Source organism: Salminus brasiliensis, chromosome 9 (genome assembly GCF_030463535.1).
Source record: "Salminus brasiliensis chromosome 9, fSalBra1.hap2, whole genome shotgun sequence".
NCBI classification, from domain to species: domain Eukaryota; kingdom Metazoa; phylum Chordata; class Actinopteri; order Characiformes; family Bryconidae; genus Salminus; species Salminus brasiliensis.
In genome coordinates, this window is record NC_132886.1 from 18,015,229 (window position 1) to 18,074,863 (window position 59,635).

The window sequence follows — 59,635 nt, forward strand, 5'->3', positions numbered from 1 at the left end:
TGCACACACACACACACACACACACAGACACACAGACACAAGTGACATGTTTTTAGACCTTGTCAGGACATGAGGTCATACAAATCCCATCTACCTATCTATCTGTCTGTCTGTCTGTCTGCCTGCCTGCCTGCCTATCTATCTATCTATCTATCTGTCTGTCTGTCTGTCTGTCTGTCTGTCTGCCTGCCTGCCTGCCTGCCTATCTATCTATCTATCTATCTATCTGTCTGTATATTTGTCTGTCTGCCTTTATGTATGTCTATTTATCTGTCAGTCTATCTGTCTGTATATCTATCTGTCTGTCTGTTCATTTGTCTGTCTCTCTGTCTGCCTGTTAATCTATGTGTCTGTCTATCTATTCATCCTATTGTCTTTGTGTCTGTCCATTTATTTGTCTGTCTCTCTGTCAGTTCATTGCTTATCAGTATTGTCTGTCTGTCTGCATAACTGTCTCTCTGTCAATCTATCTGTCTGTTCAGCTGTCCTTAAAATCTTTTCACATTTTTTTAGTGAGGACATTTTTGTCCTGACAATGTATGAAAACAAACACACACACACACACACACACACACACACAATCAACTGCCTTTGCATTTGAGCTTGGCGTTGTGAACTTCCACTCCCCCCTGACGACACTCACACACAAAAGCCTTTTCGCGTGGCAAGGCGTGTGTGTGGGCGGGGAGGGGGAGCTGAGGGTAAAGAGGGTTTTTGTATGTGTGTGTGCAGAAAGGACATCATCTGTTATCCTCCTTCCTTTTTAATCAGTATTGATTGATGCTGGTGTTTGGGTGTCTATCTGCAGCACGCTGCTGGTTAAAAAGACCCCTCTGTCTTCAGCTCAAAGTGAATGACACACTCCGATCGACCAGAGGGTACCGACAGGGCAAGCTGTGTTCATGGGGTGGTTTGTTCTTATAGCAGCACTCACACACACACACACTCTTTTGTTTTCATACATTATCAGAACATATGTCCCGTATGTTTTTTACATGATGTCACTGTCATGCAAAAATCTCGTATCTGTTTTAGCTTTCAATGAAAGTGAAAGTGAAGGTTTTTTTTTTCCAGGTCATTGTGAAGCATTTCTATTGGTCCATTTATGGTTACATTTTGACACAATGTGAAGAAAAACTGCCAGATTCATATTGTGTCAAAAATTAAAAAAAGGAAAATGTGAGGTTTCTCCCAAGCTTTAGTTTTTTTTAGAAGACTTAAGGAGGTTCTCCTGCAGTATCCCTCTATACTTTACACCATTCATCCATCCTTCAGTTTAACAGAATGGCCAGTCTCCACTAAGCAAAAGCATTCCCAGAAACATGAGGCTGCCACTCCCATGCTTTGCGGTTTGGAAAGGTGGCTTCCCAGCCAACATGCTCATGTGGGGCTCACATGAGTGGGTTTGTACATGTGTTGTTACTGGGACCCTTTTGGGCTTCCAAATGGCCACATACAGCCCACCCTAATCTCACAAGGGTCTCATCTAGGCCCCATGTGCAATGTACATCCCAGATGAGACCCATGTTTAACCCCTTGTGGTCCCATCACTGACCCTGGTGGAACCCTGATGGGCATACATATGTGGGGCCAACATGAAACCCAATGGAAAAAAAACATTCTGGTTCCCATTTGGGCTCCCCATACAGTCCCTGCATCACCATGTTATCAGGGACATGGTTTGTACAGCATTTTGGATTTTGCCTTAAAAGATTCATCTGTGTAAACTTGGAGCAACCACAGCAAAATCCAAAATGCTATGTGTGGTGTGAACCTAACACCACCTGTTCAAACAGTGAAGCATGGGGGTGGCAGCTTCATGTTGTGGGATTTTTGTCCTCAGCAGATTGGCCATCTTCTTAAAACTGAAGGCAGGACGGAAAGTGATATTTATGGTTTTTGGCTTGTACCACACCACTAGGTCCAAACCGCGGTGTAAACCAGTGCACACCATGACTGTTGTGTACCATAACACCCTTAGTGTACCATATGACACCCTTGTAATGAATGCATTTGGATACTTTGAGTTGCACTCATCGCTGACACACCCACACAGCTTGTCTAGTCCCTGTAGAGAAGTGAGCTACAAAGAGCTACAAGGCCCCCCAGCACTGAAACAGGGAGTAGTGGAACTGTGTTCTCTGGAAAGATGGAGCTTTGGGATGAGTTGGGGATTAAGTGGGGTGGTGATCATCCAACATCATCCAGCATCCTGACCTCATTCCTGCTCTTATCACTAAATGCAATTATATCCTTATAGCAATACTACAAAATCTAGTTGAAAGCCTATTTTTCTGGACAGTAGAGTTACTCCCAACTTGATTTCAGAAGAAACAGTGAATGGGCAAGTGTCCCAAAACTTATAGAATGTATATCCCTATGTGTAATAATGTATGTTTTTTTTTTTTGTTGTTCTCAGGATGTACAGCAACAGCACAGGCTTGTTTGTCTCTGGATCAGTTGATTTCTTTATCCTGAAGCAAGTGATATTTAGTGAAGTAGGTCTATAGGGATCAGCTGGCCAGGCCTTCATCATAAGCTTGTTTATTGAGTGTTTGTTTGTTTATCTGATGGAGAATGCTGATGAGTTGAGGGTTTAGCGCAGGCTAAACCTCTTAGTCTCCTCACTGCCCATGCCTGGCAGGCAAAACAAACAAAATAGCCAAACAGTGGTCCTGTCTGGCCCTCCTGCTGGGGTTTAGGGTTCTGATCTATCTTGCTCATAGTCGTAGAGCTTACGTGACAAATGTGAGGAAAATGAAAGTGCGTGAGTTCGGCTTGGTGGTATTTGTGGTGGAATGATCGCTGAGGGAGGCCTGTTCAGCATAATGACTGAACTTATTACCAACCTCAACCACTTTCAGTAAGGCATGGTGTTTATGTATGCCTGTGTGTGTGTGAGGTAGAGTGAGAGTGTGCGTGTGTGAGTGAGAGAGAGAGAGAGAGAGAGAGAGCGAGAGAGAGGACTTTGGATGTTTCTGAGAAGAGTGATTCTGAGTTTTTGAGGTGTGACCTGTGTGAGGGTTGTGTTTGCGTGTCAGCGAACAGATAGTGAGGTGAAAGGTGAAAGGTTGAGAGGTTAGAGCCAACTGGTGTTGCAAATCACAGCCGGTACGTCAGCTGTGTGTGTGTGTGTCTGTGTGTAGGTGAGAGACAGAGAGAGAGAGAGAGAGAGAGAGAGAAAGACAGAGAGAGAGAGAGAGACAGACACAGTAAGAGAAAAAGACAGAAACACAGAGAAAGAGACAGGCAGAGAAAAGACAGACAGAAAAGAGACTAACACAATGAGACACAGAAAATGAGAGACAGAGACAGACAGAGAAAAAGAGCCAAGAGACAGAGAGGGAGAGAGACAGACAGAGGACAGAAAGACGGAGAAGAGACAGACATGGTGAGACAGACTTTGAGAGACAGAGAGAAAGAGACAGAGAGAAAGAGACAGAGACAGAGAGGGAGAGAGACAGACAGAGAAGAAACTGGCCCAGGACAGACAGACAGAGAGGGAGAGACAGACAGAAGAGACAGACACAGTGAGACACAGAAAAGGAGAGATAGAAAGACAGACAGAAGAGACAGATCGAGGACAGACAGACAGAAGATACAGACACAGTGAGACACAGAAAAGGAGAGATAGAAAGACAGACAGACAGAAGGTACAGACACAGTGAGACACAGAAAAGGAGAGACAGACAGACAGACAGACAGAAGGTACAGACACAGTGAGACAGAAAAGGAGAGACAGACAGACAGACAGAAGGTACAGACACAGTGAGACACAGAAAAGGAGAGACAGACAGACAGACAGACAGACAGAAGGTACAGACACAGTGAGACACAGAAAAGGAGAGACAGACAGACAGACAGACAGAAGGTACAGACACAGTGAGACACAGAAAAGGAGAGACAGACAGACAGACAGAAGGTACAGACACAGTGAGACACAGAAAAGGAGAGACAGACAGACAGACAGAAGGTACAGACACAGTGAGACACAGAAAAGGAGAGACAGACAGACAGACAGAAGGTACAGACACAGTGAGACACAGAAAAGGAGAGACAGACAGACAGACAGAAGGTACAGACACAGTGAGACACAGAAAAGGAGAGACTGACAGACAGACAGAAGGTACAGACAGTGAGACACAGAAAAGGAGAGACAGACAGACAGACAGAAGGTACAGACACAGTGAGACACAGAAAAGGAGAGACAGACAGACAGACAGAAGGTACAGACACAGTGAGACAGAAAAGGAGAGACAGACAGACAGACAGACAGAAGGTACAGACAGTGAGACACAGAAAAGGAGAGACAGACAGACAGACAGACAGAAGGTACAGACACAGTGAGACAGAAAAGGAGAGACAGACAGACAGACAGAAGGTACAGACACAGTGAGACACAGAAAAGGAGAGACAGACAGACAGACAGACAGACAGAAGGTACAGACACAGTGAGACACAGAAAAGGAGAGACAGACAGACAGACAGACAGAAGGTACAGACACAGTGAGACACAGAAAAGGAGAGACAGACAGACAGACAGAAGGTACAGACACAGTGAGACACAGAAAAGGAGAGACAGACAGACAGACAGAAGGTACAGACACAGTGAGACACAGAAAAGGAGAGACAGACAGACAGACAGACAGACAGAAGGTACAGACACAGTGAGACACAGAAAAGGAGAGACAGACAGACAGACAGAAGGTACAGACACAGTGAGACACAGAAAAGGAGAGACTGACAGACAGACAGAAGGTACAGACAGTGAGACACAGAAAAGGAGAGACAGACAGAAGGTACAGACAGTGAGACACAGAAAAGGAGAGACAGACAGAAGGTACAGACAGTGAGACACAGAAAAGGAGAGACAGACAGAAGGTACAGACACAGTGAGACACAGAAAAGGAGAGACAGACAGAAGGTACAGACACAGTGAGACACAGAAAAGGAGAGATAGAAAGACAGACAGAGATAGAAAGACAGACAGAAGAGACAGATCGAGGACAGACAGACAGACAGAAGATACAGACACAGTGAGACAGAAAAGGAGAGACAGACAGACAGACAGAGAGAGTATGAGAGTGAGCAGGATCGCAGAGTTCCTGTGTATGGTGTGTGTGGCTGGTGTGGCAGTGTGTAAACACAGTGTGTGTATTGTGGCGTGCAGGTGGGATTTTATACAATAACAATAGACCACCCCCCTCCTCCTCCTCCTCCTCCTCCTCAGCACAGCAGCGGAACTCTGTGGAAAAGCCCCTTCGCTTTCTCTGCCTTTTGTAAGAGAGCACCACACCCGCGCGAGAGCGCCACTTTCACCGGTCAGTCCATTTTTCCAGCTGAAAAGAAGGATTTCCTCTCTTTAAACTCTCTCGTCTTCTCGCGCTGCTTTCTGGCTCACGTGCGCCACGCGGCCGTCCGGTCGTGTGTCCGTGTTGTTATAATGGTCTTCTTCTCCTGCGCGCGCTGACCTCATGCATCAAAACCAGTGACAGATGGCATCCAGCCTCAGAGCACTCTCAGCGCTAGTGGCGTCAGAGACAGAGCAAGAGGAGGAGAGCCTCCCTGCGCTGTTCATCATCCTCCACTTTGCCTTTCTGCCTTTTAGCTCCCTCACCTCCCTGCCTGCTCAAGAGAGAGAGAGAGAGAGAGAGAGAGAGAGAGAGAGAGAGAGAGAGATGGACACAGAGAAAGTGAGAGAAAAAGAAAAGGAGTGACAGATATAGAGAAAGAGAGAGAACAGAAAATAAGGGAAAATACAGAGAATGATTAAGCTACTTTGGTGGAGAGAAAAGAGAGAGATGGAGGATGGAGAAAGAAAAAAAATAAAAAGGTCGAGAGAGATATGGAGGAGATGACAAAAGAAAGATAGAGAGACAGAAAGGGGAGAAAGAGAGAAAGAAAGGAGAGAAAGAAAGAAAGGAGAGAGAGAAAGAAATAAAGAAAGAAAGGAGAGAAAGAAATAAAGAAAGAAAGGAGAGAAAGAAAGAAAGAAAGGAGAGAAAGAAAGAAAGGAGAGAAAGAAAGAAAGAAAGGAGAGAAAGAAAGGAGAGAAAGAAATAAAGAAAGAAAGAAAGAAAGAAAGGAGAGAAAGAAAGGAGAGAAAGAAAGAGAGAAAGGAGAGAAAGAAAGGAGAGAAAGAAAGAGAGAAAGGAGAGAAAGAAAGAAAGAAAGAAAGAAAGGAGAGAAAGAAAGAAAGAAAGGAGAGAAAGAAAGGAGAGAAAGAAAGAAAGAAAGAAAGGAGAGAAAGAAAGAAAGGAGAGAAAGAAAGAAAGAAAGAAAGGAGAGAAAGAGAGAAAGAGGGAGGCAAAGGGACAGAGAGACAAAAGTAGGACCGACAGAAATAGAAAGAAAGGGGCAGAGAGCAAGAGAGCTGGACAACGAAAGAAAGGCATAAAGAAGAGAGATAGACAAAGAAAAAGAGAGAGCGGGAAAGAGGCAAATAGAGGGGGACAAAGATGGAGATGGAGGATGTAGAAAAGAGAGAGAGACAGAGAGGGGAGGACTGGAGCTGGTTCCTCGGTCAGTAAAGCATAACATGGAAAGAGTGAGGTTGACCCAGCCGGCCTGCCAGAGCTCTGATAGAGTCTGTGTGTTTTCCATTGTTTTCATTTGGGTTTTTTCTTCCTCTCTGCTTCCACTTAATAGAGTTTAACACTGCAGCTCTGCTCTGGCTCCTGTTTGGTCTAACGGAGGAGCGTTTCTATGGGGAAGGGTTTCGTGTAACCGGGTTTAATGGTTCAAAACACCCTCAGCTGCGACACGTGTGTACAAACACCCCTACAAACACACTGCGTCAGCAATGCTCACACTTACTTTTTAGGATGTGCACGGGGACTCATCCGACCAGGCAAGCTTCTGTCCTTGCTCATGAGGTCCAGAAATGAAGCCAAAATAGAAAATCAGAGGCGGACCAGAGTGGCACCACTGACAATGAAGTGAGAAACAGGAATTATAGTGATGTGCTGATCGTAGCCGATCCAGGCATGCTTTAATGGATCGGGTATTGGCCATTTTAATCCCAATCCCGATATGATTCGAGTGTTCAGAGTGCCGCCTGGTGGCCTTAAGGCGCTATTAATAGATATTATTAGAGTTGAGAGTCTGCAGTGTGGAGTTGTTTTACAGTGGAACATGAAAACAGACTATACTATTTGAAACTTCACTAAAGTATCATGGAAACGCTCTGTTTTACCAGCGGGAGAACCACACACCCTTCTGAGTTTTTGACCAGCACTGAAGAGAGCTTTCAGAACTAGGAGGAGGCTAGAGCTAATACACACACGTTATAGAACCATGAATTATAGCACATTCGCCCACTATAAAATAGCTATTACACAACAGTAGTCGACAAACAACACTTGACTTGGCTGCAGTGTTTTAAAGGAAGAGGAAGCTGAATGGTCAGGGAGGTGATTCAGACTGGATTATAATATATATTATTAAACACACTATAAAACATTTTAGGAAAAGTCTCTACTGAACTGAATCAACCTGTTGTAGAAACTGTTACTAAAAATGGGATTTTACTTCACAGTATTGACTATGATCATTGATTGATTATGATCATCTACAGTGGCATCTGTCAAGGGGTAGGTATATTTGGCAGCAAGTGAGCAGTCAGTCCTTGAAGGTGATGTGTTACCTTCAACATTCTTATAACAAAAGTCATTGAGAGGACACAGATAGTCTGTTTAAACAAAATTGCTAAACTGTTCATTGACAGAAGATGCCAATATGAGATGATTACCGAAAACATCAAACTATTTGAACCTGTTTTTTTACACATATATATTTGTTCAATAGTAATCTGCATTAGTTTTGTGCCATCATATTTCATAATTCATCATTCAACCTGACACAGTAGCACCTGAATACATTTTCAGGCATTTGGCAAAAAATGGAAAGGAATAAGGAATACTTGTACCTTATGTTACTGTTACTGTTTCCATTTTAAGCTTATTAAAGTACAATATGATATTTATAATAATGCACTAGCTATGAGCCAATACCGCATGTTAGTCCTGAGCTAAGATAAGTGTGCTTTTCCTCCCTGCTCTTGATTTCGAGGTAAAGAGGAAGTGCTTCTTTCACTTTTCTTTTTCCCTCATTTTTATTACACTTCCTGCAGTTTCATCAGGATTAAAGGAGCATTAGTCCAGATTCAAGAAACATGACCTCTAGCAGCGAAGTAGGTGAACACAACAACACTGGGACGATACTTTTCCCTTTGAGATCCACCTTCCGTTTCCACCCATGAACACAAAGCACACCTCTAAAATCTCTTTTTCAGAGACTTATCATCTAACCATGCTACCCAAGAACTTTACAATAGTGGTGGTATTGGTCAGAGCATGCATCAACTCTTATGTCTAGGGGTGTGTGGTTATGTTAGCATTTTACCCTGATATGTGGTCCTGCCCATTATGACATTTTATCTTCTTGATAGTAAAATTTTAAAGCTGTAAACACTATCAACACAACCAAGCTTCTCATAACTGCAGTATTCGTATACGTGTATTCACTGTTCAATAGTTATTTGTAATAAGTTCCCATGAGTTTACCTGTGTTCGCTGGTTGGCATGACTAGCTGCAGCTGAGCAGTATCATGTCATTTTCACAGTTCAGAGCATTATACAGAGCTACAACATGTATATGTCTGTAACGACGCTACCTCTGCGTCCAACTTCATCCCCAACTTTGCGAGTAGTAATTCTCTCCATTTTGGAAAAGCACTTCCAATGTTAATTCTTGTGTAGCACATTTCTTGTTGTGACATTTCTATGGGCAATACAGAGTGCCTTTTTGTTGCCCACAGTGGTGCAGGGTACTGATCGGCTTCCTCCATGTGTGTTTAGCCAAACAGACAGAAATTGTGGTGGAGTAACAATAGCAACGCGAGACATTGGAAAAGTGAAAAAGCTGAAGAGTGTCTCATACAGACTGACAAGCTGTTTTCAGCAGGTTTAAATTATGATGATGATGATTGTTATTATTATTATTATTATTATTATATGTCCAGCATATTATATGTTATCCTACATATAACATTCAATGTGCAACGAGGACAAGAAGCTCATATTAAATGACACTATAATAGCAATATGCTGCACTGCTACACTTCTAGTCATCGTGGATTAAAGTAAACATTCATATGAAAAGTGATTGTAAATGTTAGAATGTTATGTAGAGAGGCTGAGGTCACTAAAGGTCAACAGACAGCTAGGAAAAGACAGAAGGACTTCAATGACAGATTGTGGGAGAGAAACAGAGAGTGCAATTGTGGGAGCACAGTCCAGAACAGGAGATTTCTGACCCTCCTCAAGGTCACCACTGTTTCCTCAACTGCACAGTTTAGAAGGGTCAAATGTTCCATTCTTCTGCTCTCCCTCCCACTTCTCTTTTCCTTCTGTCTAGTATGCACTCCAACCACAGACCCGCACACACACATTACACACAGATATGATTACCAAATTGATAATAACGGATAGAATTTGATATGGTCATAAATTAAACTACTGTTTTAGATTAGGAGTGCTTTACTTATAGGATTGTAACAGCTGTTATTATAAATAGCATAAAACTGCCTAAGTTAGACTTCCAACCATCTCAACTCAGAACACAAACAGCTGCTGTCTTGGTTTTCATGTCTTTATTTAATAGTCAGGCTCCATAATATGCATTCTGACCAAGACAGTTCCTTTACTGTGTTACCAAGACATTACCTTAGCACCTTAGAAGCAAGCCCCACAAGCTAGACACTCCAAACCTTTGCATCAGGACCCTTCCCTGTTCTTGTTATTTTAAAAGTGTAAAAGATAATCTTGCTTAAAAAATGTGTCGTTTGGAAATCAGGTCATGTTTTGTTCACTTCTTGCACAACTGCTGGTAAAGCAGCATTATGGGAGAATTGGAATTCCTGGCTCCTCCTGTCCACCCTACAGTCTTGTGCTTTGAGCCACCCCTCAAAAAAAGGAGAGCCTATATGCATTCCTGGACAAGCTGAGAGATACAGAACCATCACTGAGAGTGAAAAAGCATGCGGATTGAGGCTGCAGAGTAATATTACAGGATTTTACAGGTGTTGTGAAGTTTTCGCAAGTGTTTTTCTGCCTGATAGCAACACTAAAGCCACTATTTTCTGTATTACAGGTCCGCTGTATTATAAGTGTGTTGTGTTTAATGAAAAAAAAAAATGCTACATGATATTGCTTTTAATACACAAGTCCAGGACAGATTCTGGGCTTGTTTTGGGGAGGGACTCATTTTCACTGGTCTGCTTTCACACTGAAGAATTGCATTTGAACCCTGGATTGATCGCGCAATTTCTAACATAACTTTTCTACACGCATATTTGCAAAATGATAGCACATAGGTTCTTCCAAGTATTGCCTTTCCTTATTTTCTTCTGACACAAACACTCAGGCATTGAAGAAAAGTGCATTGTGGAGTCATGGCTTTTCACAACAAACAAAGTATCAAAGTATCGCGGATAGCATGTGGTGGAGCAAGTGGTCCTGGGTCAGGAAAAAATGTCCTTAAGGACATTATGAACAGAGGAAATGGCTGCCTGGAAAAGCCTCTCTGTTTTCTTATAGTTATCTGCTTTGTGAGCATCAGCGATAGTTTCCAAGTGCTAGGCAGCTGCCTAGAGAAGCCCATAGCTGCTGTTTGTTGGGGAAAGAGAATAAGGGAGAGAGAGGTATAAAAGGGAGAGGGAGCAAAGGAAGAGACAGGAGAGAGAAGGAAGAGAAAGTGAGAAAGATAGAGAAGAGAATGTGAGAGAGAGAGAAAGAGTGAGGGAGAAGAGAGGAGAGAGAGAAAGAGAAGTGAAACCCACCAGGAGAGCAGTGAGAGAGGCTGCAAAAACACTAAAAGCTGGATGCTTGTAACTGATGTCAGGTAGAGTAGAGCAGAGTACAGTGGAGTGAAGTAGAGCATTTCCTGTACCGTGTTTCCTGACATGTCTTTCTGTTTGGCGTGGTGTTGCTCATTTCCTCACCCTGCCACCAACCACTGCTGTTCTTCAGCAGATCATCGCTGTGGATTAGAGCAGATAAAGAGATTGGAGAGCAGGGCCACAAACGCTCCTCTGCACTATTCCCCCAACTCAGCTCACATTACAATAGCCCAGCTTTCAGCCAACTGCCTCCCCTTCCACCCCACTCCACAAGTTTACATGGGCAGAGTGATCCCCCCCCTCACGAAGCACAGAGATTACCCAAGTGCACTTAATCTCTGTTGTTTTAACAGCACTCCGAATCGGGACCTGATTCGTCCAAATATTGTCGAAAGAAAGGATAACAAATAAAGTGGGATTGCTATATAAATTCTCTTTGTGCCCACATTTTTTAACAATGTCTCATAAAACAGTGACTGCAACAGGCTGTAAAAAAGAAAAGAGAGAGAGAGAGAGGGAGAGAGAGTGTCTTTTTCTGGACCCTTCTTCTGGTTAGGCCTCAGATGGAGGTGGAAACATTGCATTCTACACAGGGTTTCAGTCAGCTGTGCCATAAGGAAAGTGTTCACCCACAAAGACACTGAGCTTAACTACACTCTCAAAAATGAGTTCATTCATTTTTATTACATTAAATTTTATTTAACTAATTTTGTGTCAAATATACATTCAAACCACATTAATAATCATACCACTTGAACCCAAGGCCTATATTTAAGTTACTCAGTAATTACTAAGTCTACAATTTAACGTGTTGTTTGAGGATGAGGAAGTAAAGTATGGGTCCCCATGCAGAACTTTAGGCTTTACGCTGTTAACTAATATACATTTAAGCCACATCTTACTGTGTTAAATACACTTAAATAGCAGCTTCAAACACATTTGAACACACATTTTGACGGTACATTGACTTATGGTGAAGCTCAATGAGACATCTCACGAGAACGGCATCTCTTAAATCCTTCTTTCACTTCAGATCTCTCAGCTTGTCCAAAAATGCATGTGTAGAGCTATATCCATTGGGGGGAGCTCAAAGCAGCACAGTTCTCACATATTGCTGCTTTTGCACCCACACAGCTTGTCTAGTCCCTGTAGAAAGGTATTATACCAACAGAAGAGGACTTTCTGGAGTACATAAGCTGAGCTGTGGAGCAGTGTGTGTTCTCTGGAATGATGGTGCTTCATATAATACTATTGGGGATGAGGTGGGGTGGCGATGAGCCAACATCCTGACCTCACTAACACTCTTGTTGGTGAATGAAATCAAATCCTCACAGCAATGCTGTGCACAATCTAGTGGAAAGCCTTTTTGGGACAGTAGAGACAGTTACTCCAACAAAAGCAGGATCAACGTTTTTGTTTTTTTAATAGCTCATAATAACCAGGAGAAACAATGAATGAGCAGGTGTCCCAATACTTCTGTCCAGATATTTAGATGTATAGTACGATCAGATCTTGTTATTATACTTACTATTATTTTCTCCCCAACTTCAAAACTAGCATGTGCTTCTAACTAAACAAAGCACTGCTAATATAATGTGAATAGAGGAGAACACTAACTCTCCAATTCTGTTAGGTCGCCCATGCTGGCTAGTATATCTCATCTATTAAAGAGTGAGGCCAGATATCCTGTCTTGGAGTCCCGGTTACGGATGGCTATAGCATTCCTGGGGATCGAACTTGCATTAGAACAGATCCTTGCAATAAAAATGAACATGCTACTTATGGAGCCATATCATGGAAATATTAGGTTCCAACATACAGCTCATTTGATCTTTTTTATCTATCTTTGTTATGTAATGAATATCAATGCATTTACATCTATCCACCTATTTAGCTTGCAATCATTTAGCTCTGCCTAGTTATGTGCAGTGCTTCAGCTTGGACTCCTTTTTGAATGAGGCACAGTGACATCTATTCAGCGTAGTACAGCGCAGCCAATCAGAACATGGATGTACGTAGATCAGCCTTAAAGTCACAGTATCAAAACGTGGTTGTTTAATTTAAGACATAGCAAGAGAGATTGGAAAACGCTTCTGTTAGAATGACTTATCGCTGTTTTAGGTACACAGTATGAACCCACACAAATATCATAAACTCTTCCTCGGGGGGAAAATGAATTGCAAGAAAATCGAAGGATATGGGCCCATTCGGGAAGATTACACGCTGGTTGTTGTAAAAGTAACACAAAATGTGCACACGTAGCAGCACATTGATGACCTTCCACACATGCTGTATCTGAACCACTTTTTTTTTCATCTCAATCTTCCTCTATTCGTTCCTTCATGCTGCAGTAAGCCAACACCAGTGCTGTGATCGCACGCCGCACTGTTCCAAACCAGAGATGACATCACTCCCCTCCCCTCTCCACCACCACCACCTCTCTCCATTTTCTCAAACAAAGCCCGGTCCAAACCCAGGCCTGTAATTACAGGCCTAATCTGTGCGCTGCCAGGGGCAGAATAGAGCTCTGGTCTGGGCCTTCGCCAGCCTCGCAAACATGTGCTCCGAGTTTAGGCCACAGACACGGAGTTCAGTGGAGAATGGTCAGTCTATAGATGCCTCTCTGAAGGAAGACTAGGTTTAACCCCTTAAACTCTGGGTGTAGATGATGTAAATGATTTGCTAACATGTCATTTATTTCATTTTGAGGATGAGGATATGAAGGCTATTTATTTTGTATGCCACGCTGTTAGGGGATGTCAGGGTCAGGGATTTTTGTTGCGCAATCAAACTAACATTAACATTGTGGTTTATTTACAGTTGTTTTTTTAAGCTGTCTAATTTCGATTGGCTACAACCTCACAGTCCTGCTTGGTAGCGCAGCGTTTTAAAGAAGCCATAGAATGCCTTTGCTTATTTTATGTAGGATTGTAGCCAGTCAGCTGGCCAGCACCCACTAGTCTAGCACCCAACCAGCCCTGTCCCCTTCTCCAGTTAGCCTAGCCAAGGGCGTAGGAGTGAGATTGACATTGGGGATTTGCTACTATGAATCAAAGCCCACCCCATCCCCTGAAATATTAGCTAGTTTCACGGGCAGTAGCTGATTCCACTGTAGCGGTAGGCAGTAAAATACTGTATGTATTGTGACATAAAACAACATTTGTTACAATAAACAAATAATTAGAGCTAGGCAATATGACAATATTTTATCATATCATAATACATTTTGTTATGGTGGTACACAGTATGCTTTTTATCCGTGCTTAAAGGGCACTTATTAACTGCACATTTCATAACAAACAGTGTAATTAGTCAATTTTAATTGTATCAAAGTCAGCAGTGAAAACAAATCACTGTACTCAATATGGGAGAGTATTTGAACAGTAGTTTTTAAGAATCTGTCGATACCAATGTATTTTTCTGCGATCACGTGCCTGGAGATTAATATTGCGTATTAATAAATGTCTTCAAATATTGTGATCGATTTTTACCATATTACCCAGTCCTACAAATAAAGAACTCTTTTTTAACAACCTCAATAACATTTCTGTGTCCTGGGATGGTTTTATTTATTTATTTATTGTCCATGGAATACAGAGCACATCAACCATATACTTAGAAAAGCACATTTTGATATAATTGTGATTTAATTTGATATATTAACAATAAATATGGTCATATTGTCCAGCTCTATATTTTGTGTAAGTTGTCCAATCTAGCACCAGCTGCATAATAATGATTGTGAGTGGAGCACAGATATACTATATGGAAAAAAACTATTGGGACACCCATTCATTGTTTCTTCTGAAATCAAGAGTATTAAAAATACTTTACCCTGCCTTCGTTGGAGTGACTGTCTCTATCGTCCAAGGATGCCTTTCTACTAAACTTTGGAGCATTGCTGCGAGGATTTGATTGCATCCAGTGACAAGAGAATTATTAAGGTAAGGATGTTGGATGATCATCACCCAATCTCATCCCCAACTCCCTAACTTATCCCAAAAGCATTGGATGGCGCTCCATCATTCCAGAGAACACGGTTTTACTGCTTTACAGCTTAGTGCTGCTGAATGCAACTCTAGCCCACACCTGGCATTAGGCATGGTGCCAATAGGTTTATATAAGATGCTCCAGAGAGTCCTATTCAAATGGCAGTACTTCTCTACAGGAACTAGACAAGCTGTATGTGCCTCTGCACATCTGTGTGAGCATCAACATTATGTAACTTGCACACTAAGACCTGTTATTACTGTTTGCTTAAAAACAGTCTTCTGTCCTGCATTCTTGCTTCATTAGACATGGTATCCAGTAGAGCTGTGGCATTTGACATGGCAGGTAAAGGCACTCAGACCCGAAGTCTCCATGCAAGCTCAACTTTACCAACACTTCGATTTTAACTGGACCATCTGAAATGTGTGTATACTCTGTAATTCACTGTGGAATTTGTGATGGTTTTTCTCTTCTCAATCATTTGACAATAATTCCAAGGCAAACACTGTATTCATCAACCAAGAACGCTGCATAGTTGGAGTATGGTTTCATGGTCCCAGCAGTTTTGACAACATAAGGATTGTTCTGCCTTTACAAGTACAACTCAGGACATCTCAAGTCCTGGACTCCGTTGCTACCGTTGTCAGATTTTCCAGGATCTACACAGTTTAATGGAGACTCAACCACATAATATAGTGTCTGATTCATATATTGTAGGTCATTTCATGTTTTCTTCTTCTTCTTCTTCTTCTTGTTAAGGCCCAGTGTAATCAGGCCCTGTGTGTAAATCGAAAAGACAGCTGTTTGAACACTTTGAGAAAGTCATTGTTGTTGTAAGGAAATGTGCTTTAGCTAATGCTGCATTTTGAACTGTTTAGGCCGCTATGCTGTTTCTTGATGAATTTGACATCCAAATTTGCAGGATTTTAGCACCCCCTGCTGGACTGGCATGTTCACATGAGTGTGGATGAAATTTGAAGAAATGCTGGTGGAGCTAGACAGAAAAACATTTTCAAAATTTTCAAAAATATCTGGATACTTGTGGGTGGGACCTAAGCCACATGACTTAAAGTCGTAAGCTGGGTTTTGTTGAATAAGCACACTGAAACATGTGTGTTCTCATGTACATGGTTGGTGTGGAGCAACAGATAACACAATCCACCTACCATTGCATTACAACAACACCATGTGGGAGACCAGGGTTCGATTCCCGGTCTTGGTGACTGCGCTACACCAATAAGAGTCCTTGGGCAAGACTCCTAACACTACATTGGCCCACCTCTGTAATACGAGTAACCTTGTAAGTTGCTCTGGATAAGAGCGTCTGCTAAATGCCGTAAATGTAAATGTAAATGTATGTTTGCAAAATGTGTTTCAATGCATTTGCATATTTAAAACTTAATGGCTCAACAAAATACACCATACCATCACAACACAGTTGTACCTTAACCCATTAAAAAACCTGTGGCCCATCAGCCCATATTACCAAAGAATAGCCACACCAGTTTGTACAGAAGTCCCTGTTTTCACTAGAAATTGAGTGTTAAGGGGTTAAAGCATTTTAGAAACTGAAAGATGAAGCCTTGTGTCCATTAGCTACAAAGCTAATGTAGCTTTTAAGTAATTACAGTTGCTAAACACGAACTATCATTGTTAAAATTGCAGACCTAATTCAACAGACACTTGCCTAAACCTAAAAGTTAGTGAGTCATTAAGGAACCTCAAATAAACTTCCTAAATGTGGTTTCTGATGCTTTGACATACTGTTATCTATAAATGTGGACAAAGATACAGCCAAAATACATCCTCCAGCATGGCCTCTAGTTGCATTTTAAGGCATGTGATGTGACTTTGCACTGACCTATTACTGGAACACGTAGCACATGGGACACGGCGGTCCTGAAACGTGGCTATAAATGCATACAAACCCACAGCGACAAAAATACAACGCACAACAAAACTCATTCCGAATGTTAGACCACTGGCTAAAGTGGAGTGTTCTTGGCAGTGTTATTAGTGGGGTTATTAATTCTGCTTGAGGAGTAGGTTCAGTTGAGTCAAGCACATCGAATGAGGGGTTCCTCCATGGCCAGCCAGCAGTGGACAGCACTGTGTTCCATCAGCCGTTCCAAAATTCCACTTCTTTCCCCAAAATCCTCAGCCTTGGCCAGGTCATATATTGTGCTGTCATCCCTCATGCTCTAATGAAAAGCCGTTGGAGACAGTGGTCGTAAGTGTGTTTTTGCACATGCGAGAGGACCTACAGCAAATCACGATTCATCCCGAAATGCAGAACCCACTGGATGTTTTATTGTACGATAAATTCCTCGAGCTGCTGAAAAAGCTGCATGGTTTGAATTGTTTACTTTTGGCCATTATTTGTGGGAAGATCAGTTCCCCAACGAAAACACGGATATTGTGCTCTGCGCCTCAACAAATGACCAATGAAAACACACCAGTGTCCAAAGCACACCATTTCCACTGGACAGGATCTCTGAAACCCCAGCGTTATTTCACAGAGGCGAAAAAGTTTTTTTTTCTGTCTGCCATTCATTGTTTTAATTTATTTCATAAACCTTTGATTAACTCCAATGTTTATCATTCCAGATGTATTTTGCTCTCAGAGGTTAAGTGTCTGTCATTGCCATTCAAGACTCCTTCCCCAACCCTTCCCCCCCAAAAATCCTTCTCACATGATTGTCTAGAGGCTTCCCTGTTTATTGTTATTTTGTTCTTGAGGTCGAAGCTGCGAGTCAGTGCCAGGAAATATGAATAAAAGTCAGTGGAACTCATAAAATAACAACGTTATAGAGGTTTTCATGGAACTTAATGTGGAAGATCGCTTTGATATGAAGTGGAACAATTTTCATGGCTGAAATTGTCAGCTTTTAATGAGATTGGTAAATCAGACATCCATGATTCTCATTTCGCAGAGAGGGCAGATGGCATTACCCTGGCCACCTCTGGCTGGTGTGACAGGACAGGAACTGCAGCCCAAGGCAACAGCCCCCCACAGTTGCCTATGTGATTTATATAAGGACGACATGGGCCCATATAAAACACATATCCATCCCAACAGACAGCTAGGCCAGAGGGGCTGTCAGACCTGCCCATCATTCCTTTATCAAAGAGCTTACTTTTTTATGTGGTGTACGTTTTATTTGAAGAGGTCCAACCAGAGAAACTGTTTGCATCTGTAAAAGCAATTTGTAGCCGAAATGGTCAAATGTAAACCATGAACCAGTAACTCGCCAATTTAACTCGTAGAAATTGAGAGGTACTCAACTCATTACTGTAATTTGTTATGTAAATGGAATTACACAATTTATAGTCATTCTGTAATGAATTAACCTTTACATTCAGTTTACAGTCTGTGTTGACAGGCTCAAGTCTGCTCTTCCAGTTCTGTTTGTTGTGACAAAAAAAAAAAAGATTTTATCAAAAGATTAATAAGTAAGACAGCAACAACTTTTCATCAATTTCAAATCATCAAATATCGTCTCTGTCAAGCAAAAAAATATGTATGTCAATTTTTGCCGTTATTCATGTTTGCCTTTTTGACATAATGCAAATCTGACAGTTGTTGAACAGACCAATAGAAACTCTCCAAAATGACTTGGAACACTTTGGTAACACTTTACTTGGATGGTCGTAGATGCTCACCTGACATTTTACTAACATTCAACTGAATGTCTCTTAAATGCAACTGAACTCTAAGCTGAAAGTAAATGATTGCCTAACCTAGCCCTGAAAGGGTAAGGTTAGGGTTAGGGTAAGGGTTAGGGTTAGATGCAGGGTTACATTCAATAGTCAATGGTCATTTACACTCAGCTTAGAGTTCAGTTGCATTTCAGAGACATTCAGTTGAATGTTAGTAAAATTTCAGGTGAGCATCTACCAGGCATCTATAATGGACCCTGTAAGTAAAGTGATACCCAGTCTTTTTACACTGACTTCCACTGAAAATTAACAAGGATTTTTCCTTCGCATGTAAAGTTGGCATTTTGGAGATACACGGTTTTTGCGTGACAGCAACAATATGTAGCACTGATTTAGAGCCTGCACTTTTAACACAATTTCCCCTCTTGTTTCAGTGAGCTGTGAGTGAGAAATAAGCAATAGCATAGTAGGGATGGGTAGGCCCCATCCTAACACCCGATTTTTGCGAAATATTTTTGAGCATTTGAGCAAAATTCATATTTTCAAACTGCACACCTCTGCTACAAATGAACACAAACAGCACATCTAATTATTTGATGAATTCAGCCAAAAACAGATTGATTGCCAACTATACAACTTACCTCATAGACAAGAGTCTGGTAACTAATGTAAGAGTTTGGTGACCTGATGTAACAGCCTGGTTAACTGATGTAACAGCCTAGTTAATGGATGCTAACACAATTAAGTCCATAATTGTATGCAGACAAAGAGTGCAGTGAGGCTGTGTCCAACATGGTAAGTACATTTAGAAGAATTTGGGTCTTAAAAACTTAAAAGCTGTTCTGAAGTTCTATGGGGAGATTTCTCAGAGTTCTCTCATTGTTTACTTCAGGGCTTTTAGTAAGTAAGAGTGTTAAATTAACCCCGCTGTGTGGAGGCCATAGAACTTCAGCACACTGCAAGTTACTTATTTGTTCAAAATGATAGTGTTGCAAGCATCTACACAGCAAATAAAATAATGTTTTTTTGCCAACACACACAACTTTTTAATCAAGAACACATTTTCAGGAGGAATCTGGCAAAATTTGATGCCTGTCAAAATTCATAAATGATGCTGCAATAAAAAATCATGATTGAAGATGACTAAAAGCCTGTTCGACTTAAAACTGTTGAACTACTTAATAAGTCCATGTGTCATTTCACTTTAGGGTAGTTTAGGGCCCGTTCTCCACCGTACCATTGTTCTGTTATTACCAGCAATGACAGCGACTTTTAAGGGCTCTATTTTCTTTGTGTATGTTTTGAAGGAACGTCTCTACAGTGCTACAGCCTTTATGTATCTGCAAAGCAGCGAAGTTCAGCAGATGCTGTTCTACCACAACACAGCAGAGTTTCTGTTTTTTACATAAATGAAAAGTGTAAAACACCCTAATAAACCCAACATAACTCATTTCCCATGTGGTTTAACATACTGCACTGATTAGCTGTCTGAAAACACACACACACATATAAAAGACATGCAAAACAATGGGAAATACCCAAGCATAAATGGAGAAGCAGAGATGCAACCCGTTGCCAACCACAGCTTCGGCCTGTGGTTCTGAACCAAGCAAAAAAAAAAAAATGTCAACCTTGTATGTGTGTGCTTGTACCCACACACCCACAAACACACACACATACACAACTTATTAGCCTTCCAGTAAGGCAGCTGTAGTTTTGCTTGTGTCTCAATGCATGACTAAGTGTCTCTAAAGATGCACTCTCTCTCTTTCTCTCTCTCTATCTCTATCTTGGTCTCTCTCTTTGGCCCACGGCCACGCCATCAGGGACAGAAAGGCCTACCTCCCGGAGCTCATTTTTCCAGACATTGCTAAATACTTATGCTATCTGCTCTCTCAGCCTGGTAACCCAAGAATGCAGCCATCACTGCACTTACATTGTTCTGAGGCTTGGAAATATTCACTGTGGAGAACAAGAATTTGAGGCCTCCGTAATTGACTGTGTAAGTGTGTGAGAGACCACATGTATGTGTGTCGTGCATGAACCAACAAGCATGCACGGAGGTCTGTGGAGTCCTGGAGTACCCCTGCCCTGCATAATTTGGTGTTTTCCCTGCTCCAACACACCTGAGTCAACCAGTCAGCTTATTAAAGCAATACTCCAACCTTATCTGTTATGTTTGATCAATTAATGGAGACAATCATTTCAGCATGTTTCCGTGTGGTTGGAAAAGAACAGAAAACCTAATGCCTCAAGGCACACGCAAATGTGCAGGTGTTTCAGTAAGAAACTGCCCCCCAAAGAACTCAAACCCATGTATTATGCATAAGCAATGGCCCATTGGCTTCTATTAAATGTGTGCTTTGGGTTCTTTACTGTACACTGTCAGACAAGAGGTACTGTATGGGTCTATTTTGTTCTCCCATAAATAAACCATGTAATTATACCCTTAAAGGTAAAACCTGGTCCTTAGGGTCTTTTGTGTATTGTCACACAAACAGGCTTGAGACAGTTAAAGGGAATAAAGGGACTACATGTACACAAGACTAGAAACACCTTCAAACAATGATGAGAGGGAGGAGCTATAGCCTAGACACAGGTAAAGTGAATAACAAAGGCAAAGAGGGGGTGGGTCAGTAAATCAAAACAAAAGCTGTGTCAGAAAGAGTGGCCTATTAGTACCCTATATAGTGCACTTCTTTGAGGTTATACTTTTGCAGTAGTGTCTGCAGAGGTAGTGCTGAATATTCAGTGCACTATAACAAGAATGCACCGTAATATATAGTGAGGAAGAGGGTAAATGTGAGGTAAAAACAGACTAAAATGCTTAAAAATAATAATGATTATTATAACTATTATTATTTCGACAGGTCTGGATGCTATATGGATGGCATGTTGGCACAGTAGTTAGTGAGTGTGCTGCACAGCTCTGGGGGCCTGGGGTTGTGAGTTTGAGCCTCGCTTAGGTTGCTGCATGTGAGGATGTCCGTGTGGGTTAAAATTGACCACTTTCTAAAATTTGCCATGCTAAATTGCCCTTTGGTATGGGTGTGTGTGGCCTGAAGGCAAATAAATACATAAACTAATATACTGAGTATACCCTTAAAAAGGGGTTCTTTCGAAACATGTTCTATAAAGAAACATAAAAAACTCTCTGAATGCATAGAAAAAAGAATAGTTAACAATAAACCTAGGATTCAAGGTTTAAACTGGACAAAACAATGTCTGACAACGACAGGCCCTTACTATCCTCACAACAGCTATTGTTGCTTTATCAACAGCGCAACAGCGCAGCAGCACTCCGACAGAAAACACATGCCACGTAAGAAGGACTATTGTTAATTAAAGAGGCTAGCTCTTAGAAAGGCTGCTGTTGCCAGTTCTCTCGCTGCTTTTGTTTTTCTTCGCTCTCAAACGTCCCAATGCACATATCAACCTCATTTGCTCTTCCTGTTCTTTTCTAATCTGACAACTCTGGTCATGTCTGGAGGCCGCTTGTGCATTCATCTTCTTTTCCTCCGTGGAAATCTTTCCTGCAGTTTCTCAATCGCCTTGGCTTGGCTCACCGGTCCCTGTTCCCTTAGCTGACACAACCTCTGACAATTAGAAAAGCTTGAAGAAGAAAACTCTGCCATGTGTGTGTGTCAGCAATAACGAGACGTCCACAGAAGACCAATACCGCTTGTCTAAGGGCCCAAAAAGACCTTGGCTGAGGGCTCCTATTTTATGTACAACCAAAGGTTTGTTTTAATGATAAACTGCTTATAGCGTAGCCGTAATTCGAGGCCTTTGGAGCTTCCTATTACAAGCTGCGATGACTGTGGGAGAATTTTAGGCTGTGCTGTTGTCCCTTCACGACACAATCCCCCTGATGGCTCAGGCTACTTCCAAGGCCTCGACTTTCGTCCTTTCAGGAATCTGGAAAACACTGTGCGAGGAATGAGAGGAATTTTTGCACTCTTCTCGCTTGCCTTGTATTTTTTTCCACTCTCCGCTCTGGAAGTCCTTCGTGCGGCCCCGGGGCCCCTGGAGCTTTTTTTTCCCCTTTTGTTTTTTGAACGGTGACCAACAATAACAGCATCCCATAAACAATGGGGTTTGTTGATTGGCGAGGCAACGAAGAGAAAGAGTTGGAGGGGGTGTGGAGGGGGGCTGAGTGTTATTGCATTTGGCAGCTGCTGCGCTGGCAGCCTCTCCACTGAGGGTTAGCGATGTGCTCTTTGTGGTAGTGTGGAGATATTATGTCAGTTCTTGGCTATGCGGCAGCTCTCGCGGGAGACAGGACCCTGCTTCCCCTCATAAGCCCTCTCACTTTCCCCCTCGCTCTCCGTCATCCAGATCCTTTTAGCAGACACAATACTGTTCAGAAGAGCCCCCAAAGCACTTCAAATGGAACGTAGGAAGAATATCCAAAAACACTGGAGCGGCGTTTAAACACATACACACACACAGAGAGAGACACACACTCCTTCAGCAAACTGCTCTTTAAGGACGTCTAACAGACCTCGACATCGAAAGCTGGATCTGCGTTTAATGGTATTATAAGATATTATAATTACAGTATTACAGTAAATGAAGTGTAACATATGTTTGCTGCTATTACGTGTAGTACAATGACAAACTGCAGGCAGGTAATAGCTCATTACTGCTGCTGTGAAAATAATCTGGCCAAGTTATATAACAGGAGGTTTTCATTTTATTAAAAACAGCAGAGAAAATGGTGAGTGTGTCTGGTTATCACTGTATGGATGTGGCCTTACTGGAGGAGGACTTACTGCCATCTACAGTGGCACCAGTCAAGGAGTGGGATGTAAGGCAGCACATGAAAAGTCAGTTCTTGAAGTTGAGGTGCTGAAAACAGGGAAAATGGGCAGGCGTAAGAATTGTAATGTGTCTAAGTGACTGGATGACAACATCTCCAAAACATCAGGTCTTGCAACAGCTTTTTGCATACGACTGTATGGCAGCAGTGGGAGTAGCCATGGCGTAAAGGCTAAAAAAAAGCAGACTTGGGAAGCGGAAAGGTTGCTAGTTTGATGCCCTGGACTGCTGTGGTGGTGGTGGTGGTGGGGGGGGGAGTGAAGGAACAGTCCTTTCTCCTCCATCAACAATCATGGCTGAGGAACCCAGCTACTCCCTGGGAGCTGAGGAGTAGTTCACTGATATGGCTGGGCTAATTGCGGAGGTTGAATTCCATTGTACTGCTGCGTAATGGCTGTGAAGTGTGTTTCTAACATGTGTATAAACAATGTGACGATATGCGGCTTTACACAAGTTCTTGTAAAGTCCTGATACTATCAGATTTCCTATAAGATAATTACATAAAATCTAGATGTCATCGTATTATTGATCATTAAACACGCATCAGCTCCTCTCAAAATTATTTTATACATTTGTACGTGTTTTCAGTGAAAAGTTCGGATACACTTAAATAGTGTACATGCACACGCAGCACTTGCCCTGGAGTGGGCAGGGCTCTCTGCCGCACCGCCACACAGGTGTGGGCGCAGACCTGTTGCCATGACAACAGGACTCGCCTGGAGCGGTGCTTAGGCACTCGTGTGCTTCTCTCAGGTTACAGATTTTGGTTCGCAACTTTCTGCTACTAAGACACTTCCAAGTCTTGCTGCCAAAATAATAGTAGAAATTTAATCAAGGTGCAGCAGCAGGAAACAGAAGGAAAACTGAGACTAGCACAAAATCTCCAAAATGGAGTTCAACTCATATACATAACTTTAGGGAATCCAGACGTTTATATTCTGTGCAAACACACAAAAAAGGTGTACTTAATAACCCACAGTAAACCAGGCTTGGAGTGTTGTTTTAAAAGATCTGTGACGTGTACCTCATCCAGAAAAATCTGACATGAAATGTTGATGACGATGATAAATGACACTATGGTTTGTCTGGGGTCAGCTATTCAAGAAGAACCAGAGCAGTGTCTAAACCTATGGTTCTGTTAGAGGTATTAATATTGCATTCTGGCTTCTTGGTCTTAAAAACCACAAAGCTATAAACAGGTTTTGGGTTAACTGTGAAGTTTCTGAAATGCTGAAACTCAGAAAACATTCTGAGTTCTGAATGGAAGGAGAACTTTGCAGCATTTCTCTTTAAATGTTTAAATGTACTGTGAACTGTAAATGTCAAGTTACTTAAAAAAATGAACAACTATTCAGCCAAGAAATTAATTTTATCTTTTGGTACTTTTTATTAAAGTAATCCAGAACGTTTCTATGTTATGTGCGAACATTTCTACATAAGATTTGCAAAATATTTGCTTACATTTATTTTCTGATCATTTTTGGAGTAAAAGATGATACAATTTGTACAGTTTGTACAATAATAAGTAAATCTGATCTGATCTTCTGCAGCATAGCTAACCGTGTTTGTTCATTTACATTAGATATCTCCTGAAAAGCAGACATTTCTGACTGTGGCCTTTACAAGATCTACTGGATCTATAAGGCTTTGCGCTCCCCCTAGAGCCCAACATGCTTCATTACAAACACTCCATCAGATAGTTTCAAAAATCCACATACACTTTATTCACTAAAATCAAGAATACACCATTCCCTCTGTTTAATTGTATGATATAAATGGGGTTGGTATGAAATAAGCACTGCAGTTACTGCAGTTCTCCATCATGTCATGTTCATTTGAATCAGATTTTTTTATTAAAATTTAGTCATAAGCTAAAGAAGAAGATACTAAAGAAGATACTGTCTTCACAACAAGCTCTCAATCACAGAACCCCTGAATTGTACAAGTATCCCCATAACACACTCACTTCAACTTCAACCAGAAGACTAAACAGTGCAAGAGTCTTTCAGTGGAAGAGGTTTCTTTCACTTGCTCACGCATTCGATCATGCATGATGTCCCAGACATCTCCTCTCCTCTCCCATCTGCTTCCACTACTTCCGTCACATCACGACTTTGGCTTGAATGGATCTGACCAGATCTTTACTCCTTAAAAACAAGGACACATCAGAGACACATCAAAGCATGAAAAGCTGGACCAAACAAATCAGGACCCATAAGATCGGCACAACTGCAACCATCAGACTATGTTCCGAATACTTGACAAGATTACCTTTACAGGACTTGACTTACCAACAGGCTGAACGTCTGCTTGATTGATCCCAGCTCGGTTAATTTTCTGGATCTCCCCTGCAGACATTTAGGATGTTACATTAGACAGAGTGGTGATGGTGATGGTCCTCACAATTTGGATAATTTTTAAAGAGCCCATATCATGGAAATACAGGTTCATTATTATATCATGGTACATAAACATTATTTTGTTATCATCTCACAAAACAATTCACAGTAAGTAGACCTTATAGAGTAATGTAGACATTATTTTAAGCTGGGTCTCGTATTACAAACGCAGCTACAGTCAGATCATGTGTTTTTTAAATGATGTTGTATTATATTTATACAGTCTAGTTTATAAATGTGGAAAATGTTTATTGTAACTGATTGCTGGAGCTGAAAGGTGCGTAACCTTGTTTACATCATCACTGGCTAACGTTAGCACCACTGAAAGACAAGCTAGAAACTACAAGCAAAAAACTGCCAGCAGCAAACTCACTGTACTCATTGCTGTGAGAAAGGGGATGGAAGAATATAGGGTAACAAGCCGCCGCTACTGCAACTACGAAGCCCCCATATATGAGCGTCGTTCTCCGGACTCCGGACATGTCTGCAGCCTGAGAGGGACAGAGCAAGTTGGTGGCTAGCTAGCTAGCTAACCCCTTCCGGGTCAAGTTCAGCGCATGACAATTAACCCATGCGTGCCCAACAGCTACAGTTAATACTTCATTAATTATACTTAATAATGTGTTCTGACTGGGTTAAACCTTATGATAAATAAAATAAAGATCAAAAATAAATATTTATATTATGTATATAACTATATTATATATATATATTATATTGTATATACATATATAAACTATATTTTATATTTATATATAACGTATACCTTATTAAAAATAAAACAAGTAAGCTTGTGTTGTAAGATTCTAATAACCTGTTTTCGTATTATATTTTGTATGGTTTAGTTAGAACTCGTGACCCATGTGACTAAAGTAAAGAAATACAATAAACTGTGATATTATCTGAAAATATTATTTTCTGATAATAAAGACTTAACACACCATCCCACTGGCTGAATACATTGTTCCCTTATTTTAACAATCCGTTTCTACAGTTTAATAAATCGTTTTCTAGGTTTGGAGGGGATGCTTTAGCTAACTAAACAAATGGGAATGATTAATCAAATTGGGCTCAATTGAGGGAATGATTTGTTAAATCGAGGGAACGTCTGAAAAAACGTTGGGCTCTGTAAATGTGTGCTAAGGCAAGCTCAGAGAGACGTTTTACAACATTTCAGATATGGACATGATTGGGATAAATAATGCAATTCAAATAAAACATATATTAAAGATTTTTATTTCACTCATTTCTTCCCGTCATTAGATCAGTGTTAAAAGCTGAGTATACCGCTGGGGGGGTCTTTTATTTTGTAGTCTCTCTCCCTCGCCCTCCCTCCCTCCCTCCCGCCCTCTCCCTCCCTCGCTGCTGCAGGCTGGCTGGGCCGCTCCTGCTGTCTCAGTTCCGGGGCTGAATGAGTTTTCTTTTTTACCTTCTTCGTTTAGCGGAGCTCTGACTTTACACAATGGCCTCTCCTAACACATACCGGCTGAGCTGCTCCATCCCAGGTCATGAAATGGACGTGAGGGGCCTTGCAGCCACGGCTTTTCCCGAAGGAGCTTTCGTCTCTGTGTCGAGGGACCGAACCGCCAGAGTCTGGGCACCAAATTCAAGGTAGCCGGTTAGCAGGCTAGCAGTTAGCAGGCTAACAACACCGAGGTGTTCATAGCAACCGCGGCGACCAGAGTCCGTGACCAGCTGGTCGAGTGGCTGCTTTCACCACTATATTATTTATCTGGTTAGTTCTGAATACAGCAGCTTTCGGTTTACACTGGAACCAGCTAGATATGTTGACTGGCTAACCGAAGCTAGCGGTAACTGACACACTGAAGTCTGGGCTGTCTTGCCTTGTTGAGCCGGCTCTTCCCACTGGCTGAGGTCTTATGACTGAACTCTCAGGTGGCTTCATAGGAACGGATGTAGTAATGACAGGACCAGCTATTTAGACCCAATTTTTTTGCTTTGAGGGAAGCGCAAACCTTTTGTTTTGGGAATCAGATGATCGATAGTGTCGGTAATTTTTTTCTTCTTTTGATACAAAAAAAGAGCTGTAATGTATAACGTAAAAACTAATATTTAGAGACATGAAACAATCTCCTAATTTGATCAAAATCTTCCCTTAATACAATTAAAGCTTCTCCTCTAACCTGAGTGAATGGTTTCTCTTTAAGTATGGCTAGATAACTTGGAGAGTTAGAGACTCTTGACCTTCTTTAAAATATGACATATTTTTTTCAGATTCTTTTCAAATTATTACATAAAGTCATGAACCTATATACACTTTAGTTTTACTAAAAAAAAAAGAAAAAAGACTGACATCTGTAAAAACTGGCTGCTGCTGCTGATTGTGGTGTATTTGCACCTGCATTTGTTGAACAGGCCTCCGTGTTAATAACATGCTTATGAGCCAGTTCGCACACTAGATTTTGGGACAACATGCGTATTGTCTTACTGACTCTAATGGGACTGATGTTGTGTGTGTTAGAGGAATCTAGCATTAGTGCATGGACTGTCTACCTGTAACAAGCATGTCGCAGGTGTTCAGAATGTGCAATTGAAAACTTGTCTTTCGGTTGCTTTGTGGTTTCTTATTCTGTAGTGAAACTAGTGGTTACAAGGAGCTGCACTGTATGAACGGCCACACGAACTTCGTTTCCTGTGTCTGCATCATCGCCCCCAACGAAACCTACCCCAGGGGCCTTATAGCGACCGGCGGCAACGACAACATCATCTGCGTTTTCTCCCTGGACCGACCGGACCCCATGTTCACCCTGACAGGACACAAAAACACAGGTTCTGCCGCTGTGATCTCGTGCTTTATATTACACATAAGTATGATCTTAGTGGTGAGGAAACTCTTCTCACCTTGTCTTGCTACTTCTGAGAGTAGTAGAGAGTACTTCAACAGTCAAGGAAGAGGCCTGTTTTGAATGGATAAAAAAAAAAAAAATAGATTTTGAAATGTTTTGACAATGTTTTGACATTTGACATCTTGCTGTCCACAGTGTGTGCGCTCTCAGCTGGGAAGTTTGGGACGTTATTGAGTGGATCATGGGACACCACAGCCAAAGTCTGGCTCAGTGACAAATGTATGATGACTTTACAGGTAATCCTGCCTTTGAGAACTGAAGAAATAGGATTTGTTTGCTTTAGATGGAGATGCTTTGCACTGTCCTGCGTCATTTGATTGTGTGTGATGTATGGGCGGGTCTGCTCTTGCTTTATGTAGGGGCATACAGCGGCAGTATGGGCTGTGGTGATTCTGCCAGAACAGGGTCTCATGCTCACAGGATCGGCTGACAAGACTGTTAAACTCTGGAAAGCTGGCCGCTGTGAGAGAACATATTCAGGTGAGCCTCAGACCAGACTTTCAGTTGGTTTCCATTCATGTCTCATTTATATCCACTTTGGGAACACGCTCCTGTTATGTCTGGCAGTCAGTATGTGTAGGTTGCTAGTTTCTTTTATATTTTGACAGGTCGGTACATTTATTTTCCACAAACCACCAGAGGTCAGTGTTGTGTTTTGTGTTGCAGGTCATGAGGACTGTGTTCGAGGTCTGGCTGTGGTGAGCGATGTTGAGTTCCTCTCCTGTAGTAATGACGGCAGCATCAGGCGATGGATGGTTACAGGAGAATGTGTTCAAGTATACCACAGTCACACTAACTATATCTACTGTCTGTCGGTCTTTGCAAATGGGCAAGGTAAGGATGCCCCCCCCCCCTCTTATTTTTTTAAAGAGCATAATTTTATATATCGTGTCCTCTGTTATTCATTTCTACAGTGGGAAGTGCAGCCTGGATATTGAATGGATGCAGTACCTTGCTGCCTTGTATTAATTAGAACACATTTTGATACATACATTGGTTTTATTTGTATAATACTGCACTTAGGATGTTATGTGAAGTGTTCAGCAAAGTTTAAATAGAAAGCACAAAGCAGATAAATATGGTAAAACACTCCTCAGAAATCCCCAAAATGCACTCACCAGACCTCTCTGAGAACAATCTAGGTGTGGTCTTAATATTCGAATGAATTTGTGTGACTGACAGCCCTCTATTACTGGAACACTAACATTTCTTTTAACGATATCGTGACCCTCCAAACAGCTATAAGACAGGGAAGTCTCTCTCTCTCTCTCTCTCTCTCTCTCTCTCTCTCTCTCTCTCTCTCTCTCTCTCTCTTTTTTTTGCAGAGGAACAGCCAGGCTAACCTCCTGTTCTCTCTTGCAGCACTATAAGACTTACCCCCTGCCTACCCGAAAGGGTGTATCCCCGGCTCTCTCTCACAGTGCTATGCAGTCTCCCACTGTGCAGACTCGCATTCAGCCCACACTGTGAGGACCAGCGCTGTTAAACTCACGGCTCTTTTGAAATGCCTCACAGCCAGGGTTTTAGATGGGCCTCTCTTAATGGTGTAGCAGAGACCAAGTTATTGACTCTGTCCTCTGTAAAATGTTTACTACATGTACAAATAGTAGACAACACCACTGTGTCCTTGGCCAACTAAAAAAATATATATATATCAAATTTAGGTTCCCAGGGGCTTTAAACTGATTCAGTTGAATGATTAGTTATTCATTTTAACTACTTCTGAATTATTTGTGGTGTGTTAGTAGGATAAGGAAGATGTCAAATTAACAATAAAGGATTTTATTTCTCTCTTTGTTAGACTTTGTAAGCACAGGAGAGGATCGGACCGTAAGGATCTGGAAAAAGGGTGAATGCACTCAGACAATCCGTCTACCTGCCCAGTCAGTCTGGTGCTGCTGTGTGTTGCCAAATGGAGACATTGCTGTAGGAGCTAGGTACACACATCATCTGCAATGTGAAATCTAAATGCTGTCTTGATTTACTAAACCAGCTCTTACCAAATATTTCTTGGATATTTTAAAACAAACTAAGACAGTGGATTAGTCTTAAAAAGTAGAGGATGATGTGGAATGATATGGATTTGGGAACTGTCCACAGCGACGGCATTATCCGTGTGTTTACTGAGAGCGACGAGCGTGTAGCAAGTGCTCAGGACCTGCAGGCGTTCGAGGATGAACTCTCTAAAGCTACTATTGACCCCAAGACTGGAGACTTGGGAGACATCAAGATGGAGGACTTACCTGGAAGAGAACACTTGAATGAGCCAGGTAAACAAACTGGTATCTTTTAAACCTCAGACTTGTCATGGTGGTGATCCTAATTAAACCTCCACCGGTGATCTTTAATGTGCAGATTCTGATTAATTTCGCTCTAAACTAAGGCCCTACCTTGTGTTTTGTATTTATCTTTTTTTATTGCATCTCTTCCTTTTTATTTATTAATTTTTATAAATAATTACTGTTAATACACTTTCGGGTGTAACACACAGCATATACACAGTTGAAGATAAGGAGTATATTGTGTGTGTCCGTGTTGCATAGGCAATCGAGATGGGCAGACACGACTCATAAAGGAAGGCACTAATGTGGAGGCGTACCAGTGGAGCATGAGTGATGGACGCTGGGTGAAGATTGGAGATGTGGTGGGAGGGTCATCCAAGGACAGCTCTAAGAAAGTCATGTATGAGGGCAAGGTAAGAAACCATACAAAAGCCATATTACAGTTGCACATACTGGATACTTTCGAGAATTCTCCATGTCAGCTGGGTGGTAACTTAAAGTAGGATTTCCTTTTTATCAAAACTTGAATGCACAGATTTAAAGGTGCTATAGAACGCATTTGGTGACAAAAGCCTGTTGGTTAGCGTTAGCTTTTAGCCTAGCACGGATACCCGCTCACTTCCCAAGCTTTTGCTCTGAGTTCTGCGGACACTGGCACTGCAAAAGCCGCAGTCACGAGACCTGGTTCATGAGGCATTTTTTGTCTGTTTGTTAAGAGTGTGCTGCACAGCATTTGTGCTCATTCCTAATTGTTCACATTGTTCTGTTGCCATTTCTGACAAAATGTATGATTTATTTCCACAATAATGCCAAACCCTTATGTCCGGAATAGATACTGAACATTATTAATGCTTTTCCCATTATTCTCTCCTCTCTTCAGGAATATGATTTTGTTTTTACCATCGATGTGAATGAGGGTGGGCCTTCAATGAAGCTTCCCTATAATGTGGCCGATGACCCCTGGCTGGCAGCACACAACTTCCTCCAGAAGAATGACCTGAACCCCATGTTCCTGGACCAAGTGGCCAACTTCATCATTGAGAACACTAAAGGCCACACCCTTGGGCCAGCTCCTGTCTCTGCTGTAGACCCATTCACAGGCAAGTAGCCTAGTGGCACTATTTCTGGACATTTAGTAGTCTAGACAGTAAATTCAGGAACTCTGGAAATGTAACTAGAATTTGGTCTTATTTCAGGTTCAGGACGGTATATCCCTGGGTCAGCAGACGGAAGACAAGGCTTTGGAGCTGACCCTTTCACTGGTAAGCATCATAATAATCATACTCCATCATTCAGTTTACGGCAAAGTAGTGTGTTAAAAATGTTATGTCTTAAATTTGGTAGGTGCTGGACGATACATACCTGGATCAGGATCCACAGACACAACACCAGCTGGTGTAGCTGATCCCTTTACAGGTATGACCACTTGCCACATTGTGTGCACAAAGTTACACACCTGCTTAAACATAATACACACACAAAACCGTCTCCTCTGTGTCTTTAGGTAGAAATGCCTACTCTTCTGCTGCTCTCCAGAAATCTGTCACAAATATTTACTTCCCCAAAACTGATGGAGTTATGTTTGAACAGGCCAATCCTACACAGATTCTTGGTAAGTCAAGTGCCCCAAAAGAAGTGATCATTAGCTAAATGCTTAATACATGGCAAATTGATGAATATCTCATCAATGTATCAATATTATTACAGATTTCTTAATGTTTTTTTTTGGGTGTCCCTTATTCCTAAATATCTTGTATGCATGTATATTAGCTAAGCTGCGGGAGCTGAATGCCAGTGCTCCAGAGGATCACAGGCTAAACGACACGGTTCTGGACAACCTAGAAAAGCTACTGCTCATCACTTCAGATTTTAAGAGCCAGGATCATCCCACAGCAGATCAGATTAGCATCCTCTGGAGGACCAGCCACTGGCCTGAAGGTACAGCTCAAACACACATTAGTGTTCACAAGAGCAGATATGATTATACTCTTGAATGAATTGTCATGTGTGGGCAGTCTCATATTAAATGATGTTGTAACTGTCCACAGACATTGTTTTCCCTGTGCTGGACATTCTGCGCCTGGCTGTGCGGCACCCTGAAGTCAATGCACAGCTCTGTGGAGGTACAGAGGGAGCCAGTCTATGCAACCACCTGCTGGGCCTCATGTCACCACAGGGCCGACCAGCTAACCAAATGCTGGCTCTGCGCACCTTCTGCAATTGCTTCTCTGAATCCCATGGTCGCTCTCTCCTCCTGAGCCAACGTGAAGCTGTGTTGTCCCGGGCTTCGGACCTCCGTTTTGTCTGCAACAAAAACATCCACGTAGCGCTAGCCACTTTGGTGCTTAACTATGCAGGCCTACTGTATGGTCGACCATCCGAGATTGAAGCCAAAGCCCAGTGCTTGTCAGTTGCTAGTAGTGCTTTGGAAGTGGTGCAGGACAAGGAGGCTGTCTTCAGGCTGCTGGTTGCACTTGGGACTACAGTGGCTGGGGACGGCACAGCCAAAGACCTAGCACGTTCACTAGGCGTCAATTCTCAGATCACAAAGTACGCTAGCGTATCTGATCCGGCAAAAGTGGGCGAGTGCTGTCGACTAGTGTTGGATGAACTGCAGTGATAACGCAAAGAAACTGAGCTGAGTGCTGTCAAAGACCTCACAAATCATCATACAGCTCCCTTACATGATTATCACCTGTTCCCACCGCCCACCACCCCCAAATGCATAGTTTCTATTTAACTTGGTCTGATTTCTGGTGATGAAGGATGTGCATGATGTGAATAAACACTGATGTATTAAACACTGATGTTTCCTAAAGAAGAGTTACATGATTCTTATCACACTTTTACATTAGATTTCATATCTGTCCAAAAACCTTAGATCTCCATTTTTGCAGTTTTTGCTATTTTTTTTTTAAACAGATTTTCATTGAAAGACATTTTTCGACCTTCTGCTGTAAAGTTGCCAATTTGCAGATGTGAGATTTCCACGTGAGAGTGATGATTTACTGTTATTGTCATGATAAATTTATCACAATATGCTTTTTTGAGCCTTAGTGTGTAAAGAATAGTGACCAGCTATTTCTGTTTCATTATAGAGAAAGCATAATCTTGGTTAAATGTTGAATAAAATAATGTTTTCATGGTATTTTTAAAATGATCCCAACCAAAAAAACTAATTACATATCCTGTATTGTCAATATTTCTTGAAGTATTATATTGGGAATTATTCATTCATCAGTAGTGCTGGGCAATTTGACCTCAACTCGATATCATGATTAATTGAACATTTTATCTTAATTGCGATTAATGAACAATTCTATAAGCTGCTCGAGTTGCTCAGTTGGCTCTGCCTTCAAGTTCTCCTGCATGCTGCTTTCATGTTGCAGACTGGACAGGGTTGAGCCATATGACTTCAACACTTCTAAGTTCAGCCATGCTGTGTTCTCTTCACTGGCTTCCAGATTCAAAACCCTGATGCTGGCCTACGAAGCCAATAATAGACCAGCCCCTCTGTACTTGACAGTGGTCAAAAGCTAATCAGTACCAAGAGCCCTTTGAGCTTCAAGTATAGCTTTGCTTGACCCGCCATCCCTTAAAGTCCACGGAAGACAAGCATCCAGGCTTTTTTCTGTCCTGGCACCAAAGTGGTGGAACGGCAGAGTCGCTTGTTGTCTTCCAACGCAGGCTGAATACCCACTTCCAAGAGTACTTGGCCAAAGTGTAGTGTCGAGTGTGGTCTCCATACTGACTTTTGTATTTAGCAGCATCTAAGCTTGTAGGTATTTTCTGGATCTTACCTTTACAAGCCTTTAGCCGGGGTGCCTTAAAGGTAAAAATAAATTGACACATCAAAATAAGCTAAATGATGAACATGGGCAAGATTCTGTTCAATTACAGATTCTGAATGTCAGTTTTGATTAATTTTTGATTAATTGTCCAGCCCTACATAATCATAAATAAGAACAGTGATTTTTCTTCTTAAACTTTATTCCTCAAACACTTTGCATATGCAGTTAACCCCAGGTTAGGTCATACTTGTCCACAAATGTTTAATCTACATGTAATATTTAGCTAAATAAAACTCAGCCGTTTAACCACGTCAATGGTAGGGAAGTAGCCGTAGTTTGTCAAGGATGCTACTACTGTCACATTATTTGCAAAACCCCACAGATTTCATGCAACCTGCTTACTCTAAATAATAATAATACAAGGAGCTTCTAAATAAATAGTGTCAAAAAAAAGTGGTAAAGCCTTCATTTAAACATGTGGAGCATCGTCACATTAATGGATGAAAGGGAATGTTTCACTAGCTTTGTAAACAACTCGTCAATTTATCAGACTTGATCATGTAAATCACTGGACCTCAGATTAACCAGAAGCCTATAATTTGTGAGTGCCAAGCATACCACACAGAATTTGTCATCTGCTTTTTAACACTAGATATTAGTGAAATTTAAATGAACATTGCTCGAACCGTACCTAAAATACAATATGCATCTGGCATGATGCCCCAGTTTGGTGCACGTGGGCGTTGAAAGCTTGCTTTGACTTGACAGGCCGTCACAACACGTTTTACATGTTTAAAAGTAGGACTAGAGCTAGGAGTTGCACTGCCTGCACTAAAAGGGTAACGACTCTAAAGGCAACATGATGTTTAGACCCTTGCAGCTTTACTGCTTCGTTTTTTTCCTTACAGAGAAATAAAACAGATCTAACCTTCCATAACTTTCACCTTCCAACCTATCCAACACTTTCACTCACCTATAATCCAGGTTCAATTAGCCCTGTTTACACCTGACTTTTAAATGTGTCCTATTGGTGTTGTTGCCCACATGCACATTGAAAAGACAGGCGCTGCTGATCAGAATGTGTTTGGATCTAGCTGTCCTGATCCCGAGGTAGTCGAGCATGCACTGTGAGATGGGATCAGTGTGTAGTGTGAACACAATGCTCACGTGTGCTCCCACCTCTCTTACTGAATGAATCGTTTTAGGCCTCTGCTTACAAACGCTGAAAAAAAGCTGAACATTTCAAACCTATATTTTTCTTTCAACTGTGCTTCATTCGTGGCTAAGCTAATGTACGTAACTCGCCATTTTTCCTCTGTGTAGGGAAGAGTGTTGGCTAAGATAAGCCAGTGGGTAAGTTGACCATCGTTTCTGTCACGTTTTGGCATATCAGGTATAATCAAAAGTAATCCACTCAGTTTATATCATATATAAGAATGAACTGGCAGAGTGTAATACCATGTGAATGGATTATCAGAAGTGGTTTACTAGACTAAGCACTTTTCCCAAAACGGTGGCTAAAGGGCAAAGATGAACCAGAGCCTTGGGGGAGGGGTGTCAGTTCATCTTCCCTGTGTTTACATGAACTTACGTCAAATATGTGATGGTAAAATTAGTGTTGCATCCTAATAATAAACAGCTGACATTATATTTCAGATATACAGTGTACTCACCAAGGGACTGTCGATTCATGCACTTATCTAATCAGCCAATCGTGTGGCATCAGTGAAATGCATGAAATCATGCAGATATCAACCACAAGCTAGAGGTAATATTCATATCAACCTTTAGAATAAGGGGGAACTGTGATCTCAGTGATTCTGAGCGTGGCATGATGAGTATTTTTAGGACTGCTTCCAATGAGCACAGTTCTGCAGACAGAAATGCCTTGCTGATGAGAGAGATCTGCAAAGAATATGCATTTCATAAACACAGAACAGCAGATTGGGAAAAGTAATGATTAATAATTATATTTAGATTTTTTTTAATTAGTGAAATTAGACATGGTTAATAATTAGTTAGTAACTGTTTTCTTCGATGGCTCAACTTCCCCTGTCAGCTGGATCAATTTACTCCTAACATGGGGAAAGATGAGCCACAAGACCTCATATTTTGTTGTATGTAATGTCTCATATTCTCTTGGTTATGCGTCGACCTAAGCAAAAAATGGCTCATCTTAGACCACTCTCCCCTAACTACAGATGCCTGGAATGTTTTGCGCCACAGCTGCTTCATAAAGCAAACACAGGCTAATGAGATCTGTTAATATCTGGATGCTGAAGCTACAGTTGCATTAAGTGTAAACATGCTGTGTCTTGATTGGGTCATGATTGGATGTTAATGTCAAAAAACAATAGGACCTAAAGGCAGCATGTCCAGATACAATAACCCATGAGTGCACACTCACAGAAACCTTATAAGAACGCACGCCGACAGATAACCAAGGCCGTTATGCTGCTTTGGTGAGCTCATCTGCAAATTCTGCCATGATGTCATGGACCCAGATGTCTCTGTCCTCCTGAGATGTGTCCACCAGGAAGACAGTGACTTTGCGATCCCAGGGCTGTGCTGCTTCCTGCACTGAATCCAGCTGGGCTACCAGGGGCTTCTTCTCCACATGGTTCCGGAACACAATGGAGGCCTCCTCAGACCACTGCCTGGGCTTCACACCTATGGAAGTATTGTAAAGGTTAGGAATGCTTTCTACATTTAAGGTCGGAAATATATGATTTAATCACAAAGAAATAAGGAAACATTCCATCATAAAATCTCAAATGTCTCGTAGCTAGGACTCCCCAATAACACAATGTCACCAGTGGTGGGAGGGTGAAAGCTGGCATGGGCTTCATTCAAGTCACAGCCAAACATATCATTCTAAACTCATTGGACAGTTCAACACACTTGGAGGAGAACACTAACTGCCAGTTCTGTTAGGTCCAGCAAACATGCACCTGCACTGGCTAGCACTGTGCTGAGTGATGAGGTAAATGCAGGGCTAGTTTATTAAACTTTCTTGGATGTCTAGACATGGATGGCTGTGGCATCTCCAAGGACTGAACTTGTGATCTCCAAATGATAGTTCCAGCGCTTAGACGCCTGCACCACTCTCAACTCAAATGCCAAATATAAAAAATAAATCAATAATAATAAATACACCTAAAGAATGTCACGTACGCTATTCACACAGTAAACACATACTGATTTAATAACAACAATACATATGTTAAAAACAATACTTTTTAATATTATAATAAATGATAATTAATATTATATTTTTTAAGAAATCAAAATTCAATGCAGGGAAATGAGTTTAGTTTGATGCCTGTCAACACGGCTACAATGTATGCACCCACCCTGAAGCAGCACATGGTTTTAAAACAATCCCAGCAAGAGTCCAGGGAGAGCTGAGACTTTTTTAATTTTCCCTTGCAGAAATATACACTATATAGATATACACCATATAATGAGGACTATTTCATCAGCAGAGTCATTCTTTGAAAGGACTGCTTCCTAGGGGTATGGATGTGAGGTAAACTACACCACTGCTGCTACTCTTAACACACTGGTATGTTGAAATGTTTATTCAGACCATAAAGAATTCTAAGCAGGTTCTCACGAGTAGTTGAGTGTTTACATAGTTAGGATTCCCATCAAGTTTCTTATTTAAAACATGTAATGCTGATGAGTGCAGAGCTGATGTACAGTATAGTGCTGATGTCATTCTCGCTGGGAAGTTAGTCTTTGCAGGCAGAGCAGCTAATCCAAAAAAATCACTTCTTTGAAAAATGATGAGCTGAGGTGAGCAAGAATCTTTAAAAAAACAAGTGTAAGCAATTCAGCAGCCAAATTTCTCATAGCAGTAATGTCCACAGCTGCCACTAGGCGGCTCTTTTTTCTACACATTGTATTAGTTTCAGCTCTGACAACAAACTGATGATATCACTTTTTGTGCATGTTAAAATCACTTACAAGAAAGATGAATAATCAAATATGAGGAAAAACAAAAAACAACAAAAAATACATACATACATATGTGAGAATATGTGTGCTAAAGTGTGTGTGGCCAGTCTACATACTTTCCTTTTAGCTTTCTAAAAATAGCATGTTGTTTGTTCAACAGATCTGTAAATACATGCTTTAAAACATCTCTACCTGCTTAAAACACATCCTGAGCTTCATTTGTTTGACACAGACTATGGTCTTAGAACACAGTATGACTTTAAAGTTAAGTTGGTTTTCTATTAAAACCAACTTAACAGCTCTTAATAACACAATGATTGGGCAGCCACTTTAAGTAATCATTTTAACTTAAATCTTCAAATAAGGTCTATGAATGGAGCTGTACACAATCTTTTTAGTAAACTTTTCTACATAGCGATAGATTTTTGAACAGCTAACACTCGAGTTACTGGTTGCATCTATAGCTGTAGTCTCCCTTCTGCTTATACTACACCACTCAGTTCAGTTCTCGCACTTTTAAACACAAATCACATGCACACACCATGGCAATACATCAGTTGTTGAGTGCATAGTTTGCAACAGCCACATTTTTACATAGCATTTTTTTATCAGTTTGTCAGTCTAAAACAAACTCCAGGGACGGTCTGCACATTTGCCTCATGTTTCTGTTTTCATCTGTCATCAAAAATGTGGAGTTACACAAAAACATTCACTGTCCTAATACTCACACCAGTGACAATTGATAAGTAGCTCAATCAACAGAGCAGAACCACCCCTTAATATACAAGCTCCTTACCTGCTAGCTGAGCAGTGATGCCCTGGAATGGGAGCTGGCGAAACTCCTGGATGAGAGGCCTCAATACAGAGCAGCTGACCAACTCATGCTTGCCGTAGTCCAGCTCATAAACGGACACCAGGCCATTTGTCAGGACTCCTTTCACAAGCACTCGATGCCAACTAAAGACAAACAAACATAAGGTGATGGATAATAAGAAACTTTTGTCTATATTTGTGGCTGTAAACCTTCAGGGTTAATGGGTAAATCTTAACAATTTTAGAATTTTAGAAGTGTTTCGGCCTCACTGTCTACAAGGACATTCTTTACACTTGCCCAGACCCTGATCTGTTTGCTGAGAGAGTTCGGTTTGTTTAGTCGAGTGTGAAAACTTGACCCCAGGAGTGGTCCAGACTATTGATCCCTGGTCCTCCGGGACACTGTGATCTGGGGTTCACTTGAAGTGAGCCCTGGTGCAGACTGCAACACGCAAGCTATCCACTCCTGGCACTACACCTGAATTAATATGCTTGCTTCAATTTGTGCCGTTATTCTTTGTTTCATTGTTTGTAACAAGAAGAAACAGAAAGTAGCACAACCAAAGGAACATGTCAATACTAAAGGTTTGTGCCTGCTGCCAACTGACTTTCATTTACTGTCAAAATCAGAAAAGGAATGAACCTATGTACCATTTAGCAAAATCATACAAATAAAAGTGACATATGTAATTATGCCAGCGATCAACAATGAAAAAAATGCCTGCCTGACCCACACCTGCAATATTGAGCCACACCCTCAAACAGGTGGGAAAACACGCTAAGGAAACTTTCATACAGCTGGTAAAAGGAGCCCAAATCCAGCGATTTGGAAGATTCTTTCTCCATTATCCCCATTTTCTCCATTATTTTTTATTATCGGCATAACAGTTTGAACAGCAAGACACACACGGAATGGGACCACTTTTCTACATGATACTGAAATGTAATCTCTGGCTAAACAGACAGAGAGGAATTTTTGTGACTTTGCACATACAGGAACAGACATACAGCAACGTCCTTAAAAAAGCCATTACTGTGGTCTCTAACATCCCATCTTTTGTTAAGGACACTGAGCTAAATTACAGCTATTCAAAATCTGGTTTACTTCAAGGATATTTTAAAAAACGAAGAAAGAGAGAGAAAAGCAAAGTCAACAGAAAGTGACTGTTTTTCACAGCAAGCAACAAAAAATCTAGAGTTTTCCTTTTGTTTGATCGTCTTCTGCAGTTAAAATAAGCACAGAAATGTACAAGTTTCACTCTTTTCTATAAACCTTGTTTAACGTGGTCTACCGTTGGTCCTTATTAAGGAAAGGCTTAAGATTGATCTAGATGAAGGGTCTTTTGTGACCTGTTCAGACTGATGTCAGACACAGATCACATTAAAAAGGTAACGTGAACAAAACAACGTGAACAATCAGACTGGTAGAGTAAATTGGATTTGGGTCACTTTTATCTGCAGTGTTGACGTAGCATTTATGATAAAAAGGGTGCATGTATTCAGTGGCCTTGCAACAGCCATTATAAGTGGTAAAACATCCTCCAGAATAAGATATTTAAGTATATGACACTTCCACCAAAATACACACTCACTTGTTCTCCACTTTAGCCGCGTACACTTGGTTCTTCTCCACTGTGAGCGTTTTTTCTTCGGTTTTGTTGTAGTACAAAATCATCTCTCCCATCAAGACCACCAGCTTGTACATATCCTGCCATGGCTGTAGCACAAAATGCCCTGGGTGGCATGCTACAGACACATAAATGTCCATGTTTTGTCCAGTGGGTGGAAGCTCCAGAACTGGTGGAAAAGCAAGGATCCCGGGTGGGGTGCTTGGAGGTGTACTATGAGACTGGGGTGACACCTTTCTGGTTGTCTGTGGAGCTTTGCCTCCGCCATTGGAGCTGGAGCTGGAGATACCAGTGGAGATGGTGTTGGTTGGTGTTGTGGGTGGAGTTGTAGGAGGAGTGGGGGTCTTCAGAGGCCCCTGACTGCTCAAGAATACGTCCTTCTGGTGCTTCCACAGATCTGACTCAGCAAGCTGGCGGTTGAGGCTGCGGCTAGGGTCATGGAAGTTCTTACTGGTAAACAGGTAGACATGAGCCAAGCGCTTGCTCTCCTCCACTTTAGCAATCTGGAGAAGAAAACAATGAGAGTGGATAAAAGTTTACATGGTTTACTGACATTTCAGTGGAATTCCAAACTAGTGAGATCTATTTAGGTTTAGAAATCAATTCACACCAGAAGCATTTAGCGGGGGCAATATCAATATCAATGAAATGATTTAGATGTCAATGTAAATTCTTACACATGTAAGTAAATGATCATATGATGTAATTACGTAAAACAATTAGATAATTACAAAGCAACAAGACTATAAACTGGACAATTAATGCTGCATTTACATTTAAAATTAACATTAAAATGGTGTGTGCCTTAAAGCAGAATTGGTCCAGAGATACTAAATAATGCAACTACATTTTTGAAGAAGTTCTGCTGGAGTTGACTTGGTAGGCCTGGACTTTAGGTGTGACCATTCCACATCCATGCGTCCAGAAATATCAACATATGGTTTATTCGCTCGCTGCCGCCAATAGCAACAGTTGAAAAAATGTAACTCTTTTACTTTTTTTTAGAAGGTGTTGAAAATGATATTAAAACACATGAATCACAAGAAGTACTTTTTAAATGAGATTTGGTATTTAAAAGGACTAGCCTTCAAGCTGCAGTCACTGCAGTGTAGAGCTGTGTCTCTTAGCCACTGTACTGCATCTGGTGTCCATGAGCCCACGCTGACGGACAAGTCAGCCAAACAGCACTTAACTGCCTGTGGACAGACAGACAGAGAGACACAGAGACTGACAAATACACATACTTTCAGTGTTTACAGTAACCCTCCAAGATTTCTAGTGTGGAAATGATACCTGCTGTGCTGAATCAGTAGCTACACTTATCATTTAAGTCCAGCTGGACACAAATGATCACTGAGTAAATTCAACACTGGGGATTATGCTCTTTTACTGCATACATACTTCATACATACCATGTTCCATTCTTAACACAAACATACACTCAAATACTGCCAATATTAGCATGACTTATATGAATACTTGTGAGAGTTGTGTGAATTTTACTATGCTTTCTAGCTGTTGCTTGCTCTGACCTGAGGAGGGATTGATGTAAGGTCACGTAGGAATGGGGGAGGGATTTCCCTCAGCTCAATGACCTCGACGGATGCCTGGACCCCCAGATCTACAAATAGAATGTCCAGCACCCGGCTGCCATGCAGGTTAGTTATCTGCATTGCACATACACAGAGATTAGCACATTATGCATCTAAAACTCAAGTACATATGTATACTAGCATCATCATGATGATGGCTGGTTCATCTGGTTTTTATGTATAACATCTAAACCAATGAATCAAACAAAGTAACCCTAAAACCAGCCTGAGAGAACCTTGATGCAATAAAATCCAAATGCTTTCAACAAAAAGGACATTGAAAGGGAATTTCTGTGAAATCTTCAACTTTGAATGTTGAACACATATACAAATAATAGTCCAATACTTATCAAATGAGTGTCTAATAATTAAAAATCCTCATGTAACAGCCTGATTTAACCATTCTCATGTAAACAAGTGAATCCCATTTCTCTCTTTCATTCACTTCTATCTATTCAAGCATTTGGCCTTTCAAAGAAAAGCTTTTGTCCAGACTATATTCCCATGTGACCAAGCTGACACTCTTACCTCAACACGAGACCATTTGCCTTTGTAGCGAGCCAGACAGCTTTTTCCACAGAAAGGTCTAGAGACTAATGACTCTGATGTAACCTTTCACACACACAAAGACAAGTCTGTATTTTCACATTTTGACACAGATGAAGTTTTCAAAATGCTTACATCTACATTACTAGCTAATTACAAAACATGCTAATATTATAACACCTGATATGCATTCTGTGCAATCCATTCTAATATGCTGTACAATAAACATTAGATAAATGGTACAAGATACCTTTCATTTTAGTTATTTTGTGTATACACTAGAATAATAGCAAAGGTTATTTAAAGTGCCCCACGCAGAATTTATGCCAGCAGCTCGTTGTTTACTAGCGATTACCTAGCTCACGGCTTCTAATCTGATTACGCCCTTTAATCACAATCTGTCTGTCCCTGCTCACACACCTCTACAAAGGAACAGTCTAGTAATAATACACATGCACGATCATGCCACGGCCTTTGTACCTGGGAGTGAAAATAGGTCTCTGCCTTCTCCAGAATCTCACTGAGTTTGCTCAGGCCTCGAGAGGGCAGCTGGCAGCAGAATGTCCCATCTGAACACACACTGGTCACATTCACATTCATGTAGGCACTGTTGACCTACAAAAGAACATATACTATGCCTTAAAAATCACAGGTATTGGCAATGATAATAACAGTTAACTTTTAACTAGTATCACGTTTGTGCTTGCAAGTACGTTGTGCTTGCAAGCACAAAAGTATTTGTGCTTGTATTACTATAATTTAAATTTGATATTCATTTTTTTACCCTTGAGATTAATGGTAAACTTTTGAAAGTGCAGACACAAGTTCTTTGATACAGAATGCAAATGTAAAAGAATTTTAAAGTAATTACTAATTAGTTACTAATGTAATTATGCAGTGCTGTTTTTACATAGTAAAGCACAATTATAGTAACTAAGACAAAAATGGCCACCTATAGAAATTAGAAATACAAATCTAGAAATATTAGAAGTAAGTGTTTATTTAGCAATATTAAAATAAATCTAAATAACATTTTACTTAAAAGTAGTGATTTTACATCACTGTGTTCATTTAAACATCTCAAAAGCTCTCTTAATGGTAGTCTAGAATAATTTATTGCTATTATTTATCGCTATAATTTTTTATTGCAAACACTTGGTTTGGTAAATCAGTGTTTAATGATGCTAATGGTGATGGAATTACATCATCATTAACAATACAGATCCTCGCACTGGCCAGAGGCATTCAGGATAAATCTGGAATAGTGCTGGGCGATATGAAATCAATAGCACAATAAACTGTTCATTTTACCTCGATTACGATGAACGATTATATGAGCTGCTTGAGTTGCTCAGTTGACTCTGTGTTTGAGTTTTCCTTATGGCTGGGCGACATATTATATATATATAGTCATATATATAGTGTATAGTGTATATATATAGTGTATAGTGTAGCCATAGTGTATATATATAAATATCTATATATATATATATATATATATATATATATATATATATATATATATATAATAGATGTCTTAGTGTTGCGCTAATATATATATATATATATATATATATATATATATATATATATAATATCATATCACAATATTAAAGTATTTTGACATGCAGATACTTTATTCTAAATCTGTTGCACTTTGTTCAATTAACCACACTCTCTGTAATGAAATATTTCGTTTGTCCATGTTCGATATTCACAACCTCACATAAAAGTATACTGTGTATCACGACTTTTATTGTAGTTAGCCAGCAACCTTTGTAATGTGCAATGCAAACATTGAAATCAAGATAAATGGTTTGAAATAATGTGATATGTGTGTTTGTGTGTGTATATGTACACAGATCTGCCATGACATTAACACCAGCTCTTTGTTTCAACACTCACTGTCCATTTGATCAGCGCTCTGTAATTCTATAATTACAGACTCCATGTCCATCTGTGTCTCTGCATACTCTGTTAGCCTCACCCTGTTCTTCAATGGTCAGGATCACCACAGGATCACCGCAGAGCAGCTATTATGTGTGTGGTGGGTCATTTTCAGTACTGCTGTGACACTGACAATGGTGGTGATGTCTTAGTGTTGAGCTGGTACAAGTGGATCAGACACAGCGGTGCTGCAGAGTGCAAAGTGAGTGCAGAAACAAGGAGGTGGTATTAATGTTATGGGTGATCGGTATATTATATACATGTACCTGCAAGGGGCTTTCTAAAGACTTGTCTTGTAGGGCTTTTAGGCAGGCAGCATTGATATTAACATCATCATCCTGCGACGTGTCGTATAACACCATCAACGGAATGTCGTTCCGTTCCAGGATCTCAGCCAATAAGATTTTACCACTTGCCATTGAGTCAAACTTTTTCAGCACAGCTGGCTCCTGGGAAAAGGGCTCAAGACCTAACACAAGCATACAAACACACATGCAAAAACACATCAAGTAATATCAAAACAAAGCACAAAGGTAGTGGAAGTGGTGAGTTTTCAGACTAAAGATGAACTCACCCGCCAGTTTACATTTAGTGGCTTGGAAAGGCAGTTTGAAAAACTTCTCATGCAGCTCCAGCAGCTTGTTTTTACCAATAACTTCTGAAAATCCATGATCCACATAATAAACCTGTAACAAGACAGATTAGTAATCATCATCTTAAGTACTTTGGAGATGATGCAGCCTTACGTTAACTACTAAAAACTGATACAAGCAATGAGCTTCATGAACTACTACAGTAATGCCTCAACACACCTTGACCTTGTCGGACATGACCTCACACACTTGTGCTCGGAGAATCTCTTCTTCTTCCTCAGAATGGACTGCGGTTAGTTGGCCTGATGAAGGTGAGAGCAGGGGCTTCTTGGTGTTGTCCTGGCCATAGAATTCTTTCATGTCGTCCTCAAGCTTCTCCTGGGCCTTGGAGTACCCCTCACCTATGTATCTGTGAACATACATGAGAACATTCATTTCCTTACTATTTTGAAAGAACTACAGCTGTGACTTTGGCTTGTCATGTCAAACTTTTAACCATTACCAATATTTCAAATGATTTAAAACAAATTATGAACCCAAACATTTGCTATGTTAAAGTGACACATTTTTATGTGTTCATGTTGTTCCAACATGGACGTTTTAGCATAGAAAACTACAACCTAGTTTAGTTCATAGGGGTGTAAAATATATATATATCTCAAAAACACAGTACTGATTTTTAATTAATAGCTTATATGTAAGGATTTGTGGCAGACAGTGGTTCATTTTGTCTTGTGTTTAAACTTTGACTATATCGCTAGCGCTTCAGATGCCACTGCTTTGACGTTTTTTGTACATGGCAATATATTGCCTTACTTACAGTATCGCAACAGATCACAAAATATATATAATATAATTGCAATATAATTGTAATTCCTGCATTGTGATACAGGAATCATATAGCCAGGCCCTTGCAAATACAGTCCTATAAGTTAGTCATCGCAGTTTTACCCAATGATTGCCAGTGCTAAAGAGCCACAGTATTAGTATTAATACTATTTTGCTCCAAGAAGAACACTCAAAATCATATGTGGGGCCTTTACCTGAGAACAGCACTGTTGGTGCTGCTTGCTTCCACCACCAGAACTGAGGGATACTCCTCCCTGGGAATAAGCAGAGGTGGCACAGCCTGGGAACTAAGACGTCTTCCTGCCTCCTCTCTCGCTTTAAGGTCAGCCAAGTCCTCCCGGTTGCAGTTCTCATCCTCTGCTGCCTTTACATACAGAATGGCCCTTTTGGGGTTGTCCGGCATGGGGTAGTCAATGGTGCATATATCTGAAAGCAGGGGCAGGTTGTCAAGTACATACTCAGGCAGCTTGCTCTTGTAGGTATCCTGGTAGAGTTTAGGCAGGGCATGAGCCCATAGACCGCTGCTGTACTTCAGAAGAAGCTCTCCCAGTTTTTGCTTGAGGTCTGCAGATAGGGCTGTGGGGGACGCGGGAGGGCTGGGTGCTGATGTTGGGGGTGTTCTGGGTGCTTGCTGTATCTGACTGGAGGGCTTGTGTGTGGATGGAGACTGCTTGTCTGCAGTAGGAGTCCCAACAGGGCTAGGTGGAGTAGTGGTTTGGCTGATGTCCTTAGCAGGGTACAACAGTAGCTCTTGAGGTTTGCTACTGCATGGTTTCTCAACCTGCACAAAAAGTTTAGAAATCATCAAAAGCATGATGTAGGCCTGATGTCCTGCTGAGTATGTAGATACACATTGAACTCCTTGACCAGAATTCATACATAGAAATGGTACCATCAATTGATCTGAAAAGAATTTGTGTGTGCAATGTATACTCAGCTAAAACATCAAAGGAAAACAGCAACTCACTGTGCAAATATGAGTCCACTGTTCCAGATCCTTCAAGGCTTCACTGGGCAGATCCTGCTTGTATAGCTCTCTGTACAACTGTGGAAGCTTAGACACCCAGAAGCCATTACTGTGCTTGCTCAGAACCTCTTTGAGGCGGGACTGCACCAGTTTGGGACTGTAGGGGCTTGAATGGGGAGTTCTGGGTTTTGGTGGAGGAGTGTTTTCATTCAGGTTGAAAGGAGCTGAAAAAATGTAGGGGCATAAGAACAGTTCTTTATAGGAAGTTATTGAAAACAAAGTAAGGGCAGGTAAAAACTGCAAGCATACACAAACCCATACATATTTTAGATGAGCCCACTATTCACTGACATAAGCTAGGTCGTAGCATCAACAAATTTGAACACTGAGCCTGTCTGGTGAGGAGGATTACTGTGCTCTTTTCATGTCCTAATGAGGATGCCATGCACAGCGTTTTCCTGGGACAGGACATTAAATGGCCAAAGCTTGGAGCCATATTGCAGCTTTTAAAGAGGCTCCTTGTGGAGAAGGTGGTCTGTTTAAAACTTTTTACATAACCAAATCGGAAAAACATCTCAGCAGCCTAGCTTGTTGCAATGATTGTAAAGAGAGAAGAGGGGAATTGTACAGAAATATTTCAACTCAAGGCCAAAGTCAAGCAGTGACTCACTCACCATTGCTCTGTTGAGGGTTTCTAGACAGGTGGGCATGAACTTCCTTTTGGAATCTGGATGGCAGTGTCATCCTTTTGTCTGGTCTGCAAAAGGTAAAAGAATGTCTCTGAACCTTTCAGTTGGGATACTGGGGTATCATTACTTCTCAGCTGGAGGCAGGAGACTCCTCAGTTTACACAAACTACTAGAGGCAAAATCACGGTGTTATTACGTCAAGTGGCCTACCTCCATATCCTGCATTTAACTGCATTTAAGCACAAGTTCAGTGTAGAACATCAGAACTTTGCTTGGAATCCTAGCTCTATTTGGCCTTTTAATCCTATTGAATTGGAGCAATAACTGATATGACAAATTGTTGGACCAAAAAGTTGGACCAAACTGCTAGATTCAGATAATACCAAAAACTGTAAAACAACAAAAATGGAGATACAAGGTTTTTGCGTGACAAAGACATTAGGCTGCTTGGCAGTTAGGTTGCTAAGCAGAAAAATACCAATGTCAAATGCAGCACACAATGAATGAATACTACTTGGCCCAGTCTGACTCACAGCTCTAAGGGCATGACATAATTTCTCACAATGAGTGGATGTTCATGAATGTGATACATTTTTAGAGTGTTCTAGCCATATAGACCTTTGGCTCCTGATTCTATAAACCGCAGCAGCACATAAGCTCGGTCTGTAGTTAGATAAAGCAGAGAGAGTCTTATTTCATTTGATTCTAGGTGTCAGGTGTGCAGAGCTTCCACCAAACACTGTACCGAATGAAAAATGCTGATTCATTGCGGACTCGTTTAGAATGGCTAATCTGGGAGAGAATGGCAGGAGGATTAGCGACCCAGGCCCACAAGCTCAGCGATGCCACCCCCGGCTCCCCACGCTGCATTGTGTGTGTGCCACAGCAAGTAATACACAAAACACCCGAAAGGGTGAGGTCAGTTGTTTGCTCTGAAAAGCACTGGCTGCTGGCTGGAGTGATTCTCTGCACACACACACACACACACACACACACATACACACACACACACACACATACACACAGACATGCACACATACAGCAGTGTTCATTCCACTGCTGAATAAGCACCAGGCTCACTCAACACTCAGCTGAGCTGTACTCTGCAATTCTGATTCGAGTCAGGGAATGTCCGAGAGGGTGGTTGGGGGGGTGGTTGGGGGGTTCTGAGCAGCAGGGAGCAGAGGAAACAGGGAAGCCTCTGAGAAAGAGAAAAAAGGAAGAGGGAGAACCTCTCGTTCCTCCATCCATTCTCTTTTTTTTTTTTTCTTCACAGTCTCACTCTCAGCTTTTGCAGGGATTCAGTTATGCCTCTAATTAAAGCCTAAGGGCTGTATGTGGACCCACATTTCAATTCCTCAGTCTTGTAACTACATAACGTCCATATTAGTTTCACTGTTATATGATTGAATAATTGATAACAGCTATTGAATAATACATGTTGAGATGGTGAGCTGAATAATAAGCCCCTAGATTTAGGTTAAACCTCTTACAGTCTGCTTTTCTACACTTCTTTTCCATCCTACCTGTCAGAGGGCAGGTTGGGTCTTCTGGTGGGCGTGTTGGGTGGCGTACGTTGGGTGCTGTGTGGTTTAGTGCCTCTCCCATCAGGCTGTGGCTCCCTCATGCTCCCCGGGCGAGGGTCACCATGGCTCCCTGGGCGACCCCCACCACGCCCCTGACGACCCCGGTGCTCAGGCTGCCTCAGAGATGTCCTGGGCTTGGCTACAGAGGAGATTATGGTCAATTAGAGACTTAGTATGAGGTTAAAAGCCATTATGTATGGTAGGGGTGTAAGAAAATATCCATATATTGAGGTATCGCAATATTATACACTGTTTTAAATGAACAGTTTTTTATATATATATATAACCCCTGTATTGCCCCAGGTTGTTGCCAATACACAGCCCCAATGCATAGGTATACAGGGAGGTTAATATAGTTCTCCAAGGGGAGTAAAAAGACAAAAATACAACATTAACAACAACAAACCATTTAAACTCTCATTAAGTTCATTAATAAATATTCCCTCCAATCAGAATTTGATGTCTATTTTCTGTATGCATTCAAAGCTCTCAGCATAAATACAATACAATAAATGCATCAGATGTAAACCACCATAAAGCTTGTAAAGTCCACAATTGCCCTAAAAACAAGACATTAAGATCTCTCCAAACACCCCATTCAAATGCCTTAGACCACTGACAGTCCACAAGTTTCCTTGAACGGGCAGCATCTGATTCCAACACTGAACAACATCCTTAACCCTGTCATCCAAACCATGACTGCATCATACACACTGATTTCATTCATACAAGTGCCTTGAATATTCTCCTGCTTACGAACACCATAACATGACTCCATACCTCTCGGTTCCACTGTAAGATGATGACATCGTACCTTCCAACCTGGCACAGATCAGAGCCTTCTGCCATACAGAGAGGATCGATAATCAGTGATAATGCGAAAAAGTCTTCTTTTCCAATCTTCACTGAAGGAGCAGAGGTGTAATTAACCTACTGCCAGCGGGTGTGTTTCTATAGTCAATGCTCTGCAGGTTGGCAGCTACACAGAGCAAACCAGATAGAGAGAGAGAAAGAGAGAGATGAGGAGAGAGCAGACGGCAGAGCCGCTGAGTAATAGAAGGAAAAAAAGAGACGACTCCTCTGACGAGACACCACGGCGGTGTCAGCCAAGTGATGAAGCACTTCATTCAGCCCTCTCTCCTCTGCTCCGTCTCTCTCTCCCCTCCCTGTATCTCTGAGTAGCGAGCAAGAATACGGCAGCAGTGTTTCTGCTGTATCATCGTACAGCTTTAGTGCTGCACCGAGATGCTGATCCAGAGTCAGTATGAAAGCTGAGTGTGCTGGCGGAGGCTGAAGGCCAACAGTTCTGGGCACAGGTTTCTGGATGGCCTCAAAATGAGCTTTATTCTTAGCTTCTCCAGAGCTCTCCCCACATTCTCAGAGGAGTTTAACTGGGACACGTTCAATGTAGCGCCGTACCCCAAAATAAGCAGGGTGCACAAGGCAACACCTTAACAGAGAAATAATCAGAGAAAAAAATGCATTCGTGTTCTAAAGAAAAGTCATGTTCACGACAACAGAACCAATTTAATGTCTTATTAATCATAATGAAGTCACTAGAGAGCTTTCTAATTTATTATGCTCTAATTTATTCATCTCTAATATATTAATCTCATTCTCAAATCAGCCCCACTCTGCTGACATTCGTAAAACTCTAAGAAAATCAAGCAAATCATATGCCATTAATAACCTGTTGTTCCAAACTTATTGTGAATTATACACTGATTTTATTTACAGCATGCTACAGTTACACATTTGCTTCCTGTTATGCAATACTGTGACACTATATAACTGCCTTTCGGCTAAGTTCTTAAGCCCCAAGCTTATTATTCAGTTATTAAAATGGTAGGGTGGACAGTAAGTGGGCAGTGTTTAAAAACTCCAGCAGCACTGCTGTTTCTGATCTGCTTAAACCACAGCTACACACACTAACACACCACCACCATGTCACCAAGTCACTGCAGCGCTTAGAATGACCCACCACTCATATAATACCTGCTCAGTGGTGGTCCTGTAGGGTTCTGAACTTTGACCAACAGGGTGATATGAGGCATCCCAAACCAGAGGTGGCCATAATATTCTCATATAACTGTGTATAATGTGTTTGTATTAACATGTCATTGTCTATTACTACCACTAAGTACCAGTTTCTGGTCACTCTACTGACATAACCATAATGAAATCAAGCAAATCATATCCAATGAATAACTTGGAGAACCTGTTGATCCAAACTTGTGAACCATTTCGATCTCTATGACAAACATGGTTCTTTATGGAGCCAAAAGTGGTTCTTCTATGGCATCCCTCAAAGAACCATCTGAAGCACCTTAAACCTTTAAAGAATGTATACTTCAGTAATTGCTATTAATTACTCAGTAAGTACTATGAAACTGATATGACAGTTATGTGGTTAAGAGAGTGGGAATGTGTGTGTGAATCATATGAGCCCTTGCAGTTGTTTATGGGGTGAGGGATAAAAGTTAGTTTGTATAAAATACTTTGCTGATTCACAATAAACAGTTTCTAGATAATGACCCCCTCATAACTGTTCTCTAGTTAATACTTGGTTATGCCTTCAAACTGCTGATTTATGGACTTACAGTATATACACATGGCTTACAAAGTGTTTACAAATTAAAATTTCCCCTCTGGCAGTCCAATGCAGACCAATCAGTAAGATTTTTCATATATAGGCCAGTTAAATTTGTGGTTATGTTGTTGATGTTGTGTGGATTTAATTATATGATAAATACAACTACTTTCTTTTAATACAAATGCTCCTTATCTACTTCTCCAAAACAGGATAAGATAAGATAAGATAAGATAGTCCTTTATTAGTCCCGCAGTGGGGAAATTCACAGATAAATACTATGTTACAAATATTTGCATCGCAGGGCATTTTCACACCTAGTTTGTTTGCTCTTGTCTGAATCATTTAAAGATTTTGTGAGCAAGGAGCATTTTCCCCTTGGTTTGGTTTGTGTTCACACAGAAAAAAATGAGTGCCAACAAATCATGTGACAACTTTCTCTCTGCTTATTGGTCAGATATGTCTGGGGCAGGAGCAAGAAAGTAAATACGTGAACAAGAGATCTGGACTAGTATTTATCTGGGCAGTATACCAGGTTAAACTACAGTATAGCTCAAACTTGCAAAGTACACCTGATAATTGGGTCGGCTCAAAGTCAGATCACGTTCTCACCACAAACAAACCGCTCCAGAGTACCGGATCAGAGTGCGATTACTGTATTTACTCCTGCTCAAACCAATCATACCAATGGTGAAAACAATTGAAGTGAAACTATTGGCTATAGAACAGGACTAAGTTTTAATTTCATGACATCTTCTTATCCACTTGACCTGGTCAGGGTCGTGATGGGTCCGGAGCCTACCTGGTAATCTTGACTCACACAAACACATCTATGGGGATAGTTGTGGCTCAGCGGTAAGAGCTCCGGGCTATTGATGACAGGGTTGTGGGCTCGATACCCGGGCTCGACAAGCTGCCACTGTTGGGCCCTTGAGCAAGGCCCTTCACCCTCTCTGCTCCCTGGGTGCTGGAGTTGGTTAGACACCTCTCTGGGTGTGTATGTGCTCACTAGTTTGTGTTCACTACCACAGATGTGTAAAATGTGGAGGACACATTTCGCTGCACACAGTACAGTAACTGATATGTGCACCTTTACATTTACTTACAACTAGTTAGAATAGCCAACCTACAGGCATGTTTTTGGGCAGTGGGAGGAAACACAAGACAACCATTTTTGCAACACAGATGGAATTTGGCTTCTGCCTTTAACCAATCCGTGCAGTAAACACACACATACACACTAGTGAAACACATACAGTGGACAGTAAGCACACGCGCCTGGGGAGCAGAGAGGGTGGCAGTTTGCTGGGCCCGGGTATTGAACCCACAACCCTGTCATCAATAGCCCGGAGCTCTAACCGCTGAGCCACCACTGGCCCAACTGGAGAACCCAGAGGGAACTATACATTACGATATACATTAAACAAACACACCAAACTTCTCACAGACAGTGACTGGAGTGAGGATTAAACCCATAACCCCAAGTCCCTAGAGCAATGTGGCACACACACTACCTGTGCCATCCTGGCCACATTTTAGACACTATCTGTCCAGATGTCTGTGGACACCCCTTCTAATGAACGCATTCAGCTACTTTAAGCTTTTTTATTGCTGATGTGCAAATGCACACACACAGCCTGTCTAGTCCCTGTAGAGCAGTGTTGCCAATAGAACAGGACTCTCTGGAGCAGATAAACATCAACCTATTGGCACCATGTCTAATGCCAGGCATGGGATAGAGGAATATAAAGCCCCTAGCATTGAGATGTGGAGCAGTAAAACTGTTTTCTGGAATGATGGTGCTCATTTCATACTTTTGGGATGAGTTGGGGAAGAGGTATGGTGGTGATCATCCAACATCCTAACCTTACAGTCACTCTTGTCGCTGAATGCAATCAAATCCTCATAGCAATGCTCCAAAATGTAGTAGTCCATAAAGCGTAGTTTAAAAACAACAAATTGTCAGTCCTACCATTTAACACAAGAGGGGCAGAGGGCTTGACTCTCATCTGGCAGTTGACCACTTGAGGCCGACCAGTCCTCTTAGCCGTATGCTGACGAGCCACCAGCTTTGTAATGTGTGGCATCTCATTCCCCACTGTAGCATAACACATCACCTGTAGAAAGAGAGGTTCAAGAATGACACACACACACACACATTCAACCATTATGCAAATCCACACGCAAACACAAAAGCCAGCTGTTTCAGAAACCTCATTCAGACTTAGTTGTAATTCAAGACTATTGAAGAACATGCATGAAATCTAGTAAGCCACACTGCAGATACAGCAGGTTACTTCAAATATTTGATGACATTCACTTTATCCGGTATACAAGAGCATGCAATGTGGAGATTTCCACCCATCTTCCTCCTGTAGCCCCCCATTTATTCCCCAGTTGAATCTAAACTGTAACTTCATTTTATCTTCCCTCTGTGAGCGACTAATCTGTCTAGATGTTTTGGCAAAACAAATGGCTACAGCAGTTGAAGCTCACCTCCCCAGAGCGGCCCCTGTCCAGCCGCACCACAGAGGGCATGCTGTGCAGCAGAGCGTCCAGTGTGGTGTGACCCAGCTGTTTGTGGGGTATGGCTTCACCCGTCAGCTCCTTATACTCAGCCTGCAGGCGAGACAGGGACAGCCCACTCTTAGTGGACTGCAGAACTGCCCGCAGCATCTTCTTCACCAACTCGTCATCCGCCATCTTACAAACACACAAGGAATCACTTATTTGAGCCTGGAAAACTAAATAAAATGATGGAGGTTTCTGGGTGAAGGCTGATGTCAAATCACAAACTTAAACAAATTGCAAAGTTCAATTACATACAAAAAACATCTTGATTGATCTTTTGATCAGATGTAAGTCAATAAAGATCTTGTGAGACTTAATTCAACACAGTGACTAAATAACTTTGAACAGTTTATGCAGACTTCATTGAAGTGAACAGATGATTAAAGCCAAGCAGACAAGGACAGCAGAGGAAACTAATCAATAACCTTAAAGCGGCGCTGAAACTAAAATAAATTTAAACCTAATCAGTCTAAAAAAATCATTCATGTGGCAACAAGAAATTTAACTGAATCAAACATGCTAAGAAAAATAAATATGTTTGATAAAAGCAATTTGTTTTCCATGAATTCCTCAAAATTTCAAAAACATAAATCAATTCGGATTGAGTTTCTGTACATAGCTTTCACTTTGGGTTATAAAACATTAAGGCTTAGAGTTGATTCGTACTGCTAGTAGTTGTCAAGCATTTCAGAGAGATATTTATTTGCGGGTCATTTTTATGTGTTTATTTGTAAGATATACGGTCATACACGGTACAACTAGCAGTGATGCAAATGCCTTGAAGACTGTTTAAGCACATGAAAAAGCAAGATAAAGAGACGAGATGAGAAATATAAGGGTTTTAAAAAAGAGATATTTATAGATAAGATATATACAAAGTTCTAATACAATATAATCTAATACAAAATAAATCTCTATATCTAATATATATAAATATATATATATATTATGGCACGAGGTTATGTGATTAATGATTTTATGTGATTATAATGATTTTAAAGGATTTCAGTTGGTGGTTTTCACAACAAAAATAAATATATATATATAATATAATATATATGTATATATATTACACAAGCTACAGGTGCACAGTCTGCCTGTACTGGAGTTTAAGCTCTTGGCCGTTTGGTTCTGAACCACAGTCCTGAACCACAGACTTAACCCTCATTAAACGTGATCAATCAAGCTAAGCGGGAATCCCGCCGTTTAAAGGTTCGTCAGGAAAGGAAAGTGAAAGCGCGGTTTAGGAGAGTGTCAGAAAGGCTCCAGTGAACTCTCGGGCATTAGCGCTAAGTGTGGAGGACAGATGACAGAAGACACACCCTGCAAAACAGTGCAGCTCGACTATCAGCCAAAGTTCGCTCGACTCTCGAGCATCTGTGAAAACACCGTCCACCGTTTTATTAGGCCAGTTAGACCGGGGGGTTAAAAATGATCAAAGCTGTATGAGTACAGTGAAGCAGAGCCCCAGTCCGACTCGAGGAATTTGTCTAGAAGTGGTGACGTAAGCCGGCGAGTCCACGGCTCGGAGCTCCGGACTGCGGGGCTTCGCTCTCGTTGCCATGGAGAAGAGAGCTCCAGCCCGGCGTTATTACACAAAACACACAGCAGCAACGGCCCCCCACTGCAGCCCCGCTTCACCAAACTACAGAGACCACGAAACTGCGCCAAACCCCTGTGGCATAAACCCGAGCGCCCTACACTTGTCACTTCTTCTGTCACACTTCTTCGAAGCCATGTCTTTCCCGTCAGGCGGTCAACGCGGCGGTCATTAATGACAAACCAAACCAGAACCGAGTTCAGACAGGCACCAACATCTCAGCTTAATCACCTTACCGCGCTGTTGGGCTATCAGCGGCTCTCTGCACCCTCGTCCCCGGCCGCACTGCTCTCCCTTGCGGCTTCAGCGCCACCTCTCCGGCGCTCAGCAGCTCCGGTGACCGAGACACGCGATTGGCCAGTGAGGCACCATCATCATCGCCTGCTAATTAAACACGACCGCGCATGCGCATCCCCCCGCACAGCAGGGCGGCTTATGACACTCGTTCATTGAAATAAGCAAACCTCTAATTTCTCCCGGTTTTAACCAGCTCTTCTTTTTCTCCTTGCTATAAGAAGTCAAAGGAACATGTATAATTTTGCAGTGCTTCCATATCCACCGGATATATTAAAGTTAATTTCATTAACTTTATACAGGATGCTCTTATCATTCTGTACAGGGTGGGAAATAATTGTGCATTATTTTTTTTTATTTATGGAAGGCACATCATTTGGATGATCTCTGACTTCAGATATCTAGGCTAGGTAAAACTTAACTTACCCTGCTACTGAGAAAATGAAAATATTATATGCAGCAAAATTAGATTAATTTAGGACAGTTCCCCGGGGTCTTAATCAAATGTTGTGACATATTTTGGTCAAAATACATCACATTTATGGCATTTAGCTGACGCTCTTATCCAGAGCAACGTACAAGGTTACATAAATTACAGAGGTGGACTAGTGTAGTGTTGAGAGTCTTGCCCAAGGACTCTTATTGGTGTAGCGCTGCATGGTCACCCAGACCAGGATTCAAACCCCAGTCTCCCACATGGCATGGTCTTTCACTGGCAGGTAGTGGTGTGTTCTGCTGTACCAAACCAACACCAACACCAACACCAAGATACCACACAGACCAATGTGTACCATAGCACTCTGGTACAAACCCTGTCTGAACAAACCGTTCACCATCAGCTGGACTGATGGTGATTACAGATGGACCCCTTATAAACATCTTGTGAACATCAGCAGAGTCTCCAGACTCTGGAGATATTTGCACCTATTTTCTCATTTTCCACTGCATTTGCGTGACGTTTATCTCACAGACATAACAATACAGACTAACATTGTTAATATTGTCATTGCAGATCCTGCTGCAAGAAACACTAATTATTTCTTATAAGCTATGTAATTATATAAAATTAATAAATATTAGTTTAATTACTGACATTTTCCTTCTTTTAGGAAAGGTTTTGATCCTGTTCCTATATTATACTGATCCAGGTTGGAAAAGCAGTCAGGCTCAAAGTAAGTTATCAAACTCACACATTTTTCTATTATAATCTTTTTTTCATAAACAATATAGCATATTTGTGACTCTCATGTAATAGATTTCAATGTGTGTGTGTGTGTGTGTGTGTGTGTGTGTGTGTGTGTATTTTCAATGCATTTAGAGGCATTAAATTCTTTATAGGTCTGGTTCACATCACCACCACCACTGTGAACCGTTCTGATTCTGTACGTTACTCTTGAATGGAGCATTAATTTCACATCAAACCAAGCTGAACGACTTTGTTTGCATGTTAGTGACTTAAATATGCAGACATTTTGAAAAACTGGCTGCTGCAGGAGGGCATGGTGAAAGGTGTGGCATGGCAAAACTTAGGAGGACTTAAGACAAATCCTGCTGCTGTTAATGCAATTTCATAAAAAGACTAACAGAGTTACTTCATGCTGTTGACATATTAGGCATAGTTCATTATATCATATTCCTGTTGTCCTGTAAAGTTTCATTAACATGTATTGACTCTGACTCTGCCTCTAAAACAGCTTTAGGTTTTTGATTATGTCACCAAATGCCAGCTAGCCCAGCTACCCTCCCTGACACCATGTTTCACATAGAAACACATAACCGTACAGACATAGACTTGAAAGTGGCCTGTTTCCTCTTACACCTGTATGTGTGCGTCAGGACAGGTTTCAGTATGGAGGAACACATTTTGTTACTAATCTGTGTTCACTAGCTGGTCTTTGCAATACATCACTGCCTCCCTCTGACAACAAGACATCATTACAGTTAGTTAGGACCAGTGTTGACCAGTTGTTAAAATACTCAATTGTTTTAATAACAACTTCAAATAATCTACACTTTTACAATCAGCCTGAAAGACAGGTGTGTTACATAGTTTTCAGTAAACACTTGATGTCTATTGAAATTGATGTCTTTAAGATCCTGATAATCATGAATATTGGTAATATTTGCTTTTTAAGGACGTTATAGAGGAAATAATTCTGAATATATTGGCACACAGTTGTATGAAAAGCAAACTGGCTTCCAGTTCTTTAGGCGCCCAGTAAGAGCAATTGATGTTCATATTCAGTTTGCTCATTTACAGACACACACACACACACACTTACTGATTTCAATGGTCTTTAGCATTTGTAATGATCTAGAAAAATGAAATGTAGACAGAAAGCATAAATTATTGAATATGTACGTATTTAAGTAATTTACTAACTACTTTCACATGTTGGAAAAACAAAATCTAAGAAAGGGTTAAATAGGTACATTTAATATCTATTCATTATTAATACAAATAATAACTAAACAGAAAATATGAGAATGTTTTTAATTTCCCAAATATTGCAAAATAGGTACATAATGCATACAATGCCACACAAGATCATGAAATTTACCATATACTTTAAAAGTTCAGGTGAGACGCCAGAAGGTTCAACTGTTTAACTGAGTCACTGAATCGAATAAAGGCCTGTTGTGTGAAAGGTTGTGTGTGGAACCCTGCAATAGACCGGCGCCCTTTCCAGAAGGTATTCC

The 59,635-nt window shown here is 41.2% G+C and overlaps 3 protein-coding genes across 4 annotated transcripts; 1 reads left to right on the forward strand and 2 right to left on the reverse strand.

The window, feature by feature from the left end:
- Positions 1–25,071: 25,071 nt before the first annotated feature.
- Positions 25,072–26,312, reverse strand: smim20 (small integral membrane protein 20). Its single transcript, XM_072686782.1, has 3 exons — positions 26,144–26,312; positions 25,663–25,719; positions 25,072–25,518 (listed from the first exon to the last, which is right to left on the reverse strand). Exons 1-3 carry the CDS (start codon positions 26,250–26,252, stop codon positions 25,478–25,480), a joined length of 207 nt encoding a protein of 68 aa, XP_072542883.1. The 5' UTR covers positions 26,253–26,312; the 3' UTR covers positions 25,072–25,477.
- An 832-nt stretch (positions 26,313–27,144) lies between these two features.
- plaa (phospholipase A2-activating protein) lies at positions 27,145–33,740 on the forward strand. The gene is made up of 14 exons (XM_072686783.1): positions 27,145–27,381; positions 28,367–28,560; positions 28,773–28,873; positions 28,997–29,117; positions 29,304–29,471; positions 30,439–30,574; positions 30,738–30,907; positions 31,181–31,332; positions 31,800–32,019; positions 32,116–32,181; positions 32,264–32,335; positions 32,424–32,531; positions 32,690–32,857; positions 32,968–33,740. The coding sequence occupies exons 1-14, from the start codon at positions 27,233–27,235 to the stop codon at positions 33,537–33,539; spliced, it is 2,397 nt and encodes a 798-aa protein (XP_072542884.1). The 5' UTR covers positions 27,145–27,232; the 3' UTR covers positions 33,540–33,740.
- A 1,179-nt stretch (positions 33,741–34,919) lies between these two features.
- Positions 34,920–56,961, reverse strand: tdrd7b (tudor domain containing 7 b). Of its 2 annotated transcripts, XM_072687623.1 has the most exons (17): positions 56,878–56,961; positions 54,967–55,173; positions 54,443–54,587; positions 49,821–50,019; positions 48,280–48,362; positions 47,606–47,829; positions 46,833–47,419; positions 46,009–46,198; positions 45,771–45,882; positions 45,463–45,665; positions 43,730–43,864; positions 43,232–43,315; positions 42,644–42,778; positions 42,197–42,307; positions 41,076–41,614; positions 39,467–39,627; positions 34,920–37,380 (listed from the first exon to the last, which is right to left on the reverse strand). In XM_072687623.1, exons 2-17 carry the CDS (start codon positions 55,171–55,173, stop codon positions 37,160–37,162), a joined length of 3,336 nt encoding a protein of 1,111 aa, XP_072543724.1. In that variant the 5' UTR covers positions 56,878–56,961; the 3' UTR covers positions 34,920–37,159. The 2 variants fall into 2 exon arrangements, with proteins under 2 accessions (XP_072543724.1, XP_072543725.1); XM_072687624.1 differs by lacking the exons at positions 54,443–54,587; positions 54,967–55,173; positions 56,878–56,961 and adding an exon at positions 50,661–51,035.
- Positions 56,962–59,635: the final 2,674 nt, after the last annotated feature.

What these genes read in the sequence shown, in the direction of transcription:
- tdrd7b (XM_072687623.1), bottom strand. Translation starts at nt 55,173, where the DNA reads ATGGCGGATGACGAGTTGGTGAAGAAGATGCTGCGGGCAGTTCTGCAG. An exon ending in AGACCTATTTTCACTCCCAG is followed by an intron (nt 43,316 to 43,729) that starts GTACAAAGGCCG and finishes TGTGTGTGAAAG; the next exon opens with GTTACATCAGAGTCATTAGT. An exon ending in TTACATCAATCCCTCCTCAG is followed by an intron (nt 42,308 to 42,643) that starts GTCAGAGCAAGC and finishes GTCTGTCCACAG; the next exon opens with GCAGTTAAGTGCTGTTTGGC.
- plaa (XM_072686783.1), top strand. Translation starts at nt 27,233, where the DNA reads ATGGCCTCTCCTAACACATACCGGCTGAGCTGCTCCATCCCAGGTCAT. An exon ending in AAGTCATGTATGAGGGCAAG is followed by an intron (nt 31,333 to 31,799) that starts GTAAGAAACCAT and finishes TCCTCTCTTCAG; the next exon opens with GAATATGATTTTGTTTTTAC. An exon ending in CAATCCTACACAGATTCTTG is followed by an intron (nt 32,532 to 32,689) that starts GTAAGTCAAGTG and finishes CATGTATATTAG; the next exon opens with CTAAGCTGCGGGAGCTGAAT.
- smim20 (XM_072686782.1), bottom strand. Translation starts at nt 26,252, where the DNA reads ATGTCCGGAGTCCGGAGAACGACGCTCATATATGGGGGCTTCGTAGTT. An exon ending in TTCTCACAGCAATGAGTACA is followed by an intron (nt 25,720 to 26,143) that starts GTGAGTTTGCTG and finishes AAATGTCTGCAG; the next exon opens with GGGAGATCCAGAAAATTAAC. An exon ending in AGCAGACGTTCAGCCTGTTG is followed by an intron (nt 25,519 to 25,662) that starts GTAAGTCAAGTC and finishes CTTGTTTTTAAG; the next exon opens with GAGTAAAGATCTGGTCAGAT.